This window comes from Bolinopsis microptera, chromosome 2 (genome assembly GCF_026151205.1).
Source record: "Bolinopsis microptera isolate Bmic1 chromosome 2, MBARI_Bmic_1.0, whole genome shotgun sequence".
In the NCBI taxonomy this organism is placed as follows: Eukaryota; Metazoa; Ctenophora; class Tentaculata; order Lobata; family Bolinopsidae; genus Bolinopsis; species Bolinopsis microptera.
Window position 1 is genome coordinate 16,868,932 of NC_087073.1, and position 71,593 is coordinate 16,940,524.

Consider the following 71,593-nt stretch of genomic DNA (forward strand, 5'->3'; position numbering starts at 1 on the left):
TATGCTGTCGATGTTATATAATATTTACAGTTTAGGATTATCGAATACCAAGACAATCTCTCTACGTTGTTTCACTATGAATCACAGTTGTAAAACTTTATAAGATAAAGTGCTAGTAAAAAAAGGTTAGATTCCAAACCAGATCATAATGTAACATGTGAATAAATTACCAGGTGAAATTGCTTGGGTCCTAACTAATATGCTTTATCTTACAACTTGATAATCTCAGGATGATATTGATAACATGGCGTTATATGGTGGTTGTCATGTGATCATGCTTTATGGACGGACTATTCAACAAATTCTTATCCGTTCTCAGAGAAGCTACAGATGATAACAAGACAGATGAAACCGGATCAGAGTCAGATACACTGAAAGAGACAGAACATGAGATAAATGAAGGGAATGTTGGAGATAGGGTGGATGAAGGAGACACGGTAAGGGAGACAGGCGTAAACAAGCTGGAAACTAATAATGGAGACTGCCTAACCAGCAATGGAGTATCAGAGCTGGAGGACACCAGACTGCCTACTGATCACCTCCTCCACAATACAACCAGCCCCCTCACAAACGTGTCCTCGGAAACTGAGTCTTTTAAATCTGAATCCCTTGAACTTGAATCAACTGAAAGTAGCAGTACCGATACCGATCTACTAGAGAATCCAGGACACTCGTTGGAGGAGGAGGAGGAAAAATATTGCATTGTTACACTGGATAAAGAAAGGCGGGAGCAGTATGTAGATGTGGTGCCGATAGAAGGACTGCCCTTGCCGGTGCTAGGTGACCGTCTAGTTCCCGAGTATACCCCCTCACTGCAGCACAGTCCTAGTCATGGTGTATTGCAGTTACAGAGAGACATATCCACCAGTCCCTCTCTCTTTGACAGATCTATTGAGTTTCTTAAGAGGGAGTTTGACAGTCTACGATTCAGCCTAGGTACATGTGTCCACAATCCAGCTGGATTATGTGGCTGAGCTGCTTTGGAGAAATATCATTGTTTAGTAATAATAATAATTTGGTCGACCGCAGTCGGGGAGCCGATTTCCCTGTCTAATTGCATTTCGGCCACGGTCCCTTCGGTACAGATTTCCCTGCAGTATAGTCATTGTTTAGTTGGTAGGTTATGAGAAATGTTTACTCGGTTAATGAACTGTTGAAATGTTTCAGGTACCAGACCACTGTTAACTCACACAGAATGGTTCAACTTGTTCAACTCAGACGGTCAAATGTTGGACGCTCAACAGTTCTATAACTACTTGCTGGAATGTAAGTACTGTAAGACGCCCCCTAATTACCTAATTACCGCGGCCATTGCCATCCCCCAAACGAGGGTATAATATTCATTAGGTGAGCAATCCAAACCCCGGTTTACCGCGGCTTTTACCTTCCTACTGTATAACATACAATGAGAGAGGATTGATTTGAAGCATTGCCACTATCTCTGTAACTATGTAACTTAAGTTATAGTTATAGTAACCATGGTTACACACTTTACTAATATAGATCAGATTCCTGTGAATTGCCAAGTTAAAAGTTGGATGGTTTAATAATCTGACACTTGAAGGCATTATTGGTATTTATTGGACGGTTAATGAAACTTGTGACGGTTAGTGAAAATTTTGCGCCTGTGACGTTATTCCGATTTCTGAACTTTTTCTGTCATATAATAAGACACAATGAAACTATATAAACCATAGATTTCTGTTTCATATAACTTATATTGCAACTCGATGATGGAATGGTACGAAAAGTAATCATTCGTATTTACGGTTATAGTGCTGTTTAAACCCGATTCATTTATTTATTATTTGATATTATTAATTAATATGAGTCGTCCTCTCAGATGATTGGCCAACAGAGTTGCTGCAGGAAGGTTGGAAATACTTGTTTGAGTTCTACGAGACATTCTCTAATCACAACGAAAGAGTACTGATGGATAAGAATAAGGAAAACGAGCTCAATAACTTGTTCAATACTTGGTCAGAAATACTGCAACTGGTGAGTTCAATATACCAATCATTAACTGTGTCTGAAAAATACCACTTCGGTTGTTATCGTTTTGTTCATATTTCCACGGCAAAAATCAGCTTATCGTCGGATCAACTTTCAAAATATATAACTTACTATACGAAATTGAGTCATTACTTCATAACTTTAGGTAAAAATCGAAAAATTAAGATACCTTGATAATAATAATACCTTAATTTCGTGTGATAGGCAGATTGAAAAAGATGTTATATCTTAATTGAATGACAACATTATATTACTCTCCTTAATATTTAGAACGATGAAGACGATAATGTTGATAAAGCGAGGGTACAAAAGCTGATTTACCTTATTAACAAGGATGTTCCTAGAACAGATCGGGATCATCCATTTTACATGTAAGTGTGTGCTCAGACTGGAATCGTAAGTATGCTTCCTTTGAAGGAAGCATACTTGAACCTCCTTGATTTGTCTGATCGATCATAATACTAGATATTAAAGCGAAGACCTCATGGAAAATGACAAAGTGTCGCACATGGACACAGATTAGATCAGTGCTTTCTGTAAGGCGCTGAGACAAAATAAGAATGCAATATGGCAGCCTTCCTTAAAACTTTGCGCGCGCGCGCGCAATGCAATTGCGCGGGTATATTTATTATGTATTAATTATATCAAAATTTAATATAGTCTGCTAGGCTACTGTTATTCGACTCGAACGAAGCAAAACATTCATCTTGAATTACAGCAAACGATATTATGTACTTTTTGATAAGATAAAAGTAAATGTGTGGTATATTGTGCATGGGAATCGGCTTAAATGCTGCTTAAACTTAATATTTGACAAAAATAAACATTGAATTACAGTCAAAACTGCTGAAAAGTGCGTTTCGCCTATTCAGAGCCTTTTTCTCCGGGAGTCAATACCTCAGCATACGGCATACCTTGCTATTAATATATGATATACGATTTTTTTGTACATCTCGTCGATGGAAAAAGTGAAACCCATGTCCATTTATCGGCTTAAAATTTTAATGCTGCTTAAATTAATGTTTGATGAAAGTAAACATTACCATCTTGTTCGCTGTTCTGTAATTGATAAATAAAGTTGTATTTCAGCTACATCGGGAATGGTATAATGAACATTTACATTCGATTTTTACCAACAAATTATGACCAAAATTTGCCAATTGTGGCCTTTCCTCAATTTTTTGTCGATGTCACCCCCCCCCCCCCCCGCCCGCGCAAATTGTTTTTGCCGCCCCCCCCCCCCCCCCCCCCCTTAAGTTTTTCTAATGTCCTTTAAAAATAGTGAAGGTCTGGCCTTCCGTTTTGCCCCCCAGGCCCCCCCTGGGAGCATGTTGCACCCCAAATATTCTTTGCAACACAAATCGGACATTTTTATTTGGGTCCAAAAATCCATCTATGACTAGTGACCTGGCGTTTTACGCTCTCGAATTTATGTAATATCCTATTGAAGCACATGCCAACCTATCGCGTGTTTACAACAACACAGTTTGAAAGCACATGAAATCTTTCTCTGCAAAGATCTTTCTAGCCTGGAATAAATGATTCCACGTGAGAATATGAGATACCTGAGAATATACCTTACTACAATGTATCAGAGTTGTTGCGGTGTATCATTATAATAGTAGTGTGCTGTGTAATACTGTATAAACGTTTACCAGTGTGGGGTTTGTCCATAAACCGTTAATTGTAAATGTTTCCAGCCTCTGTAGTCTGTAGCTAGCGTTTGAAAGAACATGCTTATCCTTGTCTATATATTTGAAATATCTATATCTGAAAGATCCTTCACTTCCTCGGCAGTCGGCAGCAATGACATCGTTATATTATAATAGTTTGGGCGATCTCTAGTCTATTTTGGGTAACATTGTAACATAATAACATCTGCTCACAGGTATAGCCGTCAAAGGGTCTCCCTGTCAGAGGACTAACCCAGCTTGTATTGAGATTCTTTTGAGTTATTGCAGAGAAATGACAGTATGCCAGAACACAAGACCGGTGTGTCTCAATGAAATCGTCTGCAATTATGTTTGTCTTGTAGGAATATATTGCAAAGAAAGCACTGTGAAGCTAGGACAACAGTCCCCGATCAAGACCGTATCTTTTAACAGTAGGTACAGATGTAACACCATAGCAACACCATGGTACTGGTATTACTCCATGATAAAACCATGGAAAAAAATAGAAACGCGAATATAACACCGTGGTAACACCATGGAAACAACACAGCTACACCATGATAACACCATAGTAACACCACTGTAAACTTGATCTTTCAGCTCTAGTCCTGAAAACTCAGATGTGTTGAGGGACCTTCTTGTGACCTTCTGTTTCACCAACCCAGGTTTGTGTCTTTGTGTGTTTGTGTGTTTGTGTGTTTGTGTGTTTGTGTGTTGTGTGTTGTGTTCGTGTGTTTGTGTGTTTGTGTGTTTGTGTGTTGTGTTCGTGTGTTTGTGTGTTGTGTTTGTGTGTTTGTGTGTTTGTGTGTTTGTGTGTTGTGTTCGTGTGTTTGTGTGTTTGTGTGTTTGTGTGTTGTGTTCGTGTGTTTGTGTGTTGTGTTTGTGTGTTTGTGTGTTTGTGTGTTTGTGTGTTGTGTTCGTGTGTTTGTGTGTTGTGTTCGTGTGTTTGTGTGTTTGTGTGTTTGTGTGTTTGTGTGTTGTGTGTTGTGTGTTTGTGTGTTGTGTTTGTGTGTTTGTGTGTTTGTGTGTTGTGTGTTGTGTTCGTGTGTTTGTGTGTTGTGTTCGTGTGTTTGTGTGTTGTGTTTGTGTGTTTGTGTGTTGTGTTTGTGTGTTGTGTGTTGTGTTCGTGTGTTTGGTCGTCAGGGCACGAATCACTGTTGATGAAGATTGCTGGAACACAGATCTACAAAAAATACATTTTTTGATTTATCCTCCCATATCTTCTTCTCATAACATGATTTTTACCTTTTAGCGTATTTAGAAAAGTTTGAGATAATAACAATCTCACTGTGCAGATATAGGGTACGTGCAGGGCATGAACGAGGTGCTGAGCATGTTTCTAGTGACGGTAGACGACAAGGTGGCTGCTTATTGGGGCTTCTCTAACTACGTCCTCAGGAACAAGCTCTTCTTTAACTCGACCGGGCTCATGGCCAAACTCAGTAAGTTTATTGGCTCATGGCCAAACTCAGTAAGTTTATTGGCTCATGGCCAAACTCAGTAAGTTTATTGGCTCATGGCCAAACTCAGTAAGTTTATTACTCTTATCAAGATATTACTATTGATCTGTATTGACCGGGCTCATGGCCAAACTCAGTGAGTATATTACTCTTAACTCGACCGGGCTCATGGCCAAACTCAGTAAGTTTATTACTCTTATCAAGATATTACTGTTGGTCTGTATTGACCGGGCTCATGGCCAAACTCAGTAAGTTTAATACTCTTATCAAGAAATTACTGTTGATATGTATTTGGAGTATTTAATAACGTCCTATTGCAATTACATGCGTAGGGACTAGGGGACAAGAGTCCAGGACACATGTGTGGTGTGTACTAACAATGAAGCAGTCTTAACATACTTTGCGGCACGATTTTTATGATTCATCGACATTTTTAAGTTATTATTTGATAAAACACAATGATACATCAAAGTTAATCAAAACTAAAAACTACATTTTATAGAACAACACTACTAAAAAGCATCTAAAAATTCATTGATTAGTTACTATTACTATCTAATTCGTAATGTATTTGTAAGCAAATTACTAAAAATAAATCATCACATAAATATCATATTAGTATTCCTGAAAGCTCCTGAAGGGTTGTTTAAAATATATCTAGTAGTAGATGGTGGTGAACTAAATTTGTGATTCTGGTTTTTGATCGTTCAATATTGGTTCAGCTGATTGTTAAATCCTTATCTCGCGTCAGAAAACAAACTTCACAACAGTATCTAGATATTATACTACATGACGTTATCATTTTGCTTACTGAAAATGCCAGAAACTGTTAACTTATTCGTGTTTACTAGTCTCGTTTACTGGGTAGTTATAACCCAGTCGCCGGGCAGAGTAACACAGTTTATATAATATTTAATATTTAACATATAAAGATATATAATATATAATGTTAAAAGTTATACCATATTCTTGTAACAAGATACCGCGCCCCGGCAGTATAAAAGTTGGCATATTTTAAGTGTGTCGAGACGGGCATCTTAATTAATAGGATTCATGGCTGATACACTTGATGGTACTGTCAAAGAAGTCGTTTGGGAGGTTCAATTCTTGAACCATTAGGAAATTCCATTTTAGGAAAATATAACCGTCTTTTTATGCCGATAAAGTTTCCGATTTAATGAAGTCTGGCGTTAAAACTGGTATAATGTCCGGGTTTCTTGAGGGTTTCTTGAGTGAGGCATTCGTGGGGCTACAAAAAGCCCTGATTAAATAATTTAACTGATTCGTAAATTTGATATAAATTTAAATAAAAATCGATATTAAATTAAACCGAAGTTGCACTAACTCATTCATTTTACCTCACCTCACCAGTAATCATGTCCCTGATAACTTTTAAATACAAGTATGAATATTTTTATTATTTAAATCTAAAATTAAAATACATTTTCTAAATATTAGAGTACCCTAAACAGTTTTGAAAAGTTTTGATCACATCAAAATATCTGTATTCGATGTAATTGATCTGCTTGGTAATAATATGAATGTTTACCATCAACCCTATTTTCGTTTGAATGGTTAATGATAAAAAATATTCATCATCAGATACAAAATTATAATACAATTCGTAAAGATAATTAACCCCAACAACAAAGAGTTTCATATCTAATCTGCAGGGTGTTTCAAAACTCTTCTCCAAATTTGAAATTTTAATTCTTGGATTTACGAAGGAGCAGATTGGTTGTAATCAGTTCAAAGATGCTTGTTATGTTAGATCCCACAATTTAGGTTTTGGCAGCAAAGACGGATTAAAACATCATTTTTCACAATTTTTTATTTCGCCAAACTTTGGGTCGAAAAATTGTGAATTTTGAGCGGCATTCGATATCTGAAAACGAGTCTTGCAACACCCTGTAATTAATTTTTTTTCTACGTTTGATCTTGTAGTTTTTTAATCTTTTATTTATTAGTTTTATGTATTAATTTTAAGCAGTCTTTAATTCGCAACAGGCTCGTTAACGGTAACTATACATTTTCATTAAATTATTCGCACAAAAAGGAAATCCAAAACCATCGAAACATTTACTAAACCTATTCTATCGCATTTATGTTAATATGCTAAATTACCTATAACATGCAAGTGCTTTAAAAACCTAACAATCATCAGAACAAAAAACGAAATACTAGATAAAAAGGAAATAATATCTACCAAAACACTAGACAACATTACACGTGACTCCCTTATCCCCATGACAACATTACACGTGACTCCCTTATCACCATGACAACATCACTCCACATCACTCTCTTCGTAGTCGCCGGTAGATCCGCCGCGTGGGGGAGGAGTGTAAGCGACCATTAGACCAGGTGCGCGTGGGGTGAAGCTCAGGGTGGGGTTAACCACGCGGGGGGAGGTGTGTCCCTGGTAGAGTCTGTTCTTGTTGATGTACGTGACTACCTTGTTAGAGAGGAGGTACCGGGTACTGAGACCACGTGCTGTGAGACTCCTTATCTCTGTAGAGCTCACCTGGGGGGTTCAACTTTAATAGTGGTTCTGAACCTAACCACTGACAAAACTAATACATAGTACTGTTTATAATGATGTAAACTGTTAATGATGAAAAGTGTGTTGTTATTTGACACAGCAATTAGTCTCACCTCACAATGTACGGTACTGGGTACCAGGTGGATGTACTGCCTGTAATGCTCCGGGAACTCCTGCAGTACCTCCTCTACATCGTACCCTCTCCGCATGTGTACTAATAAACCATACCTCTTCACTATAAACTCCACATCTATCGGGGCCCAACACTCTGCAGACAAGAAGTGTATGATATTATGCACAGACAATGTGTTATTGGTTAGTCGTTATTATTTCAGGGGATTTGGTAAATTATCTTGCAATATCAGTAGGGGGGAGCCAAGTGGATATTTGTAGATATTTGGATAATGTCATCCACTTTTTTCGTGAATTATCCATTACAATAATCTACAAATATCTACATTTATCTACAAAAAATTTATATCTCAAATATGTGCCCAGAAATTCTACTGAATTTTTGGAGATAAATGTATAAATTTGTAGAATTTGTAGAATTTTCGTGAATTATCCATTGACAATAATCTACAAATATCTACATTTATCTACAAAAAATGTAATCTCAAATATGTGCCCAGAAATTCTACTGAATTTTTGGAGATAAATGTATAAATTTGTAGAATGTCATCCACTTTTTTCGTGGATTATCCATTCTACATTAATCTACAAATATCTACAAATATCCACTTGGCTCCCCCCCCCCCCTCAGTAGGTAGTCGTCTGATGGATTATGGTTAAATTTGATCGTAAAATTTGAATTTTGTCTTATATATGAGCAATAAACATGGTAAGATTGCAACAAATCACTCAAACAAACTCGTTATCACAAACAGAAATATGGCAATACCACAGAACAATAATAACTTTCCATCGTAATTTACTAAATATCAAACATCAATAATAAAACCCTGCAAACCCGGATCCGCCATCTTCTTGAGCATATCAATACCACACACAAGCATGACCCTAACCCCGGCTCCGTAGATCTGCCTACACGCTCGCTCACTTTCAAGGAGCACCTCGGAAGTGCACCTCCACCCTGGCTGGTTCACCTCCCAGTCCCACAGCTGAACCCACTTGTCTTCCTGAGGATGGGGTAGTTTTAGTTTCCACCTTCACGGCTACTTTCATCATACTTGATTTTGGGAAAAGCAGATTTGGAAGATTTAGACGTATCCACGTCTTCTGGCCTTCATTACAGTTCGTGTATCACAGTTTTAAAAGGAAAATTTTATGTGAAGTAAAACCCGAACATATTACATTTCTCCTACTTAGTCCTAGTGTGCAAGGAAAATAGTTTTGAAATCAAAAGAAAAGTTTGGGAAATGTTACTCCCGATAAAAAGTAACCTGTTCACTTAGAGTGAGTCGTATCATCTTGATACGGTGTTTAGCGGAGATAAGAGTGTCCTTCTGTCTGCTGTATTCGTCATGAGCTGGTGATATTAGACCACCTACCACACTTACTCCTGATGGAAAGGAACATTGATACAATAAACCAACCTAGACCAACTAAACCTGGACCAACTAAACCTGGACCAACTTAACCTGAACCAACCAAACCTAGACCAACTAAACCTGGACCAACTTAACCTGAACCAACTAAACCTCGACAAACTTAACCTGAACCAACTTAACCTGGACCAACTTAACCTGAACCAACTAAACCTGGGCCAACTTAACCTGAACCAACTAAACCTGGACCAACTTAACCTGAACCAACTAAACCTGGACCAACTTTACCTGAACCAACTAAACCTGGACCAACATAACCTGAACCAACTAAACCTGGACCAACTTAACCTGAACCAACTAAACCGGGTCCTACTAAACTTGGTCCTGCTAAATCTGGACCAACTTAACCTGGACCAACTTAACCTGAACCAACTAAACCTGGTCCTACCAAATCTGGACCAACTTAACCTGGACCAACTTAACCTGAACCAACTAAACCTGGACCAACTTAACCTGAACCAACTAAACCGGGTCCTACTAAACTTGGTCCTACTAAATCTGGACCAACTTAACCTGGACCAACTTAACCTGAACCAACTAAACCTGGTCCTACCAAATCTGGACCAACTTAACCTGGACCAACTTAACCTGAACCAACTAAACCTGGACCAACTTAACCTGAACCAACTAAACCGGGTCCTACTAAACTTGGTCCTACTAAATCTGGAGTAATTAGCAACTAAACCTGAACCAACTTAATAACCTGGACCGACGTTACTTGACCAACAAATGAAAACTTTGACTAGGTGATCGTAAGTTTGTTAATAACATGTATTTCCCATGCGACCCCTGCCATGTGTACACTGTACACTGTACACTGTACAATGTACACTGTACAGTATGTATGGAAAATATTGGCACGTTCAATTTCAAACCAACTGGGCTGGTTGCCAAGAATTTAATTAAACCATGATTTAGGGAACCGCTAAATTTAATATAGCCCAAAAATTCAGGTTCAGTCGAGCCTATTAGTATGAGTTTAATAAAGAGTCTAGCCTGATTTAGCAGTTATCTGATCTTTAGCCATCTCCAGAACCCTCAGGTGAGTGAAAGTTAGCGGGTTAAAGGATCCACAGAGTATTAGCACTACCTGACTCCTCCGTCTTTCTGCCATGGTAACTGTAGAAGTAAAGTAGTTGCTATGGTTACTTATCTAGTTGCCATGGTTACTTATTTAGTTGCCATGGTCACGTCTTATGCTCTTATGTAGTTGCCATGGCTACTTAATTATTTAGTTGCCGTTGGGCATTAGAGACTTTAAAAAGGTTGCTTCTCTGGTTTCCGTGTTAATTGGTTACTCCAAATTCCCACGGTGCTTCAAGCTTGCATGTTAATTACTTGATGGACGCCTTTAATACTTAATCACCCGCCTCCTTTCATATGACTTTACTGCATATCCTTTTCATAATGAGATCCAAAAAAGGGTTTTAATCAAAAATCGGGGGGGGGGGGGGGGGGCTAAAAAGCGTGATCAGACTCTAAAGATCAAATCAGCCCCAAATGGTAGTGATGTTAGTGGAGATAGGAGAGCAGTAAGAAAGATTCAGAATAGCATTTCTAAGAGACTTGTGCAAATAAATAACATGAAGGCTGACGCTCTAGCAGAAGAAATAAATAACACTGACGATGCTAGAAAGATGTTTGAAGCTTCAAGATCTTTAGCTGGAATAAAAAAGTCGGGTAACATAGTGGTCAATGATATCAACAACAACCCTATTGGTACTGATTTAGGGAAAGCAAACACAGCGAAATCTTTCTTCGAAAAACAACTAACAGAAGGAGTTGAAGCTGGCCTGCAACCTTTTACCTGCGATCCAAAACCACTTGATAACCCCATTACACCAGTTGAAGTTGAACTTGCTGCAAGTAAACTCAAATCAAACCGTGCCAGTGGTCCAGATAATCTCCAGAATGAGTTGATAAAGTACGCCCATCCAATCACTTTTGAGAAGTATGCTGAGGCAATTAACGAGTCATTTAGTGGGAACAAATACATAAGTTCAATAGGACAAGGTATTGTGACTCCTCTACAGAAGCCCGGTAAACCTAAAGGTCCCCTCACAAGCCTTAGACCACTTACACTGTTAAACGGATCAAGGAAGATGCTCACTCAAATTGCCTTAAAACGGGTTGAGAGTAGAATTGACAACTACACCATGCCATGGCAGAGTGCTTACAAGAGAGGTAGGAGCTGCTCTGACATTGTGTGGGCTCAGAGAATGCTAATATCTGTTGTGATGAGGAAGAAATGGACATTTAGCAAAATGGGTATTGATATGAGTAGAGCTTTTGATACCGTGAAAAGGGACACTATCATCAATGTTTTGAAGGATGCTGGTTGTTCGGAGGACGACATTCGCTTAGTTCAATACCTTCTATCGAATACTCTCCTTAGAGTTCGTGTTAACTCCTCACTGTCGGAAGAGTTTGAAAGTTTACTCGGAGCCTTTCAAGGTGACAGTTTATCTGGAAAGCTATTCACACTTATTCTTGCAGCAGCCTTACACCACCTCAGAGCTGTATCTGGGAGACCAAACCCACCAGTATCAGAACTAGGTTTTCCAACTGAGTGGGAATATTCAGACGATTGTGACTTTGCTGACGAGGACATCGAGAAACTGAGAATTTTCCTTCCTACAGTGAAGGAGATTCTCAAAGACTGGAACCTCCAAGTAAATGAAAGTAAAACTGAATTCAGTACCTTCTACCTGGCGAAAAAATCTGATAAAGACACAAACGGTCAGCCATTAGCTAATAACGAACCATGGCGAAGTAACAAGTCACTAGGTTCCTTACTCTGTACTGAGAAGGACATTCAAAGAAGGAGAATCCTAGCTGAGATTGCTTTTAAGAACTTTGGAAAAGTATGGTTGTCCGGTAAGAAAATTTCCCTTGAAAGAAAGCTGAGGTTATATGATGCTCAAGTTGTATCTGTATTGATTTACAACTCAAATAGTTGGAGTCCTAAGAAAGCAACCATGGAGAAAATGGACACACTCCATCGTAGACACCTCAGGTCCATTTTAAACATCAAATGGCCTAAAGGTATGATAAGCAACAAAGCATTGTATGAAAGGTGCAAAGTTGAAAAGTTATCCAAGCGTATTGAACACCAGCGGTGGAAGATGTTTGGACACATTCTCAGGAGTATGGAGAACACCCCAGCCCAAACGGCTCTCTCTTTTGCTATTGAATCAGATAATTTATTCATTGGTAGATTGGGGAGACCTAGAATGAACTTGTTATCGGTTTTAAGAAGTGATTTAAGTAGTAGAAATTTGCAAATGGACAACTTGCATGAATTGAACGAAATTAGAGATATAGCTGCATGCAACAGATGTTGGGAAAATCTTTTTCAAGGGTACAGTTTACCGCATTAAGGTATTTTTAAGAATCATTTTTGTCGGTAAGATCCTGTTTTATAATAATATAATAAAGTATATCCCCGGGTCAAAATCGGAAAAAATCCTACATTTTAATATACTTTAATATATTATATATATAATAAGATTTACATGATGAACTATATTTTTCACTCAGATTCGCAAGATAAGCCTGTTTTAGGACTAGTACATGAACTTCCATCCAGATTGGTCAAAAATTGTCTGAGCTATGAGCTTAAAAAATATGCCCATATTTGGGCATACGCTTTTGCCCAAATTCGCTTTTGCCCAAATTCGATAAAAGTTTAATATTTTTTAATGAGACTAACTCTATGTGAAAGATATAACTCAGTGTTTGTTGAATATAGTGGATACTAAGTAAAAAGACCTCCATGAACAAAATTGGGAAAATTGCACATAATATCTCGGTTCGGAATACTATCCAAAATGACTTCATTAAAATTGAAATAACTCCATCAGTTTTCAATATTTTTTCAAGAACTTTTTGGAATCGATTAAGAATTGCATTTCAAGCTTATTTTGAGCAACAATTTTTGATGTAGGCCTCCAAGGAGATAGGGATATATTAAAGTATATTGTAGGTATATTAAAGTATATTAAAGTATATCCCGGGGTCAAAATCGGGAAAAATCCTACATTTTAATATACTTTAATATGGTTGCCCCCCCCCCAAATCATAGTCTAGCTGGGTTTTGATAGGTCGATGCTAGAAGCCTGTTGGTTTATCACTGCCACTTCCACGTATCAAAAATAATATGGTTTACCTCCCCACAAACAACCTTATCTGTTTATCACCAATATTAGGAAGTATTAGGTAGTCGCCCAACCCTCCAAAACAAATAACTAATTTCAGTTTCTTTCAGATGGAGTAGCTGAACTTCTTAATATCCACGATCCGGAATTGTACAATAAACTGAAGTTCCTAGACTGCTCTAACATGCTCTTCTGTCAAAGGTAAGTTTTTTCAAGAGCCCAGGAAGCAGTGTTGACCGTGGCGTAAATGTTAGTTCGTTGGGAAAATGAACTAGCGACGGCGGCGAACAGCGGCGTGACCAATTATTTTGATAATATACTTTAAGATGAGTCATTTAAAATTTTGTGCATCATCAAAGTTCTAGAACATAAGTTGCTTATCAATGTCAATACTTCAATAGTCCGAAAGCAGAAACTGATCACTGATGGATCATTATATTAAAACTAAAGTCAGAAAGTTAATCTAGTTCATTTCTCCGCACTATTGTTGTATAATCGATGTAAGTTCAGATTATAGCACAAATACTATATTTTATTCATTATATTAATATTGATCTTATGGCGTCTGACAAAAACTCGGTGTCAGCGGTATTCAGCGGCCGACTAGTTATGCCTAGTTAGTTACCCATAATTAACTGTAGTTACCCCTACTTACCTCTGGTTACCCCTATACTAGTCACCCCTAGTTGCCCCTAGTTACCCCTAGTTACTCCTAGTTGCCCCTAGTTACCCCTAGTTACCCCTAGGCCCTAGTTGCTAGTGGCATAATGATAAAATTAACTTCGTCTGAGTGGTGTCCACTGTCCACACATACTTATTCAAAATAAGTAAACTCTCGGAGTTATAGCAACTTAAGTTCTACTGATCTACCTTAAAGACTTCACAAATTTAATTATCGAAAGTGAAAATTAAAAGAGGCCACTTTTTATGTTTGGTTGACATTAAATGACATTGGTAACGAAATTGATTTGACCATATTACTGAGTTCTGACTCTGTCGAGAGTTACAAATCTTGCGGTATATACGATTGAACATTTTTTGGCTGGGTCAAATGCTTTTATGGCTTTTTATCAGTATGAAGAAATAAAATATTGGCCAAGGAATAAGAACTTTAGGTCCCGAAATTTGGACCCCCAAGTGGCGTAAATCGCGAGATAAATAAATAAATAAATATCGTTGTCTATAATTGTTACCAGCTTAGACCTTAGAGTTAGACGGGTTCCTGTTAGTTGTATATAATGCTTTTATGGCATTTTAGCAGTATTAATGAATAAAACATTACCCAATGAATAAATATTAAATACCTAAATTTCTAGTTATCAATATCATTATATAATATAAAGCGAACAAGTGCGACAATTGATATAATTTTGAATTTTTAAAAGGCTTTTAAAATACTATTTTACATTAAATCGCGATTAAATCGTAACATCATCAAACAAATAATTATTAATGGCAAATTCGGGTAAAACCAAAATGAAAAACTCGTGTATGCAACCACCGGGTCATTGTTGTAGAAGTGTGATACTGCGTAAACCACATGTTAATGAAAAAGTGATAATGATATGAATTAGCAATTAATAAACTCAATTAACCAAGTTATCACAGTATTATCACCGCCTTGTCAGTACAGACGAGTGACCAAACTGTTGACCGAATTGACGGGTTAACTACAGCACAATTACACTATTAATTTGATTAATAAAACACACACAGTTCACCCACAACTTCCTCCTTACCTCCCTACTCGGGTATTCAGCAGATAATGGATTTAATTGCACTTAAGAGAAATATTCATAGGGGTACAAATTAACGGCGGGCGGAATAATAGTGATCCGAAAATATGGAGATTTTGTTTGGAAATCCCCCAATATTGTTATTACTACTATTGGAATGATTATTATCAAAATTGAACAGAATTGCGTACAGGTTGTCCTCAAAAAAGAAATTTATTCGATTCTTCTTTCTGTAATCCATTTTTCAGGTGGATTCTCCTCGCATTTAAGAGGGAAAGCAAAACATTTGATATGGCGACGAAGATATTCACAACCATCAACTCCCTTAAACCGACCCATTACATACAGTTGCAAGGTGAGGACTATTATTTACTTCTTTCCACTATTATTCACTATTATCCACTACTATTATTATCCACTATCATTATCCACTATTATTATTATCCACTATTATTATCCACTACTATTATCCACTACTATTATTATCCACTATTATTATCCACTATTATTATTATCCACTATTATTATCCACTACTATTATTATCCACTACTATTATTATCCACTACTATTATTATCCACTATTATTATCCACTACTATTATTATCCACTACTATTATTATCCACTATTATTATCCACTTTTATTATCCACTACTATTATTATCCACTACTATTATTATCCACTACTATTATTATCCACTACTATTATTATCCACTATTATTATCCACCATTATCTTTAACCACTCCCCCAGGACTGGGTAAGTGTGAGCTGCTCTCGCTGGACATGTTCCTGGTAATAGCTATCCTAGTTTCCTCTCGCTCTACTCTCCTCTCCTTCACCGACCAGACTGATGTGTACCAGTGGACAGGCAAACTCAAGTTGTCTGATATGTCAGCTATCTGCCATGCTCGCCAGGTTCGTTCCATCACTTAGCAGTTAGTTTTAATACTTTCAACACTACTATATAACAAATAATTTGAGCTAATGATGTAATCTTACGAAGTATACACTACATTTGCGTGTTTCACTGTCTAGCCCACCAACCATAATCACTTAGCACTATCATTTGACCCTTTTAGTCAATTCTCTCATTTTAATTGTACTGTACTTAAATTTATCTCTCGATCGCGATAATTGAAATTTAACTCTATAATTTAAAGCATGTAGCAATGTGGTACTATGCAGCATCCACCTCTATCACTCAACGTTATTCATTATTTTATTAAAGTTTACCAGCACCATTTATTCACTGACGTCTTACGACCATCTCCCTGTTAAACTAGTCGGTACTCGGTTAGGTAGTTTGTATCTGCCACTATTAACTAATAACTACTTAAACCACTGGTTTATTTTCTGAGGAAGAGCAGGAGTGTGCTTTAATATTTATACCCACAGATGTACGAGGAATGGGCGAGCCGCACCTGGTAAACGATCCTTTAAATCCTGAGAATAATAAACCTGACAAATAGTATTTATAATCTGACAGGTGAACCTTTAATTCTGCCTCAGTGGGCTCTTCTCAAATTAATAGGGAAGTCTTTATAATTATAGCATAGGTAAAGAATAGTTTTTAAATAGATTTTATACAACTTTTCATAGCTAAGGATTATTTTGGACAAGACGTGTAAATGTTATTACTTGAACCCTTGAACGGTATTGAACGGTATTCAGTCGAATAGGCAAAAATGAAAAATGTACCAATTAATCATTAACATTATCGTTTTTAATTAAAATTAAATATTAAAATTAAATAACATCAATAAGGTTCTTAGAAACCTTACCACAGTATGCCCATTGTACATCCCGGTTTATTTAAAAGGGCTCCATAGTTCAATGTGACCATGTTTATTGTATGTAATGAGCTGATTTAATGTTTCAGAGTTACTATTTTCTTTACAATTTGAGCAGAATGTTCGGAAATCGTTGTGGTTCTGGGCTGGCCCCTTTTTTGTGTGTTTTATGATTTGAAATTTGAATGATCATAGCTACCCCAGATTGTGTATTTGTTGATTTTGACGAATTCTCTTTTAATTTTGATTTGAAATGGGCATGTGATTTATATATAATGATATATGTAGATATTTCTTATTACTGTGATTACTAACTGCACGTTAAAAAAGAAAAGAAACTTTTTGAACTTTGTATGTTATCGCTATGAAAATCCACATTCTTGATTTGCAATCTAAAACTTTTGAATTGATAATAAGTGTTTTACTATGCTATGAAGTGACAATTTCCTTCATACTAGTTAATATGAAATTTACAATTTGCTTTTTATCTAATATCAAAATACAATATTTTGATAACCTCTCTCGGTAGTTTAGTTCTAATTATTATCAGTATAATAATAGGTCTGAATAATTACTAATTTTCACTAATCATTACTAATTATTACTCATAATTAGGACTATAATGATTGGGAGGGACGCCCACGAGTACCAAGACTTCCTTACGCTTCACAAAGCACAGCTAGTTCACGCAGGAATACCTGAACGGTATTACCGAACTGTTTTTGAGAAGATTGAGTTGGAGAAGTATGATTCGGGGGATTGCATGATGATGTTAACTGACGGGGAAAATTGGCAGGTCCAGTCCACATCCACTATTGATTCCAGCGACGCCAACACCATCTTCCTTGTGGATCACTGTTGGACCTTCCATGCTGAACAGGTAAAGAAAGCTCTGAGATCTATCCCAGGTCTTGCTCAGAGGATGTCTAGTCTGACTGGAGTTGGTTACCCTGATGGTGACGGCTACGAGTCGGAGGAGGAGACTGGCCTTGAGGAACTGATTGAGAAGTTGTCAGAGAAGATTTGGGAACTGGCTGAAACATACACCATCCAGAAGGACACCGAGAAACTAACTGTTTGTTACATGATGGATGAGCTTGGTTCACGGATCCAGCACTCAGAGACCCCAAACATGAAGATGGCACCCTTTTTCCACATCACCAAACAGTTTGCTGTGACCCTGATGTGGCCAATAGAGGATGAGATAGCGTCGGAGACTGTCATCACACGAGACATCACTCTCGGTGAAAGTGATCCTGGCAAGCGGTCCGCTCGACTTGCTATTTTCCGAGATCACATTGATCTGGACCGGGATAATTTGCGGATGGAAGAAGTGGAGAAACTGAACCCTTACAAATTGTATGGAAGGAAGGACCAGACTCTCCCTGAAGAAGTTCGATGTGATTCGGAACACCCAGCTTTCCTTCGTATGAAGGCAGCCTCTCCATCCGACCCTATTAAAGTTTTTACAGATTTGAAGTTCATGGCGGACTCTCTTTCTGACCCTCTCTTTAAAGTGGTCAACTCCGACAAGGACGCTGACTTTATCTCAACTTCAAGCAACTTTGATAAGTTCAAAGAGTTCTATGAGCAGCGCCCCACAAAAATCATAAATCAGTTCCCCAACGAGAACGTGGTATGCTGCAAGGATCTGTTGCTGAAGGTAGCAAGGAGGTGTAAAATAGATGACCAGGACCGGGAGCGCTCTGATGAGCTGATAATCGCCCGTTTGAACAGCCCAAGTAAGAGCTGGGCTGAAGACATGCACCCCCAGTGGTGCCCGGTAGGGTTTGATCTGGTGAACGAGTTGCCAGTTTTTGTGAGAAATTTCCTTGAGCGTGAGGAAGCAGGTCTTGATAACTCCTGGATTATCAAACCTTGGAATCTGTCCCGCGGACGAGGTACCTACGTCACCTCTAACCTTGCAATGATTGTCAAACTAGCGTACACTTCTCCGAAAGTGGTACAGAAATACATTGAGAACCCCGTTCTCTTCTTCCGAGGAGATATTGGTCGGGTAAAGTTTGATATCAGATATGTGGTTCTTCTGAAATCTGTTGAACCGCTGAAGTTGTACAAATACAACGTGTTCTGGCTGAGGTTTGCCAACCAAGCTTTTGCTTTGGATGAGTTTGACGAATACGAGAAGCACTTCACCGTTATGAACTACAATGATGCCACAGAATTAAAACAAATCGGTGACGTGGAATTTCTGGAGATGTTCGAACAGCAATATCCCGATCAGTCCTGGACGGAAATCGATCAGAAGCTCTGTTCTATGATCAAGGAATGTTTCGAAAGTGCTGTATCCCTGCCACCTCCACGTGGCATTGCCCACTCAGCCCAATCAAGAGCTATCTACGCTCTGGATATGATGCTGAAGTGGAACGGTGACAAGACTGAAATAGTTCCCCAACTCCTCGAAGTTAACTTTAATCCTGATAACCAGCGCGCTTGTCAGTATCACCCTGAGTTTTACAATCATTGTCTCAAGACCCTTCTGTGCGAGGATGTGAGTGGCATTCCGGTCACTGAAATCAGTTGACAACACTCTTAAAGGGGGATTCTTATAGTTCAGGAATGTTTTTAATCGTTATACTTATTATATAAAATCTTTTTTTACGGTGACTGTGACGAATATGAGTCTGAGAATGGACCGTTCGCGTTCTGACTTGTGTATTTATGCGAACTCAGTGATGGGAAATTTAAAATAAAGTTTCATATGTGTGCAGAGTTACGAGAACATTGTTCGAGTGCTTATAGTTTTAGTGGCCTCCAATTGAAGTACAGTTTGGAGAGATTTGGTCATAGTTGGACTGATATTCTTAACAGTTATCCTGATGAAGACTAATTTATTACAAACTATATATTATAAGAGCTATTATATTAATAGGTTAAAGAGGTTTAATTTTAGCATTATATTTTTAAAAATTGAGAACTATGTGTCAATGATTGTGTCCTTATTAAGTCTTGAACTTCAACATGTATGCTCAAATACTGTGTAACATCATTTTTGATAAAATTAGATTTTGACTGTAAGCGAGTAACCATTAAAATCATGAGTCAAGAAACTATTATAAGATTATAATTGAGAAGGGTGAAAATCAGAGTGCTTCCACGACCATATTAGAGTAACCACCTAAACTATCAGGAAGCAGTTTTTATATATGTTTATATGAAAACTTGACATGACGAACGGTGAATGATACTGTCACAAGCCCGCGCAAGATGCCAGCTTATCCTGAGAAGAAGATGTCGGTATTTTAGATATTTCTCGACTGAAGCCAGTAAAATACGGAATATCGGAATTGTAGCTCATATTGATGCAGGTAAATTTAGAGTTTAAATCGTAGTGGAAATAATGTGGCTGTTGTTGAGACTTCAAACATGATAATTATATCTACTTCACTGATCACTAAAGTTTAATTCAAAGCATGAAGTGTAGGATATAAATGAACGTGAAGAAACATTTTGTCGTTTTGCTGAGTGAAATTAGATTACCTAATTTGTGACAAAATCTGCAGTCGGAATCGAATTTACCTCAGAATATTAATTCGGCTCTGAACCTCAGGTAAAACTACAGTGACTGAGCGTATTTTATACGAAACTGGGGCCATACGAGCAGCGGGGACCATCAAACACGGCAACACCACCACAGACTTCCTCCCATGTGAACAGAACAGAGGTATCACCGTGAACTCTGCCTTCGTCCAGACACACTGGTCCGGTCACCTCTTTAACATCATAGACACGCCCGGGCATGTTGACTTTAGTTTTGAGGTGGAGAGGTCCCTGAGGGTACTGGATGGGGCCTTGGTGGTGATAGATGGAACTCGGGGGGTCGAGGCTCAAACTGTTACTGTTTGGAAGCAGCTGGAGAAGTTTTGTGTGCCTAGACTCGTGTTTTTGAATAAATTAGACAGAGGAAAAAGGGACATTGATCTTTGCATGTCCTCAATAAGGAACACATTAAGAACGGTACCTGTGTTAGTTAATCACCCTGTTTATGATGAGGATAATCAGCTAGTTGGGGTCTCTAATACACCCTCCTCTGATGTGTTGACGGACACAGTTGAGTCTCTCGCAGAGGTAGATGAGGTTATGGAGGATCTGTACTTCACACACGACTGTGATCCTTCCAAGATACCTCCCTTGGAGATCTCAGAAAGCGTCAAAAGGCAGCTCCATTTAGGTAAAGTAACGCCTGTATGTGTGGGGTCAGGCTTAGCAGGAGTTGGGATAGGATCATGTCTAGATTTTATTATTCAGTACTTGCCGTCACCATTGCATACCGTCTCAAAGCTTCCTGCAGGTTTAAGAGATCAGATATGTGGCGTGGTTTTCAAAAGTTCTCTTGATCCAAACAGAGGGGTTTTATGCCAGACTCGGCTCTATTCTGGGACTTTACAGCCTCGGAGTAAAGTTCTTAATGTCAGAACTAAACGGTCTTATCAAGTGTCTAATCTTTTTCAAATAGATGCTGATAAAGTGAAATTGCAAAGTTCGTGTGAAGCAGGGGGTATTACAATGATTGCTGGTTGCAAGGACTTCAGGACTGGTGATGTTTTCGTAGCAGAATCATTCGCATCAAAAGGTGGCAATCTTGATGAATTGGTCGAATCTAACACAACATTGAAATCAACTATGACCTATGGAAAGCCTCTTTTCTTCTGTACCATCGAGGCAACAGACTCTATATCAAATGATAGATTAGAAAAAGTTTTAACTGCCATGACGTTTGAGGACCCCACTTTGACACTAAAGAAGAGCCAAAACGGAGAGTTGGTTCTGGGGGGAACGGGTCAGCTCCATCTCAGTGTGGTCAGAGAGAGAATAAAGGACGAGCATGGTCTGGAGTGCAAAGCTTACAAGTTCAGGGTTAACTACATGGAAACTGTGTCTCAACCAATAGAGCATTTCCACTCGGGCCCTCTCGGAGAACTTCATCTGACAATATCTCCAGCTGAATCTGGGAAAGTTGTTGCTGTTGAGAATGTTTGCCCAATAACCCGTGAAGTAGTGGAGCCTGCTATTGCTAGTTCTCTTACTATTGGTCCTCTGGTCGGTCTGCAATTATCAAACTGTCACATCACTGCCTCTTTTAACCTTAACCCACCCGACCACAACAAATTTCCCTCCAAAGAAGAGAAGAGAGTCCTTAATCTCATGGTGAAAACTGCAATCAAACAAATTTTCAAAGATAACCAGTCCTTGATGACACTTTGCGAACCATTTGCAGAGATAGAAGTAGAAGGTCCTCAAGAATACTCCTCAGCTATCATGGCGGACTTCTCCTTGAGAGCAGGATCCCTAGAATACCAGATGTCCTTCTCAAAGGGGGGAGACTGGTTCAGTCTGGTGGGTAATGCCCCACTTTCCAAACTTACTGACTTCAGCAGCCGGATGAGACACATTTCTAGAGGTAGTGCCTCCGTTTTGAGGATTGAGACGGTTAGGTACGGGCCCATGGAGCTTGAGGATTGCAGGACCATTGTGAAGATGTTTAAGGATGGTGTGTTGTGAAGTGTTGACTATGTTTTGATTTTTAGAAAGTGATATTATTTGTTCATTTGGGGATTTAGTTTGATGTAATATAATGATAACCGTTGTTTTGTCTAGTTGAACTTATAATGTATTCAGTCTTTTCTTCTATTTATTTGATGACATGAAATCTTTGTATCATGACCACGTCACTCCGATATGCTAGTAGTCAATAACTTACAATAGTTGATATTTAATCAATAACGTAACCATTATATTGTAAACAATATCGTGGTTATCGTCGTTATCGTGGTTTCAATCGTGGTTATTTAACCAACGATACAGGTGAAGACGATCAAATGGGTCCCCTCAATGTATGTCAATACTCAATGTGCCACTTATGTCAACCTGTTGAGACACCGGACTAGTTATTGTCGGTGTCCCCTGCTCTGTATTTATTTTACGAACAGCTTTAATCAATACTGCAATTTGTTCCCCTAGGCTCACTAACCCATTTCCATGAACAGGCGAGAGTAATGACTGTCCAGCTTAGATGACTACAACCGGGTAACAGAGATCAAAGACATCTCCCCCGTCTTAACTGTATAGTAAGTTTCATATTTTATCTTAATATTGCATATTTAATGTTTAATACTGATGATTTTTTATCAGTATTAAAGAGTTAAAGTAGAATTTTAATGGCACTACCTGGTACTATGTAACAACATAATGGTTTAATCATTAGACCATTCAGTAGAATAATATTTATAGGAAGAGCGATAAAGTAGGGGACAAACTGTTCGATATTATAATATCATGATATGACTAAACGGCTAACTCAGTTTGACTCCAGTTATCTTTCCAAAAACTGAATGAACGCAAATTTAGTAACTATATACCACAATATTACCAAGAATGTCCCATACTTTTGGAGAGGAACAACAAGATTGTACGATGAGAATAGGATAAGTAAGATATGAAGAGGATAAGTAAGATATGAAGAGGATAAGTAAGATGAGGAGAGGATAAGTAACATGAGAAGAGGATAAGTACTCCTCATCCTACAGTCAAATATTACTCCTTGTATTTCATCCTCAGTAAATGTCATAGAATTGTGTCGATGCAGTGGATATTGAAGAAATTATTAGTATTATAAGACCTAGAAGTTCGGGAGTTTCACTTTTAATTCCTTAATATCACGGTTTATTGAAATTTCTCAGACCCTAAATTTCATTATCGCATGGTTAATTCCGCGGTAAAAGCTTATAAGGTTATTTTCTTAAACACATCACGAAAGAATAACTGATGAAATGAAAACCCCATGATTGTACTATCTAACTATCCTAATAAAATAATAATATTTTGGTTTCTCAGCGGAAGGAGGCTGTTCATCTGGTTATTTACACAAGATGGGGGACAATTTCGAGGAGCTGGTTAGCGATCTCTCCTCCTTCAGTGTTTCTAATGAAGAAAACTGTGCAGTGTCGCGGTAAGTAACTATCATCTTTAATAAAACTACACAAATATCTGCTAGCTCTTGCAGCAGTGCAAAGATTGAAAGATCTGACAAGTCGTTGGAACACCCTAGAAATGTTTGTAAATTTGGTCTTAAAACGCATTTGTTCCATCAAGATGGAATTATGCCTGTGATTTTTCATTTTATTCTCTAATCAGGATCGATCTGTACAAGACCAAGACTTCTAAACAAGACCAGGAAACCAGGCGAGCCAAGTTCTTGGAAAGGCAAAAGAGGTACAGTTCTATAACATACTATAAGTGGCATTATTAACGATAATACATTATTCTTGCTCCTTAGGAGTCCGTCATATTTGATACATGAGGAACGCCATTTTCGGACGTGAGGAGAGTTAGGACTCCTCCAACTACATTAAATTAATACCTTCTGTAACGTCCTCAATAAATGTAATAGATTTGTAGTGTTGTAATTAGTTTAATACATTACTTGATTAAGTTCCAGCCCTTCAATAATCATCTGACATTTTCGGCTAAAGTATTGCTTATAATTATAGTAAAACCGAGAATTATATAGTAATTTTATAATTATATAAATTGTATGTTCACCAAAATGTCCAGTGATCGACAGAGCAGCCTCTCCGCATTGCGCAATATCGAGGAGGAGTCGCAGAGTCCTGAGAAGACTAACCCTTATAAAAACCAGGTATTTTAAATGTCACTTTCTGGATATTGGAAGCGATCGCCTGAATGAAACTGTAGTTAAAATCTTAACCCAGACGTCGCTGCACACTGCACAGTGTTTTATCATATAACCCGTTCAATAGAATTGAGGTCCGTATAACCCACTTAACTAACTAACTAAGTAACTTAACTAACTAACTAACTAACTTAACTTAACTAACTAACTATCTAACTAACTATCTTCAGCTAATGCTATCAGAGTGGCTACAAGATAAGCCTGATGATTTTGAAGAGAACTGGCTGTGCAAATTTGCCCCTGTTGGGCACAGAACTCTAATAGTGGCTCACAAGGTGGGTTACCGGTCACCAGGGGGTTTGTTCTTGTTGGGCACAGACCTCTAATAGTGGCTCACAAGGTGGGTTACCGGTCACCAGGGGGTTTGTTCTTGTTGGGCACAGACCTCTAATAGTGGCTCACAAGGTGGGTTACCGGTCACCAGGGGGTTTGTTCTTTTTGGGCACAGAACTCTAATAGTGGCTCACAAGGTGGGTTACCGGTCACCAGGGGGTTTGTTCTTGTTGGGCACAGAACTCTAATAGTGGCTCACAAGGTGGGTTACCGGTCACCAGGGGGTTTGTTCTTGTTGGGCACAGAACTCTAATAGTGGCTCACAAGGTGGGTTACCGGTCACCAGGGGGTTTGTTCTTGGTTTTGTTCTCTTTAAGATGATATGTTAAACTGTTCCTTAACAGTTAACAGTAATTGTCCACTGCTTGTGGTATCACAATTGCCCTAAAATGTGCAAGACTGACTTTACAATTCTAATATAGTCCACGAAGTGAGAAACTTCTCATAGAAAAGTTGCTCAACTTCAAAGTTAGTATAGTTATGGTGTGTACATGTGACTGCAGGTTCTGCACCCTCCATAAGCATCATAATGGCGAAGGTAAGTACCGCCCACTCTTCCCAAACCTGTCTCCAGGGAGTGGTTCTAAACGCTTTCAGGTCATACAGAACTATATTTAAATATTTAAATATATAAGAGGAAATCGAGCAGGGCCTCTTTGTAAGTGTGAAATGTCAGAGACCTGACAAAATGTCACATTTCAGACACTAAGACATTTCAGACACACTGACATTTCAGACACACTGCGACATTTCAGACACACTGTGACATCTCGGACCTCAAGCTATCCCTTGATTTGCAGGCAATATTAAATTTTGTGCAGTTAGGATTTAAGTATGAAGGAAATGTTCAGTATCAACTGTGCCTGTAAAAAAGTTAAAGCATCTGACAGGATGGCCGACAGCTGCATCCTGTCAAATTCTATTTTTATCGGCAGGAGGATAGCAGATGCGTACAGATCCCCGAATGCATGTTCCTCGTGCAAAAGGCATAGAAGAAATTCTGCAAAAATTATTATTTTCAAACACAGTTTCAAGAACGAATAATGCAATTTTAAATGTGGTTCGAAGAAGGGATGCATATTCCAGTCTCTTGGATAATTTATCAGGAAGTTTGCTTTCAGGATTAAAATCTAGCAATGTGAAATGATAAATCCAATAAGATTTTGTTGTACCAATTTAGTGGTCAGGGGATGAAGTCACCGAAATTCTGAAAATATTCTTACAGTAATAGATCTCAAATTCTAGTAACGAGGAATGTAAATTTGGATTGCAATTTCATTCAGTTAGACTGTTCGAATCATAGTCTAAATGTACTCCAGTAAAATTAGCTACAGATGGTTTAACTGTACTCAAATGCCTCGGCTGCAGATGGTCCAACTGCACTGCAGAAAACTTAGCTAAAGATGGTCTCACTGCACAGTTAGCTGAGAAATATCTTTGAAAGTGTCTAAAGTTTATTATTTTCTGAACAAATAAGTCGTTATCACTGCACGTGATCGCATTGAAAATTGCTCTGTGCAGGCAACAATGTTACCAGCTGAAGACGATAAACACATTTTAAGAGCTCCTGCTAATAAAACCTTTCGCATTATTTATAATATGTTTCAAAACCCCCTCCAAGTTCACCAGGTCAAGGTTTTTGTAGTCAAGCCTCAAACTTGCTTCACTATGATCCGACAACCCATCCAGAGATATACCAGTCTCATAGAGTTATACAGCAAATGAGCAGGCTTTATCCACAGTCTAAACTCTAATGTGATAAGTCGCTGCTAAATGGTTAGCAGTCGGGTTGTTGGTCATGTGACCTAAACTAAGCTATGATAACACAAGATCTAAGCTTCCAGACTCGTAATCGTGTTGCGGCCTAAGAGTTATTATCTAATAACGCTTGATCTATCTGTCGTCTGAAACAGTTTTGATATCCGGTCCAGACTGTCTTATGGTTATTATCAGTGCTTGCTGTTAACAAATAAAATGCAGACTACTAACATTATACATAGTACCATAGTACGTAGTTGGTTTGGACTGCCCAATCATACTGACATGAGCATAGTAAAGCTTGTCTGACAGACATTACAACATAATGGAGAATATGATAAGATGCCACTACCAGTCAGAGCGTTTTAGTGGCTTGAGGTCACTGCATACGTCACCAAGTAGTTCACATGTAAGCTCTTGGAGCACCGTGGGAAGTTATAGTAGCTCATACATTTAGGAACCGATTAACACAACTAAGAGCCACCAGAGAAGTAGTAACCCTTAACCTTTGAATCTCAAACAAACCCCTCCAATAACTAAGATCTCGCTTGAATGACTTAAATGTACATCTTTGTTGGGTATATTTTAATGTCGAAGCGTGTAATAAATGTTAGAATTTATTTATTATTATTTATCTACCCAGGGGAGGACGGAGAGTTATACTAAGAACGGTTACAGAACAGCAAGTTTCCCGTCCATGCTCCCGGGGGGCAGTAACGCTACCAGGTCCTCATACTCTCTGTTGGATGCTGTGTGGTGTGACACTAACCACACCTTCTACATCCTCGACCTTATCTGTTACAGAGCTCATCCTGTGGATAACTCCGAGGTGGGGGACACTTGTTGAACGTATTAATTATTAGAAGAATATTACTAACAATATTGGAAGAATATATTATTGATATTAATATTATGGCTGTTTATGTGTTGGGTTCCTGTGATTATTTTTTTTTTTTTTTTTTTTTTAAGAGAGGCTGGGCCTGGTTGGCCCACGAGAGGATAGCATATGAATGCTTTGCCTACCTCTGGGGTATGGCAGTCCTGTGGGAGGATGCCAGTGGAATCAAGATGTGTAATCAAGGATGATGGTAAGTGTTGTGGGGTGTGTCATAGATAAACGCTTAAGTGGTGGTTGAGTGTGGAAGAGAGAGGCGAAATAAGACGGTGTTAAAGTAGTCGCTATGTTACACCTGTCTGGTCCAACTCCTCTGGCACCACTAAGCGTTTAGTGTGGTTTGTAAAGTTGACAATGGTAGAGATGTGTTGGTTGTCGAATATGTCATTGACAGAGAGGTAGTAGTCCCGGAAATATTGACCTCTTATTTGGGCAATAGCCGGGCACTGTCCGAGAAAGTGTGAGACAGTCTCCTCTTCGTCGCCGCATTTAGGACAAGCACTTGTGTCTGATTTGCGAATGGTGTGTAGGTGTTTGTTGAGGCCACAATGTCCCGTGATGAGGTGCACTGCAGTTCTATAATTTTGTCTGTTGTTACTGAGTGTAGTGTTGAGATTTTTGATGATGTTGATGTTTTTATGTCCAAGTGTCAGTTTAGTGTGTCTGGGACCATCAGTAATCCATGATTCTTGATTAAGTTTTGTGACTTTGTCGTTGATCAGGCGTTTGATGTAAGATTGTGGAATTGGGCAATTCAAAGTGGATTCACTGGTTGTACCATTTTTGGCCAGCTCGTCTGCTTTTTCATTACCCCACAATCCAATGTGTGCAGCTATCCATCTGATCTCTAAGGTGTTAGTGGATCCGAGTGTATTGAGGGTGTCGTAACAGTCTCTAGTAGTCCTACTCCTCGTTGAAGGTGAGGATATGGCTTGAATAGAGGAGAGACTGTCTGACCATATGATGATGTGTGTGTTTGTATAAGTTGATAGATATTTACAAGCTTCGATGATGGCAGTGAGTTCTGTTTGATAAACGGTGCAATAATCGGGAAGCTTGAATGATCTTTCATCTAGTGTAGTGTTGTTGTTGTCTGTGGTGATAATATAACCAGCCCCGCTACCTGAGTCTGTGCGTGACCCGTCTGTGTAGCAGGTGATGGTAAATTTGATTATTTTGTAGTCGCATCAAGTTAAGTTGCTGAATGCTGGTTCCAAGTTTAGTGGATACCGTGAGAACTGCTCTGTGAAGATCGGTTTTGCGGTGAGAACAAGAGCCGGAAGGAGCACCTTTTAAAAGTAGGATTATTTCAATATAAGTAGTACAAATTAACCAGTTCTCTTGAAGTTCCTTTTAAGTAGAGTGGTTGTTCCAGTCTGCAAGTTAAATAGATATCGTTAGAATGCGGAGATAGTTAAAGAGCTTTTGTAAAGGTTTTGAACATTAATAAACGGCTTTCAGAGAAGGATTTCAACATAAAGCATTACATAAGATCGAGTAGAGGGGGAGTATGATAGTAGTCCAGTCATTTATGAACATTTATGGAAATAAACCTGCAAATTTTCAGATACTTACGAAACTTTGCATAGACCTTCCCAAAGGTATGAATAAACGATTGTCGGTTGGAGACATTTTTTTACCGTGGGGAAAACTCGGGAGGGCCACGCCAATATTGACCCAATAACGTAACTGACCCTTTGCTTCTGAAGGTCGTAGAGACTTCAAAATAGGCTTAAACGAAGCCGCATATGCATGTTTATATAGGAGTTATTGATCAACACGTCATGGCCTAAAATCCTTACTTTTCGAGAAATTCGCCAAAAACCATTTTGGGCGTGGCGCTGAGCCCATTTTACTAAATTTTGATAAGATCGTGATAGATTCTTCGGATAGAGTGCAAAAGATCCGCAATTGGCATATTTATATATGACTTACGAAAAAAATATGCCTTAAAGTGCTTAATTTTACAGTAATTGGCGGAAAAGTAAGGGATATATGAAGGGGGTTATCTGGCGTAGATCGGACTTAGTTCCGACATAGTAGATTAGTAGATTAGTAGTAGTCTACATCCTAATCGTTAGCAAACCGAGGAATCATTCTTCTGACCGACTGACCGAGGCCGAGGCAAAATCGTCATTCCTCGGTAAAACCGAGGCCGAGAATTCGGTCGATCACTGCTTGAGCGTCTTCATCTAAACATTTAATCGATGTTGTCATACTGTTATATAAAAGTATAAAGTGAGCGGAAATTAAATTTTCAACACAAAATTATAATGACCGCTTGACGTAATCTTTACTTAAACTGTTTAAGGCAGGTTTTATTTTTCATTGGGGAGGCACGTCATTTTTAACTGTTTCAGGCAGAGTTTCGGTTTTATTGGGGAGCCACTAAATTCTCCGAAGACTTACCAGGGATATCGTCGGAGCAGCGCACTAATAGGTACCCCATGGTATGGCTGCCGAGTGTCCCCTGTGCCAAAGAGAACTTGATGAAGATGATGGCTGAGAAGCAGGAGTTTGAGGTGGACGGCTTCCTTTTCTACCATAAGATGTAAGTGGTCTTCAAATTAATAATATTGTGACTGTTGGTTGTCGAATGTCGAAGTTTAATTCACGCACGAAACTTGTCAAATCCACGTCTGAGTTGGTCTTTTTCACTATCATCATCTGTGTTAGCTCTCAGCAGCTATAAGACTTACTACTTGCTGGTTCGTTTTCTGCCACAGCTCCGTTATAGTGGGAAACTTACAGACAAATCACTGATTTAGGCTTTTAGGGGTTTCTGAATGAGGTGGGAGATGTTTAAAATCTCATTAGATATTTACCACCTTTCTTAAATTATATAAGTCTGCATTATCACATTGATTATACACAGACAATATAAATAATATAATATAGTAGAATATTCTAGAACCCCGCTAACAGTAACGCTCCTCTCTATGATACTCGCGAACTTTCAAAATTCATGATATCTATTTTCTAACCATGATAGGTGATAACAATTTTGAAATAATATTTGTTTTATTAAAACTACCTGTTTCAGGGGTCACTATGCTGCTGGGCCTACTCCGCTGGTAGGCTGGCTGAAACCAGACTTGTTGAACAAAGTCCTGGACTTAGATCTGGATCTCACCAGCTATCAAATGGACTCCTGACAAAACTGTAGATCCGTTTTTTAAAGAGTGCTACCTGAAATTGATGCGGAGTAAAAGCTCAGATTGATGAGTTTATTTGTATCAGAGAACTGGACAATGTGTTTCAAACATTTTTGAGAGTAAAGATAAACACAGTGTGATGACTTTCTTGTGAAACAAGATAATTTTTGTCAGGGCTCATTTGCTTGAATATAGCCCAATTTTTGCTGTTAAAATGGAGATGGAAACTTTCTCCTTAAATTTTAACTATTGAATTTGATTCTTAATATATTTCTAACTATTTTGTGATACTCAATGTTAAACTTAACTTATTATTAGTTCAGCAACCCATGTTTATTCTTTCTCATCATATAAAGTTAGAGCCGGCCATGTGACGCCATATCAAAAGCGATTATAAGAACGGAGTACACAAGCAAGGAAATGGTCTTGGGTTTACAGTGCGAATAGTTATACAAAATTAAGTATAACATCCATTATAAGACACATGTTTCGACTTTCGGAGCTTTATTTTGAGATATACCTCCACACCTTCCCCTAAGCTCTTACCCAGGTTTCTAGTTCTTGAATGGGTATGATTAATTGGCCATCCTGAAATTACAGAATGTCAACCACCAAATACTCCATAACTCCATAACTGCTCCTAACCACCACCTTTAGTTTTACTGCGCGGCTCGGGCGATAATAGCCGTCGGTGGTACTGGTAGTGGTCGTTGAAAATTTGTAATTCACATCCCCTGTGATTCCCTACTGTCGGATGTCTTACGTGTATTACAGATGGTAAAATTAATTGAAGTACTACAGCTGTGTGTGAAACAAACTGGCTTTCTCTCTCGAGTCAGTGAGACATAAATAATCAGAGTCCTCAGAGGCCCAAATGGCTCTAGTTAGCTGTGGTCCCCCGGAGATCAGCTTTCCTCGAAAGGAAAGCATACTCTGACTGCGTCGCTGATGTGTGATCAGTGTGATCACACATCAGCGATACTGATCAGTGAAGTTATTCATATTGTGTGAATCTTGTACAAACAAAAATTCGGGCGCCAAGCTGATCAAGTTTACCGTATTACTATTATCTCGTTATTTTGCGGTAATGACAATTCGTTTCATCACTCATTTTTGCTCAAAGGAAACACCGGGTTTCATAACAATCAAGCGAATTTTACAGCTGAAATTGAAAACGAATACATTACACAAGCTTTCATAATTAATGATAAAACAATAAAATTAACATATCCTAATCAAATACTGTATTTGGTACTCAATCTTAAAATCCGAGACTTCCCTCGCCGCAACATTTACATACAGGGTAAAAATCGAATCGGGTGAAAAATAAAAACGGCTGGCAGATTTAGTGAAAAGTAAAAACACGCTTTGCCTTTAGGCTTAGCTTTAATTGAATCCTTCACTGACAATGAAATAAAATAAATAAAAGTAACTTTCCACGATCAGAAAAAAAGTAACTAAACCTTTTCATTCGCATACTTTCATTTATATGGATATAAATATACAAAGATTGTCAGAACGAACAAACAACAGAATTATGAAATGGGTCACAAAATCATTATGATTTTATTATTTTAAAGTTCCATTCCACTTCCAGCATAACGTTTCTGAACTCGACACTCACAGCATGCAACCCTTGAAAATTGTACAGTGTGTACTACCTTTGTCTTTCTCGTTCTGTAATCTTATTAGAATTGCCAATCATAAGCTTCCCTTTTATGAGGGGTACCGCAAACAAGCTCGAATTAACGAGCGTCCCGAAAGTCCCGCCCAGAACACAAAATTCCCGCAAAATCTCCCGATGGGAGGTGCTCAAGTGTTTTTGAGCAGCCATGTAAATAATAGGTGCAGCGTACATCACATGGTAAAAAGTCAATAGGATCACCGACCACACTATTATGTAGATGTGCCTGGTTAAGATAAAGTCTTTACGGATGCCACCTGTGTTGCACTTGCTGGGTGTTAGTTTTGTGCGACTTCTGCTCGAGGCAATGTTGCCAGCTTCTGGACTGCATCGTTTCCGCGAATCTCTTGTTTGTCTGAAAAATTTAAAGGGTTAAAATTTATATCGTCAGTGCAAGTAATGAGTTGAATACAGTCAACCATCAATTTAACATAAATGACGAAATTATCCTTTTATCCTTCAAATAGTCAAATCAAGCTGAAGTCTTTGGACCCTGGCTAGTTTAGTGGTTCTGCTTGACTATTACTTTAAATAGTTAAACCGTTCATGGTTCAAGAAATGGTGATGCATCATTAGATTGATCGGTATATTTGTTTGTGTGATCATGTTTGTGTGATCATGTTTGTGTGATCATGTTTGTGTGATCATGTTTGTGTGATCATGTTTGTGTGATCATGTTTGTGTGATCATGTTTGTGTGATCATGTTTGTGTGATCATGTTTGTGTGATCATGTTTGTGTGATCATGTTTGTGTAATCATGTTTGTGTAATCATGTTTGTGTGATCATGTTTGTGTGATCATGTTTGTGTGATCATGTTTGTGTGATCATGTTTGTGTGATCATGTTTGTGTGATCATGTTTGTGTGATCATGTTTGTGTAATCATGTTTGTGTGATCATGTTTGTGTGATAATGTTTGTGTAATAATGTTTGTGTGATCATGTTTGTGTGATCATGTTTGTGTGATCATGTTTGTGTGATCATGTTTGTGTGATCATGTTTGTGTGATCATGTTTGTGTGATCATCTTTGTGTGATCATCTTTGTGTGATCATCTTTGATTTGAACCAGGAGTCAAACTAGATAACCAGCGTAGTCAGATAATGGAACTCCGCTCTCAGGTGAATTAATTTGAAGAATTACCACCATTAAATTCAAAATAACCGCATAACCGTCATGACATAAAGGACGACTGGGGATGGACATTGCACAATGCAGCAACATGATGTCATCTTTATACCTAACCATCAAAGATCAAAGTAATATTTACCTGGGGACCCCAGGTTATTAAGTTCATAAACATTCGGCGGAATGACAGGCTGAGCGCCGCCCAGTAAAGTAATATTCACACAAATTGTTTAAAGTATAAAAAAACAACCCAAAACTTACGGTTTGTGGAGGTTAGTGTCCCGTTTCTTGTAGTTGATGAGTTGGTAGGCCACGTGACGTATCATAGTCCCCAGTAGGATGGTAAGAATGATCATGAGGGCTAGCTGGCAGGACATGACTAGCTGACTGTTAGTCGCCAGCACGTCTACAGGGTATTGTCTGGGTTGCTCTGGCTTCGAGTTTAACAGGATCTGAGGGTGTTAGGTGTTAGGATGAATTATGTTGTGGTACTGGTGATGGGGAATTGGTACTGTTGTTATAGACTTAACTAAATCAAGATTCATTGTCACTTTTCTTGCCAAACTTTAATGCTATCTATATTACTGTTATCGACTTGATTACTGGTCCCACCTGGAGTAGAAGAATGGAGCTGATAACCCAAGCTGAGAGGACGGTGCACAGAACCCGTCTCCGAGTTACCCATCTTTTGTAGCAGAACGGTTTAGCACAGGCTATCAACCTGAAAAATTAGTTAATTTAATGATCAATTAGATAATACAACATCCTTGTAGTAAAACAGTTTATCTCAACTTGTTGAGAGAGAATCAGTTCGAAAAACAGTAAAGTTTAACTTTAAGGATTGAGAGAATCTAGGAGTTACGTGAAGCTGTACTCAACTTAGTGATGTATTTATAAGTATAAGGGTATAACTATTTAACTACTAAAGCAGAGACCGTATAAATACAAAGTTCATCTTAGAAGACATCTAAAGCGAAGTTAAAAGTGTCCCACTATAGTTAGGCAGCGAATTAATGATGATTGGAAACACACCACCTCCAAAATGCTTTTAATGACGTCATGACATAGGCGATGCTCGCTAATTTGACATCGAGCAACGGGAAACATTATTGCTAAATGTTTAATGTATGCTATTCAATATTGATAAACTAAAAACTGAGAAGAAAAATCAAAGTGATATTTTAGTAAGTTTACCTGGTAACAACGATGGAGTTGATGTGGAATATGGAACCAATCTGCAGTGCAAGTGTCATTGGAGCTATCACGTCCACTCCCTTTGCCAGCAGCTGTAGAGGTTATCTTGTTAGAATATGGGATCGTTCAACTATTTAAAGGCTTGAATCTAATTCTTAAGAATATCAAAACTTGAATGATGATATCGAAACAGGACGTCTAAGTTTTAAAGTGGCTGTCACTGTTGGCTTTAATAATATCACAATGCAATTTTTATCGGCCCAATTATTTAACATAATCATCCATATTATTTAGATAGTATTATATTATAACTATAAGATATTAACATAAAACAAAGCATCAAATCAAAAATAAGTGGTTTCCTTGTCTCTTTTGAAATTTGTATCAGCTGAATAATTTAACATAACTATCTATATAATTTAGATAGGATTATATAAAATATCAACAAAATACAACATACCTTGTCTCTGCTAGCGAGGTGGATTACGAGGGTAAGAGCGCTGTTGCCCAGGTCGCACATCATGAGACTGAGAATGTTGAGGGTACGTTTAGGAAACCTGGCCATGCACACCAGATAGACTATGATGAGGAGGAGGTTACTGCTAGTACCTGAAGCTGCGGCGATTGCTGCAGCCCACCGTACTACTAACATAGCTACTGCAGGCGGGTAGTGGTGTTAGTGGTGGTGTTAGTGGTGGTGATAGTGGTGGTGTTAGTGGTACTGGTGGTGTTAGTGGTGGTGTTAGTGATGGTGTTAGTTATTGAGCTACTGCAGGCGGGTGTGGTGTTAGAGCAACTGGAGCTGGAGTTGTGAGCAACTGTAATTGTGATATTATACATGTAAACACTGTAAACACTGTATGAAATTAAAGTAACATCAAAATTCAAAACGTGGTTGGAAATTCATTAAACACTTTAGAATCTTTGCCAATACCTTAGCAACAGCTCTCAAATATGTGAATCTACAGAGCTATCCAATCTAAAGCTGACGAAGTGAACATAAAGCACGGACTCTAAATGCGGATCACTGAACTGTTAATGATTAAAACTAAGAGGTGCCCGTCTGAAATGTCTCAACTATTTTTACTGGGCCGCGGGTCCTCAGGTAAAACTATTTATATGATTATCCGTTTAACCCCGAAGAAGAGGTTATGTAGTGTTTAACACTTTTCGTTCACGCTATTGCTGACGTAAATCTGTTTTGACAGCGGTGGCGGTCGCGGTTTTGTTATGACTAACTGAAAATTATAAAGTAACAAACTTTTGTATTTAAAAACCGTTCAACGTCACGAAAATGAGGAATTTCGCTCAAATTGTTATCATGTCACCGGGCCACTATCACATACTCATACCCAGGATGATATTGGAATCATGTACTGGGTAACATATCAATGCAACAAGAGTTGATTATCAACAATCGCTTGAATATATGCTATAAAAGATCAAAGAAAAGTTGAAGGGGAAGGAGACCAGCTTGAGTATAAGTTTCTTGGCCCCATGCATGCTAGTGAGAACAGGTTAGATCGTTAGAATGACGTTAGATCCCCCTATAATTAAGTTTAACTGCACCAAATATTTAAAACCGTAAAGAAGGAGTCAAGCTCTCAAAGCTGTTTGTGAAGATAGCGGAGGTATAATACTTGACAGATGTTACTCGTCTAAATTTCTTCGAAGTAGCGCGCGCCGGGCCAGACCATTAACAATGGTCAAGTATAGTACTAGAACATAGCTTTGCTCGTCCATGTAAGCTATTGACAATCATTATTAATAATAATACTGGTATAACTATAAGTCTGGGCCCGGGAAGAATTGTGGCCTTACCAGCCTTTTTATTTTTATTTTTTAGATCAGAGGTTATGTTGTCAAATGGCTGATATAATGCTCACTTGCCCTGATCAAAGAAAATTATGTTCAATGTGGTAAATTTCCCGGTATTATATTCTATAGAAAATAGAAATTCAGTTAACGATAACGCGTCGCGCGAACGTGGTCCCATACGCAATTTAAAACCTAGGAGATGGATCCCTCCGAAATAAAAATATTCCTAGTATATCACAAGATCTGATTCCTAGCCTTTGACACCTTGATTGCAGACCCTGCAATTTGCAGGATATGGCTGCCGATTTAATTTAAATTAGTTGTCGTACTGAAAGCGGGCCACAAGTGAAATACTATGAGTATGATATCGATATATAGTCGCATGTACTGCAGGGCCGTGCTGCAATCATTCACGTGCACAAGCTATGCTATATTATTATTATATAATGTAAAATAATTAATGTAATATAAATTATAATATTCATAACTTTATAACACTTTCAGCTCCACAGTCCATTTCTAAAGAATTACAAACACAATCATTCAGCAATTGCACAAATACACAATGAGATTGTTTGGTTAGATATCTCAAATCAAATTTGATCTTAAAATTGGTGCACCATTGTTATAATATTTAATAAATAAAAGTGTCAGCCCTTAATGTAAAATTTTATTTTTAAGAAATTTGGATCATTGAATATTTTGAAAATGGGACTGATCGGACAATCCTCTGTTCCTCAATATAACCAACACATTATCAATGAGTTGTTTCACGGTTCATGCATCGAAACAATTGATAGGTGATCACCGGCCGTGCGCATTATTTTACTGATCCAAGTTCTTAGTCAAGTTGTTATATTTGTCGCTATATGATTATGAATATTTATCAAAGTTAACTAATTAGGAAACATATAAATAAGCCAATCAAAAGGAACACGTTTAGGTGCCAGCTGACGTTTTTACTTTCCACTTAAAGTTCTACGTGGTAGTGGAATACCTAATTTATCTAAATTATAACTATAAGTTTAACGACAGTGGTGCTGGTACGGAGTAAGGAAAATTTATTGTGTGTGGTGTAACCTTTTTCGTGTTCATATCTGCATCATGGTGACGGGTTTCCTTACAAGGTTGGGCAAGTGTTGTCGTTTAAATTAATCCATATACAATTACAAGAAAACCATCCAGTTTTACCAATGGCAATTATGTAATTGTATAGAAAAACTGGAAATTAAAAATATCGAGTGTTAAAAGTATTTTAAGAATATATCAAAATTATATATCAAAATATATCATATTACAATAAGGTTACCACCTACATATCAAATTTAGTTTTCAGAACAGTTCTAAATTTAAATGCATTTTTAATTATTTGGTTTGATGGTTTATACTTTAATATTTCTCATGGATATATATTTGTGCACCTTGTACACTAATAGTAATAGCACTGTTAGTTTTACTGAGGGGCTAGACAATGTCCCCCGTTCACCTGTCCCTGTGTAGAAAGGTGTAGGGTGGGGCGAAATAAGCTGTATCTACAGCTCACAAGAACTAGCTGCAATCTGCATATATATTATATAACTAGCTGTATTAGCTTATAGCTGTATTGGAGGATACAGTAAATAAGCAATGAACAGCAAATGAAATGCAAACTGCCCGTCTCAAAAGGTGGCCTTTGTAAATAGGCCTCCAGATTGTGTATTACTTCAAAGAGTATAACGTTCAGTTTAGTTGTTTAAGTTAACTACAATCACAGCAATAACCGAAATTAATCAAATCTAATATTAAGCCAGCTGCTCGAACTATCATTTCTAAAAATAGCAGGAGAAGGCCATCTCGCGTATTACTTTAAACAAAACGTGTGCAATTCAGTATCCTACCGTCAAATTAACTAAAATAATACTTAAAGGGAATAAAACTGGAAGGAAATGCTATATAGTCAACTTACTTTACCGCAACAAGCAGGTAAAATCGCAATCTGCCTGGATATAATGCTGGGTTGAAGATCTGCCTTCCCGGAACCATCATAACCAAAGTAAAGGAGTAAAGGGGTTATAGTTACCTAGTAACAAAAAGGTGGTTACCTAGCAACCTGCCGGCAGACAAGCTGGACTGCATATCTGGGATCTGTGCAGCTGACCGATAAGAAAATAGGTAAAACAGCATACCGGAGCTGCGTTCAGACTACTTGGTATTTAAATCACTATTGCTAACACATCGTGGTTCATATCGGTGCATCGCAACATCTCACGTGACGTATGCTTCTGACCAAGTCAGGTGATCGTGTTTAGGCTTGACGTCACGTGATAATGTCTTAATTAGATCTGGACCAACAAGAGTCTACCGCATTAAAGGTTGTGGCGAGATGTACCCTAATATGGAGGAGGTGATGGACGGTGGTCATTATAAAATTAGGAGTACTACGTGTTTAAACGCAATATTGAAAAGTATGGACTATAGTACTAGTATAGCTGAAGTACAGACATACTTTTCAACAGAAATTTGACTAGATTATTTTGATTTACTAAAATCGCTATATTTATAGCCTGATCTTAAAGATGCTTTGCGTTTCTGACTGTTCTATTGAAGTAGGTATCCGTCTAGACTACTGTGATCACTGTGGGACCAACCTCTCATCAGAGACTCTGGCAATTATGGATCCTGTTTGAAGCTGAAATGAGGTTGCATTACCATGTTACTTACTATTAATATTAATAGCTTCGTTAATATACGAGCCTTTGAATAATATGATTATTAATTTGGTATGATCGCAAAATGGAAAGTCAATATTTTGAGTCTCAAGTGCTACAAGTTGTATATTATGAATAATAAGTGGTTAGAGTCGAAGGGGGCTGTCATATATCAATTGTAATCTGACCGATCAATTGTTTCTAATAAATATATCTGATAATTCCGTGTATGCATTGTCTCAGGGTAAATATTACTGCTATGGCGAGTTTTTGATTGGCGGTATAGATTCAAATTAAACGGCGATCTTTAACGATCTTTAACGACCTTAAACGATCTTTAACGATTAATATGATCTATCTCTGCTTCTTAAAACAAAGGCACGTGATAATATTTGGGGGAGAAAATTAACAAGAGCCACCCATTTCGGTGCTCAAAATTGAAAACTCGATATTATATGAAACAGAGGTATGTGAGAGGTATGCTTTGAGACATTTCAAGTGAAACCTTCAAATTTTGATGACATAGGCCTTCACACCTACGTAATAAAGTCGCCAGATGTCCTGTAGAATTTTAATATGAATTTCCCGTAAATACAAAGTTTCTCTGGGACTAATAATATTGGCACAGTCCAAATTGTTTCGATTTGTTTTACATTTACATACCGGCATACTGCAAATCCATTTTACTGTGCCCTTGTTCCAACGTTGACTACTTTAATTATTAAAATTTGAAAAAAATGTAATTTAGTAAATGGATATCTAACAAATTATATTCGGATTCCAAAATCACACGACTCCCTCAGTATTATTTAATTTTGTCTAGAAATAACAAATACGATTTTACGCATACTATAAAATGAGTAATGCCAGCCCAGCATAAAGTGCACAATGAGTTCCTTGAGTCCTTGGTACGTGGTTCTGGCCTGTATATCACTATATTATGCGGTTCTGGCCGACCACTTTCCACTTTCTATTTACTTTAATAACATGGATATTATTAAATATAAAGCGAGACGATATATATTTTCCTGCTAGTATTATTAAATAGGCTCTCACACAATGCATGCTAACTTAATATAAGTTAAGTAAGACCTATAAGTTTCCTTCACGTTCAGCCGTCACGTGACAGTCACGAGTTTGATATATTACAGCAGTATAGTATCATAGGTAAACCAGCCAATTACATTTACAGCTGAAAAATATAAAAAACTTTTGCATTTCAACTGCGATGCTGATAGTGAAGTCCCGGCTGTAGGGACTTCACTATCAGAATTATGAAAATAAAAACGTGTCTAATGGTTATGCGGCCTAGTTATCATATGTTAATATCTTAATTTATTCTTATAATATGTGTGGGTAGAATTTTATATCAGACTGAGTTTCACCTGAGAACTTCAAGCATGTCTCTCCGCCGAAGCTTTGATTGGAGACCGAGAAAGAAGCTGGTGTCATGCCTAGCATACCAAGTTGAACATAGCTGCCATCAAAGCATTAACTTAAAGTCAAAGCCTGTAGATGCAGGATCACAAAGCCTTTAGATGCAGGACCACAAAGCCTGTAGATGCAGGATCACAAAGCCTGTAGATGCAGGATCACAAAGCCTGTAGATGCAGGATCACAAAGCCTGTAGATGCAGGACCATAAAGCCTGTAGATGCAGGATCAAAAAGCCTGTAGATGCAGGACCACAAAGCCTGTAGATGCAGGATCACAAAGCCTGTAGATGCAGGATCACAAAGCCTGTAGATGCAGGATCACAAAGCCTGTATATGCAGGATCACAAAGCCTGTAGATGCAGGATCACAAAGCCTGTAGATGCAGGATCACAAAGCCTGTAGATGCAGGATCACAAAGCCTGTAGATGCAGAATCACAAAGCCTGTAGATGCAGGATCACAACGCCTGTAGATGCCTGATGCAGGATCACTGCGTACATTTTGTCCATACTCGATAGGATCCCCCGTTTAATGTACGTATTACTGTTGATTCAAAGAAAAGTGACATAGTGAATTTCGGCTGTTTTCGCAAATTCATTACCGACCCTCCGTGACATTGTTTAGCAAACAATGACTTCAAAACAACCAAGTTTTCGCAGTCAGTGATGGAATTGCGTCTGTTTGCAAACTTTATTAATCAAAAAACGCAAGAAACGGACAACTGAAACGACACTGAATGGTAAAGGCAGTTTCTTGGTAGACCATGGCCATATTATGGGACAACGTCGTGGAAGAACAGCTTTAACATTTTAAAGTTAAACATCTTTAGGTCTAACGACCGTGATTGAATCAAACGTACGTGCTCCTACTACAACTTACTAATCTTCTTGATTTCTATGCAAGGGAAGTATTCTAAAGATTTCCTTCATCCCCTATGTAAGAAATTCTGATAGAAGAATGTTAGATTGCCGTGGCACGGCGATTACTAATCCTTAAAACATCTCATACCAAACAATGGAACTTAAAGTTTAAGTTATAGTTAAAACTTAAACGTTGGCGTTTACAAATCCATCAGCAATAATGTTAGTAGTCTACTTTTCCATGAACAAGGATGACTGAAAAGGATGGTAATTGATTACTCTACTCTTGTCTATCACGTGACTTACTTAAACACGTTATCTAGATGGCCCGACGGATTATTCAAAACCTTAATCCTCTACTCTGACCCCAACTCTTACCCTAACCCAATTCCTTACTGAAGCATTTGCCTAAAACTCTAACCTTAACGAGATATTAGACAAACTTTCTTACGGTCATGTCACGTGATCGAAAAAGTTTTTCGCCGATTACTCACCAGGGAAACATTTTGATCCTATGCCATGTGGGGAGATTTGGAACCAGCATTCAAAAATACAACAATTTGAACTGGTTTCAACTGTCTATTCGGAGATCATTTTAGAAAAATCTCGAAGTTCGAGTGTTCAGTGATTTAGCAAGATCGGACTGATTACTTATTAAAGATATGCAGCTGAAAACTTATATTATTGGTTTTAGGAGGGAAGTGGAGCAGCTGAAAGTTTGGTTTGACACGTGACATGAGCGACTAGAATTTACAAAGCCGGGCCCTGTTTCCATAGACAGCTAGCTACGAGAAGAATATCTATAAGTATAAGATTCAAAAATCTAGCTGAGTGGCAACAATTTTAATGCTAACAGCCGAGATTTAAAAAAATTTCTAAATGTGAATAGTTGTTAAGAATTACAAAATGCGTCACAGGGAAGTACTGTAAATGTTATTGTACCATGCCGAATTATGACATACTAGAGAATTTAAATTAAGATTAACGGAACAGATCTCGTATGTTATTGTCATAACATTAACGGTAACACTAACCTACAATTACTGCAACGCGCGCTCACTCGGATTAGCTACTAGTACTAGTACTCTGACTCACCAATTCTTTTCGCCGAAATATCAAAATTTCGAGCGAAATTTAAGACGGGCCTCACCCGTCAAACTCAAAGCAATTCAACTTCAAGTCGCAAGAACTGAACTGAAGCCTTAATAACAAGTTATAGTGTTACTACAATAGTTCTTAACCATACCCGTGCCAGGGATACTGATATATCGGGAGTCTGTGACGGGGTTCTTAATGAAGCATTTTTCAGATCTTTTATTAAAACGAATACTTGTAGTTATATAGTATATACATTCAACACTAATCGGAGTCCTACAAGTACAATTGATTGGGGACCAGCTTTGCTTTGAATTTTAAGTTGAATTCTAAGTCTTTAGTTTGGTTAAAATAACGTACAACCGTGACACGTGCTACTTCAAATAAGCGAGACGGGGAGCGAATCGCTAAATAAATACCTATAAATAATGAAAAGTTTAAAGTCAGACTTGGGGAGACACGAGTTGAGCGTTGGCAGAGGGACCCAACCATGTGACCAGAAAGCTGCGACCACTGACAGGGCAGATTAGATACGTCAAGATACACAATCAATATGATTTATAGCATTATCTATATCTCGTACAGTTGATTTTTCTAGTCAACTAGAATTGAGGCCAGACAAAGCAGTACAATATCAACTCAGCACTACAGACCGTTTTACCTGGGGACCTCAGGCTATCATGTTCATAGAGATTCGGCGCAGCCCATTAACAGACCATTTAGCAACAGGTTTTAATGGTGCTTTATTATAAAGTTATAATATGGATGAGCTAGACACGCTGCTGCTGCTGCTAGAGCCAGGGAAACGGTTCGTGACCGGGTAATCAAGTAATCAGGATGGGGGTAATAAGGATGGGGGTAATCAGGATGGTCAAGTTCCCAAAATCCTGATAATATAACTTGCAAAAAGGTAAAAATACACTGATGCTATTATTAGTTGCATATATATTGTATCGCTACTAAACATAAAAAACGACGAAACATTATATTGTCCCTGTATCAATTCTCCTCTGTCATCAGAAGTACCAAGGAATGATGCTATAAAAACCGTACAACGAATATTTTAGTTACCTGATCGATAACTAAACAGAGAACATAAAAATAAATATATACACTTTTTGTTGTCTGAGTCTCATTTAACGATTTCGAGAAAAGGAGCAATGAAGTAAATAACTCAGCGAAATATCTACTAATCAATCACAAAATGAGACAGAGCTAGAGAGAGAGAGAGAGAGAGAGCACAGCCAGTTGAGATCACTAAAATCACGACGGTATCTAGGTTATAGAGTTGGGCGGTTAAATGATGGTTATATTGTAAACTGAGAGTTATCCCGCCATGTGCCTGAATATTGCGTGCTTCTAGTTCGACTGCTGGTTAAGCAATTACAAACTATTTAAGTAAACTACACTCACGCGCTGGTAACATGATGGTATGGGAACCTACTATAGCATGCTACTGTAGAGAGCTACTGTAGGGAGCTACTGTAGGGGCTACTGTAGGGAGCTACTGTAGGGGCTACTGTAGGGAGCTATTGTAGGGAGCTACTGTAGGGAGCTACTGTAGGAAGCTACTGTAGGGAGCTACTGTAGGGAGCTACTGTAGGGAGCTACTGTAGGGAGCTACTGTAGGGAGCTACTGTAGGGAGCTACTGTAGGGAGCTACTGTAGGGAGCTACTGTAGGGAGCTACTGTAGGGAGCTACTGTAGGGAGCTACTGTAGGGAGCTACTGTAGGAAGCTTCTGTAGGGAGCTACTGTAGGGAGCTACTGTAGGGAGCTACTGTAGGGAGCTACTGTAGGGAGCTACTGTAGGGAGCTACTGTAGGGAGCTACTGTAGGGAGCTACTGTAGGGAGCTACTGTAGAGAGCTACTGTAGGGAGCTACTGTAGGGAGCTACTGTAGGGAGCTACTGTAGGGAGCTACTGTAGGGAGCTACTGTAGGGAGCTACTGTAGGAAGCTTCTGTAGGGAGCTACTGTAGGGAGCTACTGTAGGAAGCTACTGTAGGGAGCTACTGTATGGAGCTACTGTAGGGAGCTACTGTAGGGAGCTACTGTAGGGAGCTACTGTAGGGGCTACTGTAGGGAGCTAATGTAGGGAGCTACTGTAGGGAGCTACTGTAGGGAGCTACTGTAGGGAGTTATTGGGTTATACAGTTAGCTGACTCTTAATCCCATACAATAATTACACCAAGGAATCACTGGAAATTCGTAATACTTCATCTACTTACCAAAATTAAAACTATAACATCTTTTACAACGATTGTTTTGATTAACAGACTTAAATAAACCTTAAAGAATAATAACTATGTTAAGATTTCAAATGTTTTTATGACTATATTACGAAGGGTTAGTGTAAAATTATAACAAACTGAAACGTGCTTACTATTGTTTTTCAAAACTTCAGCAGAATTAAGACTAAGAGCCCACCAGTGAAAAAAAAATACCGCATCGTTTTTTATACATGAACAATTAATGAGTATATTAAACAATTAAAAAAAGATTTAAACTTTATTACCTCGGAAGAAGTGTTTAGAGTGATTTAGAGTATGGTTACTGGAATCGCCACTTTATACCCTAACTTGTCTCAGTACAATATTAAAGTTGGAAACCCATAAAAATCCGCTGAGAATTAGATGCGATAATATTTTGTAAATAGTTTCCACACCTGACTAACTAGACTAACTTGACTCGATCTCAATCTGTTGAAATATTGCGATTAACCTTGACATTTTATATATTTGATAAATTATTCATTTGTCAAAATCAATCCTCATTTTGTTCTGAATCGGTTATCGATAGTGTTAAACGTATTACGTCAATGTATTATCAATTTGCAATGTGAAAATATAAATGATATTAAAGAATAATAATGAACTTACGAGAATATTTTTAGGAAGAAAGATGTGATTAACATCTGACGAGATGCAGTACGACAGTTAGCTTTGAGCCGAGTGCAATGGAGAATCTTGTATGTCATACAAAAGATCATATCTTTTTCGATAAAACAAATTTCTCCATTGTACGACACCAACATCGTCCGACTATCGTTTAAGTTTTAAATAACGTGGATATAAATAACTTGCAAAGGATAGTGGATACAAATGGAAACTGGAAAGTATGAATATCATTTAAATTTGGACGCTGAATTATATTTCGATCAGTTTATTTATTCCAAATTGATCTACCGTTGGTATCACGTATTGGTTATAAAGCTCTGACTCCAACAAGGATGAGCGTGACAAACAAATTTTGCTTTCAACAAAAAATGATAAAAAAGTCTATAAGGGTAAGATTATGGATCGGTTAGGAACTACTATAACTAATTCAGTTATGACAGACCCTTAATATAAGATTTAGGGTAAAAAAGTGATGATATCGATGTCACAATTATGACATCAATATCATCACTTTGTGACTTCATCAGCTTGTGACGTCATCAGCTTGTGAAGTCCCTAGTTTGTGAGGTTTACAGATTATGTTGCAAGATAACCTTTACGTAAATATATAATTACGAGACCTACCAAAAATTTGAAAAATGATTGTATCTAATTTTGCTCCTTTAGCAAATTAAAAATTAAAATTTCAAATTTGGACACGAGTCTTGGAACAGCCTGTATAATCACAATATTACAAACATACCAACCAATGTATAAACTATAATGTGTATGATATTAATTAAAGGAGCTTATTAATGCTGCGAAGGGGCCATATTCAATTGTACTTATTTGTTGTAGGCCATGTTCATGGCCTACAACATCATCAATTGGATGATAACTGATAAGATGTATAGAATTAGAAGGCAATATTGCATAACTGGTTGCGTTACATCGTTTAAAGTTAATACATGTCCTACAAAGTTTAAAACCTGATCAATGGTAACAATTGACATAATATGTTATCATAATCTTTAGTCTTTACCGCATCGATAGCGCCATTGTTAGCCCCAGGTATTTAAATACAATAATAAAGAATATCAGGTATACATACAGATATATATCTGATTCATAAAAAACACAATTATAATCTTGATCATCTTGACCGTACCTGTCTCCGATCAATAAAAGTCTAAGGTTTTTGATTATTCGTCGTTATAATTCTTTATTATTTGGTAAAATCATTAAATAAAATCATCTGTCATAAATCTCATAATTATATAAGTTTGAATCCTGAACTAGACGTTTGGCGACCTAACAAATCATAATTGAACACGATAGTAAAAATTATAAATCAGCCGCTCTGACATGGTTAACCACCTTCCTTGTGTTGTTGGTGAATCATATGAGCGGGATATAAATACCTCATTTCATAAATAATTTCAGAAATCATAAATTGTAAGGTATTTTAGAAATTAGAAATTATTTAAAAAATTAGGATTAAGATATTTTTATACAGAGGGCACGCCACTCTTTCTTTTTCCCTATTGCCTTAGGGCCAATAAATTTGGTTCACAATAAATTTGGTTACCAATATTTTTGTTACCATAATTTTAGTCACCAATTTCGCAAATTTTTAGTCTATAACAATTTTAGTCACATTTTTCAACTTTTCGAAACCATTCTCCATTCCATTTATTTGATTTTTCAATTTTTGTCCCGATTTCGAATATAATAATAAAGTCATATTTTATAGTTTAACGTTAGGCAATAGGCATGTGGATTAAATGATTTGTTGCAATAAAGAAATAAAACAAATAATTTGTAAAATAAAATGCTATCTATCAATTCGGCAATGAACACCCGTCTGAGCATAAGTATAACAAATTAAGCTGCACATGCAATGCAATACTCAGGAATTTAAATAACATCAGGTCTTTGACTCTGTATCACTAAGTTCTTCACTCTTCAGTACGCTGTTCGGTTTCTCTTTCACCATTCTTCGACTTTACCATTTCTGTCGGTACGACGTAGTTTATGTCGATATGATTGACCCTTCAGCCGTTTCAACAGAACATGTTGGGATGGATCGATTAAAAATGTAATGTCCAAGAGGAGCTCTAACTCTTTAAGTGCAATAGGACTTTGGTACAGTTTGTGCTTTGTAGTTTCACAACGTTCTTTCCTCCCAATAAAGTAGTTCAGCAGTAGGAACGGTGATGTCATTATATTAATTATGAACAATGTAAGCTCAATAATATTCATGTCATATATGCTCTACTGAAATTTTGGTCTCCTTTAAAATTAGTCGCCGAAAAATGTAGTCTCATGAAATTTGGTTAACAACAATTTTAGTCAAAAGTTTGACTAAATTTATGATAGACTAAATTTGTCGTTCTTAAGGTATATTAGGGTCTGCCCACACTACGCCTCTATTCCCCGAAGGTCTGCCCACACTACGCCATGTGGTGACGGGCCACATGGCGTGGGTAAAAAAAAACCGGATTCACACAACAAGGCGCGTAGTGTGGGCAGAGCTCCCGCCAGTTGGCGTGGAAACTCTCGGGGAATAAAGGCACGGATTTTAAAAATCCGTGTCAGAATTCCGGTGTAGTGTGGGCAGACCTTCGGGGAATAGAGGCGTAGTGTGGGCAGACCCTTACCACCATAACTTGAAGACGCTTTGAGCTACGAACTCCAAAGTCTCTAGGCACATTTGGTTTGATAATTGAAGTGAGTAGAAGGGAATGTATGAAGGCCAGCCATCAAGTGACTCCCAGCCACTCACAGCACGCCCCCAGGTCACGTGACAGCATTTCACAAAGGTCACGTGACAGATCACATGTCATGGAATTAAACTGGAATTAAACTGGAATTAAACCTAAATAGTCAGAGGGAACACTAACGAACCCGTCGTGACAATACATCAATGAAATAAATAACATAATTATAAAAAAATCATAAATAAGACCCAAAACACGTAAAAAAATTAACTTCACTACAATCTGTACGAAAAGGAAACAAGATCAAATATAATAATTTAACCGGATTAAAGTGGGTAATGCACCGATAAGGTAATAAATTATGCAGGAGAGGTTCATAAAATTCACAAAGTTACTCCAAAAGTCAAAAATACACTATCAAGAAAGATTACACACAAACTCAAAGACGGGCGTAAATTATGCAACTGTAACTCCGAATGAAAACAGTTCGAACACTCATTTAAGGGACACATGTCATGTAACCACGTGACAAGCTCGTTAATTAAATGACAAGGTCACGTGACAAGATAATTGACCAATGAGGAGCCAGAACGTCATGACGAATCAATCAATAATCCCGACTAAAGGATCTAAAGTCTGATTAAACAGTTTGTCAAGCAGATTACCCGTCACTTGATTACCGGTCACGTGTTTAGCTTAAGCATCATGTGACATGAATGTTATTTGAACCTCGAGATCACGTGACAGGAGTCACTTGATTACCCGTCAGAACGTCATGATGAATAAATTAATAATCCTGTCTAAAGGATCTAAAGTCTGATTAAACGGTTGCCAAGCACTTGGCTCCTGTCACTTGATTACTATACCGGTCAAATGATTCTTCACGATTTACCCCGGTCCAGTCACCACTCCAAATAAGTAGAGGGTGACATAACGAAATGTGGTGTAGGGTTACCATCGCTCGACCTCCTGGAAATTACAAGTCTTATCATCAATTTTCTGACATTGAAAAAGATCTTGGAGTACATATCAATAGTAAGTTAGATTGGTCACATCACTGTGATATGATATACTCTAAGGCTAGTCAGAGGTTAGGCCTTCTAAAAAGAACATGTTACTTCACCAAGAACACTAAAAAACGTCGGGCCTTCTATCTATCTCAGGTTAGAAGTCATTTCGAACACTGCACAATTGTCTGGCGGCCTCATTCAGAAACCTCGGTGGAGAAACTTGAATCGATACAAAAAAGAGGTATCAAGTGGATCCTTAATGATATTTACTTGAGCCTTAGGGACAAAAAAAGGTATTTCATAGCGTGTAAGGAACTAAATATCGTTCCACTCTCGGTAAGGTTTGATTACAAGGATATATTATATTTTCATAGTATTTTTTATGACATGTCAGTTGTGACATTTCCACCTTACTTACGACGTTTCATGGGAAGTAGGTTAAGGCGATCACATCTAGACGATCTCAGTATGATTAGTGACATTTCTCCTCAAGTTCCACAAAACCTTACGTCAAGCCAGACCAGATGTTCAGGCATATCTAAGTCTTACTTTTACAGAGCACACATTCTTTGGAATAAACTCCCTTATGAATTAAGGGAAATCTCAAGGCCATCCGTGTTTAAAACCCATTTAATTAAGTACCTCTGGACAGTTCTAAACGACCATATAACATCCTCTGACAGTTAAACAATTTACCTTAATGTAACTATATTGTCTAAATATAAATTGATATGAAGTATAATTAATAAAATATGTTGAATAAAGTGTGTTTATAATTATGATTTATGGTACATTGTTATTTATTATATTTATATTTTAGGCTGTAACCTTATTAGTTCAATGGAATAAACCTAGCATGCCTTGGTTGCAGCATCGCTTCACTTATAGGTGCATTTAGGGCCCGATGTAATTGCTATGATCAGTTTACTGGTCAACTGGTGTTTCGGTGTCCCTTATTTTGTTTACACTCGGTCACTTGTCAAGGCATGTAAGGTCATTCGGCGATATTTTCTTTGAAATAAAATGATGTATTTGTGTAACAATTTGAAAGTTTATTGATAAAAAAAAGAAAAAAAAGCAATAGCCACAGTATCTGAACCACATTTTTACCCTTTAAGATATAACAACTGTTAGGTAGCCTAGTGGTTAGAGCATCCACCTTCTGCATAAAAGGTTCAGGGCGAATCCCATTGTCACCCTGCAGTCTAGGGAGTAGCAAAGGCTCCATACCATTGACTATTATTAACTACTAAATTTGCGTGTTATAAATTTGGTGAATTTCAAGAGACAAATAAAACTACCGTTTTATGATAATTTTTTTTGTTATCACCATAATCATAAATTGAAATCATCAAGAGTAAGATTGGGTACATAAATCAATCTATAACAGTTGTACGTTAATGGGGTTCTAGTTCAGGTAGCTAGTTCCACCAACTACTTATTCAGATAAAGTTTGAGAATCTTATCGACAATAGTTGTGTTTTCGTTCATCAGTTTGTTTACATCAGATAGACTTGTAGTGTTGATAACTGCATCCAATAGAGCTCGTTCTTCCAAACTTAAAATACCTGTTATGTCTTTTCCGTTGTCAATGAAACGCTGCTTCAAGTCCACAAACAATTCGGTTTTCATCATGTATGAGAATAACATGTCAAAACATTTATCTTGCTCTTTACACAATTTACTTTGTAACATGACGTCTATAGATTTAAGTACTTTCGATATCTTTTTCTTGTGTGGTTGTTTGATTGGTACTCCTTTCCGCTTGCCTACGTGTTTCCAGTCAGTATCAGATTCTAACTCTTTAGCACTATATTCTTTGTTGGACTCATCATCGCTACTTGTTACACCACTAAATTCATCATCACCACTACCTGATACATCAGAGTTAGAACCACCTTGCTGAGATTCTTCAGAAACTATTGTATCAGCATCTGAACATACAGAATCAGGACCCTCCATTTTGACATCAGTCGCATCTGAGTTAGCTTTTGACAGTGGCTGTAGAATTGCAGAACTTTGATCTAACTCTCGGTTCTCTCGATGATACCTCCTAATGTGTGAGGACAGACTATATTTATTGGCAAAAGACTTGTCACAGAATGAGCAGGTTACACAATTCATAACTGCAGTACAAACGTTTTATAATGCTATGCAACAACCATTATATAGCAATAATCGCATAAAATCGCATAAAATCGCAAATAATCGCAAAATAATCGCATATAATCGCATATATTAGCATATAATTGCATATAATAGCATAAAATTGCAAATAATCGCATATAATTGCAAAATAATTGCATAAAATAGCATATAATAGCATATAATCGCATATAATAGCATATAATAATAGCATATAATCGCATCTAATCATATATAATCACGTATATTATCTCTTAAAATCACATTTTATTATTTATACTCGCAAATAATTGCATATAATTGCAAATAATCGCATATAGTAGCAGGGAGAATATGATCCAACTTATACATTCAACATATTAAAGATCTTTTCAAAGATTTATTTTCATGCTGATTGCCAAGCATCATCCTGGAGATGAAACTGTAACTCTTGAGTCTACCAAAGACTGCACCCAACATGTAGGAATACTTCTTAGTGGGGATATTAAAGAACCACACCAGACAGGACAAGGAGATCATGGTGAATTCTACGTCAACTAGCCAGACGGAGATCATCTTCGAGATCTATCACTTTCTGGATTATCATTCATAACCAGTAGTCAGCGCACCATTGATTTCTGCTTTCAAATGATAACTGCTAATACTCTTGTCGATTTTAATGCACAGAAACCAGAATTTGACCGGGACCGGGATAGCTCAAAATTGCCAAACCCGGTACCGGGATTCCCGGGAATCCCGGTCGATTACTGGTGCATGCAACTGACCAGGTTTAGGTATCAGGTGATTTTTCCTGCAATTTGGTAGTTGTGAAACATCACCTTAGATTTCTGTTGTCACAAAACATACCTTTTTAGACCTTTTCTCAAAGCATATAAAAGCATATATTAGCATATAATAGCATATAATCACATGACCAGGTTTAGGTATCGGATGATTTTTCCTGCAATTTGGTAGTTGTGGAACATCACCTTGAATTTCCGTTGTTACAAAACGTACCTTTTTAGACCTTTTCTCAAAGCATATAATAGCATATAATAGCATATAATCGCATATAATAGCATATAATAGCATATAATAGCATATAATCGCATATAATTGCATTTAATAGCATTCAATCACATATATAATCCATTGGGAGGGCGAAAATTGTCCCCCGACAATTGCACCCCGACAATTGACCCCCCCGACAATTGACCCCTCGACAATTGACCCCCGACAATGTAACTCAATACAACATCACCTCATACCATACTCCTCACGGTTCTCTTGATCTAGGAAGAATGCACCTTTGTTGTGGCTTACCTTTCTTATAAAGTAAGTTTCATTAAAAAATATTGATATTTGCTCAATTTATGGGACGAAATCTACCAAATTTGGTGCGTATGCCCAAATATGGGCATATGGTTTTTGGCCCATAACTCAGTCATTTCATATACGAGTTCAGGAGACCACTAGCTACAAGAAGAGCACCTAAAATCTGGGTTTTGGGCATGTTCAGGGTATTTGGCTAAATTGGGCCTAATTTGGACCAAATATGGGTGTGGCTGCCCCGCGGGCACCGTTTGGCGGTTGGGGTCCGGGACCCCCTCAAAAGTTTGGTCACTGGTCTTAGTTTGTTGGTCAACTGCTATCTCGAAATCAAGTTTCACAAAAAAATATCCATTGTCCCCCCCCCCCCCCCCCCCCCCCTTAAAGGGTAAAAATGTGGTTCAGATACTGTGGCTATTGCTTAAATGTCAGAAAATTGATGATAAGACTTGTAATTTCCAGGAGGTCGAGCGATGGTAACCCTACACCACATTTCGTTATGTCACCCTCTACTTATTTGGAGTGGTGACTGGACCGGGGTAAATCGTGAAGAATCATTTGACCGGTATAGTAATCAAGTGACAGGAGCCAAGTGCTTGGCAACCGTTTAATCAGACTTTAGATCCTTTAGACAGGATTATTAATTTATGACGTTCTGACGGGTAATCAAGTGACTCCTGTCACGTGATCTCGAGGTTCAAATAACATTCATGTCACATGATGCTTAAGCTAAACACGTGACCGGTAATCAAGTGACGGGTAATCTGCTTGACAAACTGTTTAATCAGACTTTAGATCCTTTAGTCGGGATTATTGATTGATTCGTCATGATGTTCTGGCTCCTCATTGGTCAATTATCTTGTCACGTGACCTTGACATTTAATTAACGAGCTTGTCACGTGGTTACATGACATGTGATCTGTCACGTGACCTAATATTTCATTGATGTATTGTCACGACGGGTTCGTTAGTGTTCCCTCTGACTATTTAGGTTTAATTCCAGTTTAATTCCAGTTTAATTCCATGACATGTGATCTGTCACGTGACCTTTGTGAAATGCTGTCACGTGACCTGGGGGCGTGCTGTGAGTGGCTGGGAGTCACTTGATGGCTGGCCTTCATACATTCCCTTCTACTGAAGTGCTTCCCCAAAATTTCAAGTTAGTTGTTAACAACTAAGCCGAGTTATCACCATTTTAATATCTGCATGACGGATGCATGATTCACTCAATCAATGGCCTTATGGCCTGATTGGTTGGAACCTGGTTATAGGACAGCTATAAAGCAAATTTCTTTGATTTTAAAGAAAGTCACTATCAGTATTTACTCAAAGTGATCAGATCATCATCCCCCAACATGCTCTGTATGTACCGCCTAATGCGGCACATTGATGCACGCTAGCAAATAAGTCCCGATGAGATCCCTCATCACTGATTGAGTGACGAAATAACTGATTAAGTTATAAGTGCCGAGATCACGTATCCGCAAGATTGATTAAATTGTAAACAACCAACTTGAAATTTTGGGAGAGCACTTAAATTATCAAAATCAAATATTTCTGGAAACCTTGGAGTTCGTGGGAATCGGTTAGAGGGCGGAAGTCACGATCGATCGAGGGTGGAGGTCGCGAGGGCAAAAGACCCAAAAGCGGAAGTTTTCTAAAAGGTTGGAATCGAGGGCTCAAACGTTCGTAGCTCAAAACGTTTTCACTTTATAGTGACAATAGTGAAAAGAGGGAGTGGCTCGTTGAAATTTTACGAAATTTTCAGGAAATCTAAGACCCATATCAGGAAATCTAAGACCCATATCTATATTCTCTGATATTTGTTAGCAATTCTGATACGAATCACGTAGGTTATAAAAGGGTTGCATGTGGTTAGTTACTTCTTGGCCACCTGGTATACTATCAGCGCCACAAATATGATTTGGGCCGGGTGCCTAGCTTATTAATAACTAAAAGATAGCGATCATTAGCAATGGTGCCCTGATGTTGAAAATCAAAAGGCCATCGTAAATGGTTAAAGATTGGTGCAATGTAATGAAAACGTTAAAAGGCCCTGTTCACCGCCATGCAATTAATAAAAATAGTTTTTTAAGAAATTAGAACTATTCGACTGTTCGAGACGGAGAATGTTTTTAAAAAATGCAGCGGCTTTTTACACATTATTCATGTAAGTTTTCAATTTTAGATAGCAACGTCCAACATTGGTCATTGGTGGTCCAACAGGTCCAGCTGTGCATTTATAGTCACGTGATTCGTGATAAGGTTAAGCTTTATAGCTAGGAGATTGTGTTATTGTTAAGTATAAATACAATGATATAATTTGACAACCTTTGCGGTACCTTAAATTTATTAACAGGAACCCGTCTAACCCTAAAGTGGTGTTAAACTACAATAATTATTTATTTCTCGATTTATAGGGGTCCAAATTTCGGGACCTAAACTTTTTATTCCTCCAATTTTGTATTTTTTTAATACTGCAGTCAAAAAGCAATAAAACGTTCGATCCAGTCAAAAAATTTCAATAGTATATCTTTCATGGTTTTCGCGGGAAGTCATGTTATTGTTAATATAAATATAATCAATGTTATTGATGTCGTGGTGTCAGTAAAATGGTAACAGATATTATATATCGTATCGCTTTATATATGTAAGATTAGAAAATAGAATCGGAGAGAAGAATTATGGGCCATCTCTTGGTGCTAATTATAACTAAAAGTCAAATGTGGATGGAAAGATTGGAAAAAGTTACGCCTAGGTTATAAACTGACGCGACAGTTACTGTGCCGCGCCGCGCACTCAATTAAACCGAAACGCGACATCTATTTAAGATGTTTAGAGGCCATGGTCAATAGTCAATACTTAAACTACATAGTTCTATAAACATAGTAATGGTTGCATACTAGTAACTCTAACGCTGACCAGTTTGAGATAAACATCAATATTCTATTAATTTTGCATATAGCTCTGATATCAAAATAGCTGTGTAAATTAAAGTAACACAGTTACTTTGTACTCGACGAGTAAAATGTTACCGGTTAACAAGTTCGGCCCGTAGAGTTCATCGGTGATTTCAAAATTAGTCTGGTTAAGATATCGTGGACGCTAGAACTTAAAGTAGTTGGAGGGATTGCAGGACGGAGTTTAATCAAAATAACGTGATATAGAGTTTAATATAATAGACGACTCGAGGCCTTATAGTTATGCTTAACTGCAATCTGCATATAGTTTAACACCCTACGCGCGTGGGGTGGACTCCTGGGGTGGACTTTTATTCAGCGCGTATTTTGTAGCCTGTTCAACTTGACGTTTTGATTCGTTACTATCTCAATGTCACAGATACACAGAATGTGAGGTGATCATCTTAAAGAGAAACGTCTCAGCTTTCACCTGGTGTAAAGTTTATCTTTGTACTCAAAATATAGCTCGCTCAGTGTGCAATAGAAGTTGACAATACAATAACCACGTCTGCGACCGGTCGTCAGATACCGGAGTGTTGCACAAAATTGGGTCCCTAAATTAAAATTCTATGACACAGTTACCATGCAGAAATGTCTAGGGAAACATTTGGTGAAAGTTTCAACTCTCTACTATAAAAATAGCGATAGTTATTGAAGATAAACCGTGAGAAACTCCCTCTTGTCGAGATCAACGCTCTAGGAACCTCCCTTCTGTACCACGTGACAACGATTTGAGCGTCACGTGGCCGTCACGTGATAAAAGTGCGCGCATCGGATGGAGCAGTCTCGTGGGAAATCCTGATTGCCTGATCGATCTCGTGGGAAATCCTGATTGCTACGGAAAGGGCTGACAACCACAGTTATTTCCCTTCCTCAATTTTCCAGTTCACTTGCTCAGTGCTGTCAGTTGTTTTTTGTTTGCCCTGCTATATAAACTTCACTCCGTCATAATCCCCTACTCCCCTATCCAATGAACTGTTTCTGTTACAGCTGCCATTCTGTTGACTGGACCCTAACTTAGTCTTATCATTTTCACTTGATAACTTTATCCGTGTGCACTTTCTCGAAACTCAACTTATCTTTGTCAAGACTCAGCTAATCTCAGAACTAAATGTTGCCTTAACAGACTTACTTGTCACTGCACTGGGCCCTCCTTTAAATGCAAATATCATATGAGTAGCTGATCGATTTATTGCTTGAACTGTGCATCCTTTTTAAAAATAAATAAGGTCAATTTTACTATCGTGAAACTTAGTCACTGAAGACAACGCAATCTGGCTGTGCCGGTTCCCCTCTGCATAGATCACTTAGAATATCCATAGTTAGCAATACTTTTATCGTTTAATGCAGCGATATAGCCAGTTATCAATGCTACATAGTAGATTTTAGCCTGTTCCAATCATCCTTATATCGCGTTAATGGAATTTATGAAATTGCCTACCGTTCAAATCGCTCTCTGTTGTTAGCACCACACTGATTAACTACGATGTTCCAATTTTTTAGAATTATGTCCGACATAATTCTAATTTTTGCTGTTACAGCAGATAGTTATGGTGTAATGGCACGCAGGAATAAGTCATCCCTGTCCTCCAAAAAGCCCATGAAAAGGTATTTGGTAAGCTATGTCTTTTCCAATATCAAATCCAATGTATCACAATCTGTGGACTTTCTACTCAAAAACTAGATTGATTAATTGATAATTCATTGCTGATTGTTCACGCGCCCTGTATGGAAGTATATAAATGGTAATCCGCATACTCCAGGAAGAATTGAAGCAATCTCAAAAGAAAAGAAGGGAATCTGGATCCTTCGTCGGATCGTCAAAGAGCTTAGAGGGGAGCTCTACGCTTCACTGGCCATGCAAAGCAGGGAGAGTGACGGAGGCGGAGGCACTGCTGGCTGCTGGAACGGACATTAACAAGCTGGACAGAACGCAGTTTAACCCTTTCATGGACGCGATCAACTCAGGTAAATCATTCGACCGCCTTAACAATATGGGTTTATTGGTAATAGTAGCAAGAGGTTTTAGTCATGCGTTTGATTACAGCACAGTGTGAAACCCTGAAGCATACGTCGAGCTCTAAACTCTGTTTTGTCTAATAATCAATTATTTGAATATTGAAGGATTAAATTTGGTAACTTGATGATCACACAATTAACAGGACAGGTCGACTGTGCTAGATGGCTGCTGAGGCAAGACGGTTTAAAGCTTCAGACCGAGATATGGTCGTTTTGTTGGGAGAGGGTGCTAGAGTCATTGCTAACAGCTTAACAGAAGGTAAAATCCTGAACTTTTGTTCATTGATTAAAAATCACCATTCAGACATACAATCGTTCAGATGTAAAAATTATTTATTCACTATTTTGGATTACATTTAGTTACAGGGCTAACATGCGACATCCGTCGTTGACCTTTGTCTTTAATTCAACAAGGTAGGGAGAGCGATCCATGGCTGTCCCGATAGACCCACTCAGACTCCTGCCGGAAGATACTCCTCCGGTTGATCCAGATGAGACAGTTCTAGCAGATGATCAGTTACAGACTGAAGAACATATCCCACAGATCAATGCGTCAACATCTGCAAATGAAGGTACTTCAATCTGCTCTTCTTGTATATGTCTTTGTGCCTGCGTCTGTGATTGTACTGAAGTGTACTCTGTGTGTTTGTGTCTGTGTCTGTCTTTGTATCGTGTGTGTGTCTCTGATTGTACTGCGTGTGTCTGTAATTGTAATGTAGTGCACTGAAGTGAACTATGTGTGTTTATGTGTGTGTGTCTGTGTGTGTCTGTGTGTGGCTGTGTGTGTCTGTGTGTACTGTGTCTGTCTGTGTGTCCGTCTGTGTCTGTGTGTGTCTGTGTTTATGCCTGTGTCTGTGTGTCTATGTCTGTATGTGTTTGTGGGTGTGTGTCTGTGTGTCCTTGTCTGTGTGTAACTGTGTCTGTCTGTGTGTCTGTCTGTGTGTCCGTCTGTGTCTGTGTTTATGCCTGTATGCCTGTATGTCTGTGTCTCTGTGTGTGTGTGTCTATGTCTGTATGTGTTTGTGGGTGTGTGTATCTGTGTGTGTGTGTGTGTGTGTGTGTGTGTGTGTGTGTGTGTGTGTGTGTGTGTGTGTGTGTGTGTGTGTGTGTGTGTGTGTGTGTGTGTGTGTGTGTGTGTGTGTGTGTGTGTGTGTGTGTGTGTGTGTGTGTGTGTGTGTGTGTGTGTGTGTGTGTGTGTGTGTGTGTGTGTGTGTGTGTGTGTGTGTGTGTGTGTGTGTGTGTGTGTGTGTGTGTGTGTGTGTTCTTTCATAGAAGTTGTTATTTCCAAGATACGAAGTTCGAAAAGCTAGCATTTAGTAATAAACGAATTTTGCAGCTGATATCAGAATCGACATGATGATGGTACTACACGAGATGCTCATGGAAAAGGTCTCCGTTTGCTTTCCTCCTCCCACGAGCAGTACAAAGTGTGGGTTCAACTTTAATCTGATAGAAGATATCGTATGCGGAACCCAAGCCCGGCCATGTCTTTACATAATAACGAAAGAAACCGGTAAGTTTCTAATCATGTAAATGTTCGGCCGAACGTTTGCATTCATTTTAGACTAGTGACGAAAATCAACAATCGTTTGCCAGTTTGGTTTGCAAAATCGACAAAAAATAGTCCATTCCCCATGGCCATGATATTAGAATTCTGCCCGTTGAAATCGGCCACTCTGATTTTTATCATTGAACTTCACATTGATGACATGTTCATTCTCTACAGGTTATGCTGCGAGGGCGTTTACCTCGATAGATGTTGAAAATTCCCACAGCATTATAAATCATTTGGACCGCCGAGGGGTCCAAAACTCCTCAATCGAAGAGCTTAGTAGACATGCCAGCAACCTACAGAGACTTCAAATTCTCAGGAAACCTCTCTAGGACGGTAATACATTAACTTGTTTAGTTAATAAATTTAATAAGTAGATTTTGAGTGATGATTACTGAATACAGATATCGAGCCTCGAGGTACCATAAAAAGGGTATATAAACTTATCACTTATGCTTATATGCTTATACTATCAATGAATATCAAATCGCCTTCGGTCGAGAAGAAAGCGGCGCGCGCTACTTCGAAGAAATTTAGACGAGTAACATCCGTCAAGAGTATAACTCAGAATAAGGCTAAGACAAAATTAAAACATAGACCATACTGATACAGTACATGTAGGTAAATAAAGGTTAGTACAGTGACATAATCAACCAAAAAGAGAAACAGATCCTAGAAAGTTAGAGATCTAGACAAATAATGGAGTGCGGTAAGAAATAAAAGCCAAGGTGTCTTGCAAAGTGAAGACAAATGGAAAGAAAAAACATCAAAACTGATTATATAAATGGTTCTTTAACATTCGCTTAAATCAGTTGGTATCAGTAATACATCTCAATATCAGTGGAAGAGAGTTCCATGCAATCGGTGCATGGCTTGAGAAACGTCTGTTATCAATCTTTTTTTTTTTTTTTTTTTTTTTAAATATGCAACCTACTAAAACCAATGGGGCCCTCCCCGGGGTCATTACTCTCGCATTTGCGAGAGTCGTCCCAAAGGTGTGAAAGTAGGTCAAGATTTGTTCACACCAAGCCCTAGCATCGCTATTTGCTGACCATCTGCCTTCACTGAAGGTATGTTTTTAGAGAGTGGAGGCCGACCGTCAGCTTGGGATGCAGGGCCAAGTGGTCAACAACGTCAAGGCCCTCTTCCACATGGGCCATGTTGGTTTTGGCAGATACTGTGGTAATAAGATATGAAGTGAATGAGTGAAATGAAGTGATTGAAAAGGGTGTAAAAGAGGAAGAGCTTGTAAGGTAGTTTAGGAATGGAAGGAAGCAGGGCATGTACTACAAAAAACAGTTAGTAGTACTGTAAGATAGTAACAATAACCATTGATAATAAAATAACAAAGACAGCAATATAAATGGGGTGGACAATTTGCCCTAATCGGCCAAGATCGACACAATAGAACTTTTGTGGCCTATTTTGTCTCCAGTAAGTGAAAATTTAAGAAGTTTGATATATCCCTGCCAGATCGGCATGTCCCCTGCCTGAAATCTTTTGCTAATGTACCATTTGGCAACAATATTAAAATAATTTATAATTTGTGAAGTGTGATTACAAACTATAAAATTAATTTTATTGGGGTCTTTGTAATTTCTATCGATTTTCCTTTTTATAAAGTCTTCAAGTATTGTGATGAAGCTATTTGTGTGGATACAATGGAGATAGATATGAGGAATTGTTTCTAAGTTTGTGTTACACAGGCTACACATGGGAGTATCTGTAACAATTTTCATTTTGTGTCTCATGTATCTACACGTCGTGATCCTCATTAAAAGCTTGTACTGAAATTGAATCAACTTAAAATTTTTAGATACTAAGAAAAATAGGTTGCTAAGAACGACCGCCCAATCTATTGGTTGATTATTTAGGTCAATAACCCATTGACTTAATGGGGACAGCTCGTTTGGGCAGATAGAGTCGTACATTTTATCTCGAATTTTACTTCCCTTCACCTGTCCAGTTACAGAATGTAAAAATTTAAGTTTTATATTTGAGTCAACAAACTCAATATTCCTTGAGTTAATAGTGGGGCAGTTATATCTCCGTATCCCCATGATAATGTTACAGTACTCAGTTTTGGAAATAGTATTTGGAGACAACTCCCACTTGTTAATGAACATATCGTAGTTAAGGATTGTACTTTGGTCAATAGAAAGGAAATCTGAGATGTAAAATATTCCCTTATCAATCAGATGATTGTTCCAAAGTTTGGCCCCGATGTCGGTTATTGCTTGGTTGTACCACACGCAGTGATCAATAGAACCCAAGGCTGCATTTACCGAACTTATCTTCCACTCAGTGTAACAATTAAGGACGTCTCGAGTAAAATGGCAGTTGGTTTTAGCGAGACCGTTTTCTACGGAGATGGTGATATGGTCAGGAAATTTCAGCTGCATAATCATAATATCTTTCCAAGTGTGGTGAAAGGAATTATTTAGTAGCTTGGATATGAGGCTGGTTTTAAGACCTATGATAAAATCAGATAAATAAAAAAGTCCCAGGCCTCCATGTTCCTTATTTCGGGTAATAATCTCACGTTTTACTTTATCGCGTTTGCAACCCCAAAGAAAATGGAAAATAGCCTTGTCAAAGATTCTGATAAAGGAAGCATCCGGTCGAGGGAGAGGAGAAACAAGATATGTTATTTGGGAAAAGAGAAGGGTTTTAATGACTGTGCATTTACCCATCAGCGTCAAATCCCTCTTGCTCCATCGGTTTATCCAAGACTGAACCTTAATCAATTTATCATTATAATTACTGTTGACAATATCCATCAGTGAGCCATCGTTCATATAAACTATACCCAAAGCGGTGAAGTTATTAGTTATAAAATCATAGCCGTATAAACTTTGAAGGGATTCTAGTAGAGTTGTATTAAGACGAGCTCGATCTAAAGGAATACATCTAGTTTTTTCGATGTTAGCTTTACACCCCGAGCACTGAGCAAAAGTTCTGAGTTCTGTCATAACCGCCTCTACACTTTCAATTGAAGCTTTCAGAAACAGATCAGTGTCGTCTGCAAAGAGACTCTGTAAGATTTCCACACCTGATATGTTAAGACCCCTTATATTAGGATTAATCTGAATTTTATTCGAGAAAGTTTGGGCCACAATCAGAAAGAGAATAGGAGACAGTGGACTACCCTGGTGAAGACCTCTTAGAATATAAATAGGCGAGCTTAAAAACCCATTAATATTGGCGTAGCTAAAGCATGCTTGAAAAGCCACTTTAATCAGTTTAATAATGTATTCGCTGAAACCCAATTTTTCAAGAGTACTGAAGACAAAGTTATGTTCTACCGAATCAAAACACTTTTCAAAATCAATCTGTAAAAGGAGGCCCTCTTGTTCCGTGTCGTTGTTAAATGATTCCAGAACCATTGACATGAGAATAAGATTATCTGCTGTACTCCTGCCCGCTTGAAAGCCTGACTGGGTTTTGCTGATTATGCTGGGGATAGCCTTCATAATCCTATTTTTAGCTATATGTGTGAAGATTTTATAGTCAATGTTTAGCAGAGTAATAGGTCTCCAATTCTTTATGTAATTAAGTTCCACTGGGCTCCTGTCATCAATCTTGGACTTCTTATTCTTTGGTACCTTGAGCATGAGATGGTCACCATGAGGTCTCTTCGACCTGGTCATGGTGTTTGAAAGTTCTATATCCGCTACATCCACATCCAGAAGTGCTTTGAGGTAATCAGGTGCAGGTGAGTTCATTGGTGATTTCAAAATTAGTCTGGTTAAGATATCGTGGACGCTAGAACTTAAAGTAGTTGGAGGGATTGCAGGACGGAGTTTAATCAAAATAACGCGATATACAGTTTAATATAATAGACGTCGAGGCCTTATATTTATGCTTAACTGCAATCTGCATATAGTTATATAATTTGAAACTGAGTCACATTTAGAATCCATATTAAGATTGATATTAATATTTCCGGACATCTTATACTACCTTATCGGACCTTAGTTGGAGGAGTCCTAACTTTCCTCACGTCCATAAATGGAGTTTTCTTTGTATCATAAATAAACAGACATAATTATGAACGGACATCTTACTATATATAAAGCGAGACGGTATATATGTGTTTATCCGTGCCATTTTACTGACACCACGGCATCAACTTGAGCGCAACTTTCCGCATTACGCAAAAACCGTAAAAGATATACAACTGAAACTTTTTTGATTGGGTCAAATGCTTTAATGGCCTCCAAATCAGCATGAAAATATGAAAAATTGGCTAAGGAATAATGATTTTAGAGCCCAAAATTTGGACCCTCAAGTGGTGTCAAAAACGCGAATTATTATTTTAGTCTCTTGAGTCTTGACACCGTTTAGCGGGTTATATTATACGGGTTCCTGCTAGTGGGAATAACGCGACAGTTATTTCTAGCCCTGAACGAAATTCTTGCAGAGAGCCTAAAACTGTTACTGTATACCTAAAAGTGAATTTAGGTTCACTTTCAGCATCACTGAATCATTTAACTATAATTGTAGGGTAACTAATACGAATATTTTTGATAACCACCCTCTCTCCCTCGGTTCATCCTGTGTAAGCTCTCTGCAAGAATGTCGTTCAGGGCTAGAAATAACTGTCGCGTTATTCCCACTAGCAGGAACACGTATATAAACTGGTTAATGTTTACTATAATATTGAAATATTACATTAGAATTAGATAAATAAATAGAAAGATAGAACATACCACTATATCCAAAAATTGAAACACTGTACCGTAGCACACAACACAAAAAGTTAAACTACTGGCAAAGTGTCCTCAGAAAAATAAAAACCCTAAATATACCTAGCCTTGGTGAGACCTGCTTCGCGATTGCTATTCAGCGATGTGTGCTCCACAAGTCATCACATACCTGAGTTACAATCACGGTTGCAGTTTATTAACTCACAATTAAAAGTTCCTCGTTATTAGCCGTAATCAACAAATACACGCAACAGCCATAAATAAGAGCCATACACACATTTAAATCAAAGTAATTATGTAGATATCAAAAACACCGAATGTTACACCTTAACCTTATCTACACTGAAAATCTTGCCGTCTCTAATATAATGATACTTAGTTGGCTCATCAGTGATCATTTCCTTTACTTTGACAACAAGTTTCTGATGAGCTGCTCTCTCCTCCTTGCTTCTGTCAGGTGTGATGTACCATGTGTGGTACGCTGTACATTTAGATTTCTTCAGATTTCTTGCTCGAGCAAGAACCATTTTTACTGATTCCGCGCAAGCCAATGTCACTTTTATTGGTCTCGGTTTACCACTGCCTGAAGTTGTTTTAGTCCCGATAGAATTTGCTGCCACAACTTTAGGATCACACCCTGAGGATTCCCAAATCAATTCGATCACTTCTTCTGCCACTAAGTGTGGATCAGGGGAGTAATTCTCCGGTACACCGTAGATAATGAAATTCTTACTACGGATGTCGTCTTCAACTACGGTTTTCACAGCTGTTTTTATACTGTTGATCGACGGAGTACTTGTAGTTGTCTCGCAGTTCTTCTTCACGATATCGCTCCACGCTGTCTTCATCTCGGTATGAACAGTTGTTTTAAAAGAGTCGAGTTGCTCCTGTTGCTGTTTAATCCGGTCTTTCTGATAGTTCAGCTGATCTGATTTAAGTTTGTCTATCGTACTGGCTGCACATTTACAAAGTTCAAGATTACTAGTCATTAGCTTAGAAAGATTTTCAACTGCAGTAGCCAAGGGATCTTTATTTACAGCCATTAATCTCGAATGATTCAGTTCTGTAACGCTTTGTGCTTTTGACATCTTCAAAATCTCATTCATCGCTGACGATAGCTCCTTTTCAAATCTGTTCAGATGTTCGACGGAAAAATCCATTTTACAAAAGCCAAGGCGTACAGCACGACGTGTCGGTGTAACAGCAAGTTGAGATAACACTACCGATAAGAGAGCAATTAAAATGTTGCAAAAGCTAGAATAAAAGATTGTAACTAATAGGCAATTCGGTAGTGCGGCAAAGCACGGTTAACGCACGGTTAAGGCACGGTTAAAGCACAGTAAAGGCACGGTTAAGGCACAGTTAAGGCACGGTTAAGGCACGGTTAAGGCACAAGGGTTACATAAGGCACGGTTGAGGCACATCACTTAAGGCACGGTTAACGCACGGTTAACGCACGGTTAAGGCACGGTTAACGCACAAACTTCCCGTTAACCGTGCTTTGCCACACTACCGAATTGCCCAGTTTTAAACTAATACACAATATTAATGGTAGAAGGCCTTACGGACATTTTCTGCTCGATACGCTAGGGATCTTAAATGATTAGACTGATTTCCTCAGCTAAAATCGAAAAAAACTGATTTGTCAATATTTGAATCAAATATTGTACAAGTATCACCCGTTAAAAAATAAGCTGTGTACGATCCGTCTCAAACCTTAGTTCCCAAACCTTAGTTCCCAACCCTTGATTCCCAACCCTTAGCTACCAACCCTTAGTTCCCAACCCTTAGTTCCCAACCCTTAGCTACCAACCCTTAGTTCCCAACCCTTAGTTCCCAACCCTTAGCTACCAACCCTTAATTCCCAACCCTTAGCTACCAACCCTTGCAGTTCCCAACCCTTAGTTCCCAACCCAGCTCTCCAGCTTTCTAACGTGAGAAATATTTACCGTACGTGTTGATAAGTTTAAAACTTCGTCAGCTTGGTCCCCTGGCTTGTGGAGATGTTATAAAGTTTACTTATATCCTGCAGGCTTGTCCACCAAGATTGAATTGGGCAATTAATAAGCCCGTCTATAAACGATTTGGTGCAGCTGTTATCGGTTCCGTACGCTGAAAATGAGCATATTATGCTGTGTTTCATCATATCAGTATTGATTTATTAAACTTCTTTTCTTTTATTTCTGATCCTAATGACACGACTTCCCAATTCTTGAGAAAGGAAGATAATGAAATCTCTGCCGAGCTCAGTATGATTGCAGTTAAGAAAATGTAGTATAAAGTTCCAGACAATTGCTACAGAAGACAACCGAATAACTGTTCACGAAAAGAAGGCAAACAGAAAGTGTAAGTGAATAGTGAATAGTGATCCCTAGCATCTAGCAGGCCAAGAACAACTACTAAGGCCAAGAACAACTACTAAGGGGATAAATCTGGGAGGTGGATGAACAAGTGGGAGCAGACATTCTAAAAGCTGAACTAAACACAATAACGTAGATTATATCCAGCTAAATATTACATATTGACGTTGGAAAGACCAAGGTTACAAGAACATAAGTAAATAATAATTTCAACACTACTATATTATACTGTATATAACAAATAATTTGAGGAGATTCTCTCAAGATGATTTATTTGAAGAGTTCAAGAGCCTTGTAAACTGTGAATGATTCGCTTCTCCAAACAAATCCAAAGTTAAAAGTAAATAGTGTCATCAATATATGTAATTAATTTATTTAATATTGTCATGTGTCACATTCTCCTCGACAAATCGTGATTTTTCAAGTTTACTGCGACAAATTACGAATACCCTTGCTAACCAACATGCTAACAAGCACCAACATTGATTATTAAACTTGACCAGTCGCTATTAACTTAACCATATATGACATATAAAACTTGACCAGTTGCCGCCAGGACACTCCCACTAAATCGCTCGTCCAAATTAAAAAAAATTCTTGTGAAAAGGCCCTGAGGGTGTGAAAGTTCTGTGTTTTTTGGACGCTGATTCCGAATAGATTAAGAAAGTTTTCTAAAAAGATTGAAAAAATCTCATAAAAAGATAAAAAACAAAATAGAAAAGCGTACCAGCTTATATAACATTACAGGTTACAATAATGTCAATGCATTATTTCTAAATTTCTCAGGACCCTGTTGAAACATGAAATTAGAAGTTGTTTCATTTCAATGCTAGGCAACTCGATTTCAACCGCTTCCTTATTTAAGGTGCGTGAGAAAACTAAATCAGGATGACAATCATAATACGAAACAACGAGAGCCTTTTTATACGAGTTAGGTTGTCAAGCTAAGGTAATTCTAGTTCAGCATGACATGACGTCACCTTCACCAGAGAAAATTAAGAAATTAGCCTGAACCATCAGGTTTTGAACTACATATCCTACATACTAAAATACTATATTAATGTTCTTTACCCATTTCATTATAAATCGTTGTTATTTAGTGCTACTTACCGTGCTCCGATATACGGATACCAGTACCAGAAATTACGATTTAAAGGGAGATTTTTCTCCAAAATTAAGTGCAAACCTCGATTTATTGAAAATATGATTTCCAATTTTTAACCGCAAATATTTATCCTCCCCCAAGAAGACCAGCAAATTGGGGGCTTAATTGCAAAACCCTGACCTTATACCGTGCCCCAATATTATACCGATACCATGAATTCCGATTCAAAATTATTGTGAATGTGATTTCCAATTTTTAACAGCAAACATTTATCATTCCCAAGAAGACCAGCAAATTGGGGTTGAACAAAATATAAATTGCATGCCTCTTTGAAATTTATCCAAGCCTATCACAAATGCGATTCGTGGCAAAAATGTCGATGTACCTACTATCTACCTAGCTTAAGTAAGATGCCCAGTCAAATAAGCTGAATGCCAAAACTCGTTCTAACTCTAACTAAAACAGCATCAGTTTTGATTGGGTTTTGTTTACTGGTTAATATTTACTCAGTAATAGTATAAAAGTTTAGATATGAAAGCAACCGAAAGATAAAAAACCAACCAGAAGATAAAGAACCGATAGAAACGACTGAAGTATAGTGAAATGTATTGGCTACAAGATAGGGACTACAATATCATCTAATGCAGTAAATCCACTTTATAGTGTCAGATCTCTGCATTGTTACTTAATCAACCTCGCCGTACTTCGATGTCTCAATGAGTCAGAACCTCAATGACCCATGGTTACTACAAGTAAAGTACATAGTTCTTTAGTTCAGGTACTAAATAGGGCAATTTGGTAATCTAGCTAGGCACACTTGGGGCACACTTGGGGCACACTTGGGGCACAAAATTGTATTTTCTGGGGCACACTTGGGGCACACTTGGGGCACAGTTGGGGCACAGTTGGGGCAAAAAGTTACTTGGGGCACACTTGGGGCAAATAGTTCCCAAACTATACAGTTGCAAAACTACGCTGAACCTGAAGTGGAAGATCTGCTTTACAGTGAGAAAGTGACTAATTGCAACACTACACGACGCTCTGGTTGCACGCTAGTTAATAACCTGAACAAGAAGTAGGAGCTGTATTTGCTGAACAGCTAATCTCCCTGATGAGTACTCAGATGAGCTCACACTTGAAGGGAGGTCCAGTTTTTCGAGGATACAGATTTTTATCTGCCAGGAACTGGTTCAAATGACAGTTTTTGCAACGTCCCAAAAAAGGAAATAACAACATGGTTCTCATCATAGATGATACGTACGAACTCTACGAACTCCTCAGTGACAACGAACTCTACGAACTCATCAACCCAAAATTACGAACTCTTGAGGAGTTCGTTTTGTACAACTTACGTAAAATGAAATTAAACAGAAATTGTATTTACAATTCAGCCAATTCAACACATAACATACGATTGTAAAACAACTAAATATATTGGTACTCGAAACTTCTACCACGCGTCGCGTGTACACTGTACATTTCACAGTACAAGGACTGGTCGATCGACTGAAACATTCTGGCGCCAATAGTTTGCGCGCGCACGTTCCCTGGACACGTACTGTTGCAGAAAACTTCAACTTGTACTTCTGGCGTTGCGTTTCGTTTTCTTCTGCTGTAAACAGCTGTGATCACACCGAATGTACATTGTACATTCAGTGTTCATGTATGATGTATACATTTTATTTTGCCATGTACAGCAGACTGAACTATTTGAAATTGAAGTGCACTGTGTATAGACTTATAGGTATAGTTGATGATTCAAATGTCATTGTAGGTACAACTTTCAGCAGTAAAGTAGACAGTGTACAGTACTACAGTAAAGTTGATATAATAATGTACAGTTTATAGTTATCTGTATGCATAGTTTGGTACGTGATAACGCCTGCCAAGATCGTACAGTTGTATTCTTTATTTTTACCCCAATAAATATCTGAGATCATGCGAGAAATCCTGAGCTGATTACTTTTTTAAAAAAACATTTTCCATGTTTTTTTTGAAAAATTGACTAACGAACTCCAACGAACTCTAACGAACTCCAAATTTTGAACGAACTCCACGAACTCTACGCCAAAAATCAACGAACTCCGCATCTATGGTTCTCATCTCCTTTTTTGGTTCCGACAGGACCGTTGATTAAGATAATAAGAACCATTTTAAAAATCGTGACGTTAGCAAAACTAGCTGCGGAGGGGTTTCGAAACATTTTGATTTGTACACAATACCTAATCAATATCTGTGACAAGAGTACAAGTGTACACTGTACAGTGGCTGACAGAGGGGGAGTCTAGAATGGCAGAAATTTGGCTGACGTAATATGTGAACCATCCTTAACTAACTTAAGGTCGCTGTCCGGACTCTTATAGGGCGTGAGATTCTAGGGTTGCATGCTTTAACCTGAACAACCAGTATAATCTTCTAGACCCTGAACATTAGAAACATTTTTAAAAGTTCGTTTGTTGATAATACAAACTAAGAATATTTTAAATTCTTGTCATTTAACTTCCGTTTTAGGATAATTTGACAAATAAAACGTTATTTTGAAGATAAAGTTTAAGTTAAAAAATTAGAAAGTTTTTGCAGCCTCAATATTTTGCCCTCAATTAGCAAAGGTTCTTCTTTCCTCTCATCGGATTCTGGAAGATCCAATCTGAAGAATCGATTTAACACATTCACAATTTTATGTCATGCTTGGAAGCCATCAATATTATATCCTTATATTCATTATTCATTGCAAAACGTAAATGATTCATTTGCCCTCGACTATAAAATGCTCCAAAAATATTATGGTTAGAAATTCAATAAGTTTAACAATATATTATACAGGTGTGTGAAATATTACATGCCTATCTCAGAAGTTCTTTCCGTGACAATTTGCCTGATTTCCTTATGATCAGGGTTTTGATGAATGCAGCCCTGGATGACTGCAGCTGAGATGACTGTAGCCGGGATGACTGCAGCCTGGATGACTGCAGCCGGGCTGAGTTTGGATGTTCCTCAAGCTGTCATTATCCAACGGATAATATCCATGGTGATTTTGATTCGATTTTGGAATTGACTCTGATTTTCCACCAAGAATTCAGTTAAGTTGACATACCCAAGACAGTGGACATGACTTCTGTCGGGTTGATGCAGCAAGGTCCTACAGTCTGTACTGAATTATTGCATTGCAAAAAAAGTGCCTAAGCATGCAATCAGAAGCCATGTTTTGGTTACTTCAAGTAGAAACGTGTTTAATGTTTCTGAAAGTATTGCAATAGATTTCTGATCCATCCTAGGTTCAATATTGTGAAACAAGCCCTGTTGAAGGAGACTAATGAATGAAATTAATCATCCAGTACTGGCCATCAACACCGGAGTTAAGTTAATTTCACAACAGGGCTCGTTGAACACAACGCTAAGCAGTTGAGATTAAGAGAGAATGAAGACCTTGGGATCTGCTGCAGAGGGTTAAGAAAATGGAACCTGTTAAACTTGTGAACCTGGCGGAGTGTTAGGCACAGGTTGCCGCCATGCCACAGATACACTGCAATATCTACATACCAGGCCTCTCGAGGGAAACTCTATAAAAACATCAGGTTTTATTCTGCTCTGTGGAATCAAGCGGGAAAAGAACATTAGGGCGAAGGACACAAGCTTAGCTCGAAGAATTGGATCTACTCACGTGTAAATTTGAAACAAAACATACTGATGTGACAAATAATCTACCAGATTAAAACGAGCCAAAGATTAAGATATTTTCCTTAAATATCTCATTTAACTCAGCAACTGGGTTTATTGTTTGGTAACCTGCTTAGACCAATCAAACACTGCCTAGATGTTCATATATGACAAACTTGATCTTCAGAACATCTTACTAGTGGCTGACACTACGGTTACCCAGGTTTAGATCAAGGGCAGTACGTACCAGGACTTTACTTTGGGTAGAATAATGTCACTGAGATGTGTTCACTTAATTTCAAACCATTAATTTGTAAACTGCTGAATACTTAAATAGACATGCCGAGTGCTGATAATAATAAAGTTATCACTTATTACGTAAGCCAGTTGTTAGTCATTAATGATTAATTTGACGTTATTCATCTCCAGTTATGGAAGTGACAATGACTTGGTGAATGTTGTCCAGAAATACGAAGG

General features: G+C 38.0%; 6 protein-coding genes across 6 annotated transcripts; 4 read left to right on the forward strand and 2 right to left on the reverse strand.

Annotated features, from left to right (window-relative positions):
* The first annotated feature begins 219 nt into the window (after positions 1–219).
* Positions 220–17,410, forward strand: LOC134812037 (TBC1 domain family member 17-like). Its single transcript, XM_063819224.1, has 10 exons — positions 220–936; positions 1,168–1,266; positions 1,844–1,998; positions 2,284–2,384; positions 4,287–4,351; positions 4,982–5,128; positions 13,524–13,614; positions 15,398–15,504; positions 15,902–16,065; positions 16,546–17,410. The coding sequence occupies exons 1-10, from the start codon at positions 282–284 to the stop codon at positions 16,576–16,578; spliced, it is 1,617 nt and encodes a 538-aa protein (XP_063675294.1). The 5' UTR covers positions 220–281; the 3' UTR covers positions 16,579–17,410.
* Positions 7,434–10,424, reverse strand: LOC134811993 (uncharacterized). The gene is made up of 5 exons (XM_063819167.1): positions 10,253–10,424; positions 9,092–9,210; positions 8,659–8,827; positions 7,802–7,956; positions 7,434–7,670 (listed from the first exon to the last, which is right to left on the reverse strand). The coding sequence occupies exons 1-5, from the start codon at positions 10,368–10,370 to the stop codon at positions 7,434–7,436; spliced, it is 798 nt and encodes a 265-aa protein (XP_063675237.1). The 5' UTR covers positions 10,371–10,424.
* A 128-nt stretch (positions 17,411–17,538) lies between the features above and the next one.
* Positions 17,539–19,971, forward strand: LOC134812039 (tubulin--tyrosine ligase-like protein 12). The gene has a single exon (XM_063819226.1). The coding sequence runs from the start codon at positions 17,563–17,565 to the stop codon at positions 19,483–19,485; it is 1,923 nt and encodes a 640-aa protein (XP_063675296.1). The 5' UTR covers positions 17,539–17,562; the 3' UTR covers positions 19,486–19,971.
* Positions 19,972–20,089: 118 nt separating this feature from the next.
* LOC134812038 (ribosome-releasing factor 2, mitochondrial-like) lies at positions 20,090–22,601 on the forward strand. The gene is made up of 2 exons (XM_063819225.1): positions 20,090–20,269; positions 20,512–22,601. Exons 1-2 carry the CDS (start codon positions 20,143–20,145, stop codon positions 22,461–22,463), a joined length of 2,079 nt encoding a protein of 692 aa, XP_063675295.1. The 5' UTR covers positions 20,090–20,142; the 3' UTR covers positions 22,464–22,601.
* Positions 22,602–22,946: 345 nt separating this feature from the next.
* On the forward strand, positions 22,947–31,121 carry LOC134811374 (snurportin-1-like). The gene is made up of 8 exons (XM_063818167.1): positions 22,947–23,029; positions 23,796–23,910; positions 24,096–24,173; positions 24,516–24,600; positions 24,825–24,929; positions 27,389–27,574; positions 30,001–30,191; positions 30,684–31,121. Exons 2-8 carry the CDS (start codon positions 23,831–23,833, stop codon positions 30,793–30,795), a joined length of 837 nt encoding a protein of 278 aa, XP_063674237.1. The 5' UTR covers positions 22,947–23,029; positions 23,796–23,830; the 3' UTR covers positions 30,796–31,121.
* A 934-nt stretch (positions 31,122–32,055) lies between these two features.
* Positions 32,056–35,438, reverse strand: LOC134811816 (uncharacterized). The gene is made up of 5 exons (XM_063818907.1): positions 35,261–35,438; positions 34,801–34,892; positions 34,219–34,327; positions 33,868–34,058; positions 32,056–32,834 (listed from the first exon to the last, which is right to left on the reverse strand). Exons 1-5 carry the CDS (start codon positions 35,363–35,365, stop codon positions 32,453–32,455), a joined length of 879 nt encoding a protein of 292 aa, XP_063674977.1. The 5' UTR covers positions 35,366–35,438; the 3' UTR covers positions 32,056–32,452.
* Positions 35,439–71,593: the final 36,155 nt, after the last annotated feature.

What these genes read in the sequence shown, in the direction of transcription:
- LOC134812037 (XM_063819224.1), top strand. Translation starts at nt 282, where the DNA reads ATGGACGGACTATTCAACAAATTCTTATCCGTTCTCAGAGAAGCTACA. An exon ending in GGTCAGAAATACTGCAACTG is followed by an intron (nt 1,999 to 2,283) that starts GTGAGTTCAATA and finishes CTTAATATTTAG; the next exon opens with AACGATGAAGACGATAATGT. An exon ending in CGGGATCATCCATTTTACAT is followed by an intron (nt 2,385 to 4,286) that starts GTAAGTGTGTGC and finishes TTGATCTTTCAG; the next exon opens with CTCTAGTCCTGAAAACTCAG.
- LOC134811993 (XM_063819167.1), bottom strand. Translation starts at nt 10,370, where the DNA reads ATGGCAGAAAGACGGAGGAGTCAGGTAGTGCTAATACTCTGTGGATCC. An exon ending in TCAGATAACTGCTAAATCAG is followed by an intron (nt 9,211 to 10,252) that starts GCTAGACTCTTT and finishes CCTTTCCATCAG; the next exon opens with GAGTAAGTGTGGTAGGTGGT. An exon ending in CCAGTACCGTACATTGTGAG is followed by an intron (nt 7,671 to 7,801) that starts GTGAGACTAATT and finishes TGAACCCCCCAG; the next exon opens with GTGAGCTCTACAGAGATAAG.
- LOC134812039 (XM_063819226.1), top strand. Translation starts at nt 17,563, where the DNA reads ATGATTGGGAGGGACGCCCACGAGTACCAAGACTTCCTTACGCTTCAC.
- LOC134812038 (XM_063819225.1), top strand. Translation starts at nt 20,143, where the DNA reads ATGATACTGTCACAAGCCCGCGCAAGATGCCAGCTTATCCTGAGAAGA. An exon ending in TGTAGCTCATATTGATGCAG is followed by an intron (nt 20,270 to 20,511) that starts GTAAATTTAGAG and finishes TCTGAACCTCAG; the next exon opens with GTAAAACTACAGTGACTGAG.
- LOC134811374 (XM_063818167.1), top strand. Translation starts at nt 23,831, where the DNA reads ATGGGGGACAATTTCGAGGAGCTGGTTAGCGATCTCTCCTCCTTCAGT. An exon ending in TTCTTGGAAAGGCAAAAGAG is followed by an intron (nt 24,174 to 24,515) that starts GTACAGTTCTAT and finishes CAAAATGTCCAG; the next exon opens with TGATCGACAGAGCAGCCTCT. An exon ending in ATCCTGTGGATAACTCCGAG is followed by an intron (nt 27,575 to 30,000) that starts GTGGGGGACACT and finishes TAACTGTTTCAG; the next exon opens with GCAGAGTTTCGGTTTTATTG.
- LOC134811816 (XM_063818907.1), bottom strand. Translation starts at nt 35,365, where the DNA reads ATGGCCAGGTTTCCTAAACGTACCCTCAACATTCTCAGTCTCATGATG. An exon ending in ACCTCGCTAGCAGAGACAAG is followed by an intron (nt 34,893 to 35,260) that starts GTATGTTGTATT and finishes TAACCTCTACAG; the next exon opens with CTGCTGGCAAAGGGAGTGGA. An exon ending in GACACTAACCTCCACAAACC is followed by an intron (nt 32,835 to 33,867) that starts GTAAGTTTTGGG and finishes TAAATTTTTCAG; the next exon opens with ACAAACAAGAGATTCGCGGA.